Source organism: Arvicanthis niloticus, chromosome 23 (assembly GCF_011762505.2).
Source record: "Arvicanthis niloticus isolate mArvNil1 chromosome 23, mArvNil1.pat.X, whole genome shotgun sequence".
Taxonomy (NCBI): Eukaryota; Metazoa; Chordata; class Mammalia; order Rodentia; family Muridae; genus Arvicanthis; species Arvicanthis niloticus.
Window position 1 is genome coordinate 24,419,912 of NC_133430.1, and position 72,089 is coordinate 24,492,000.

Consider the following 72,089-nt stretch of genomic DNA (forward strand, 5'->3'; position numbering starts at 1 on the left):
TTAAGGTTCACATACATACAGTGGTTCACTGCCAACCATGTGGCAACGGGTAGCTAAATAATCTGTACTACTGAAATTCAAAACTTTTCTAATTTTCTATAAATAAAAAAAAAAGATTTTAAGAAGCTAAACAACTGGACATTAACATTGTCTTAGTTGGGGTTTCTATTCCTGCACAAAACATGATGACCAAGAAGCAAGTTGGGGAGGAAAGAGTTTATTCACCTTACACTTCCAGATTGCTGTTCATCACAAAAGGAAGTCAGAACAGGAACTCAAACAGATCAGGAAGCAGGAGCTGATGCAGAGGCCATGGAGGGATGTTACTTACTGGCTTGCTTCGCCTGCCTTGCTCAGGTTGTTTTCTTATAGAACCCAAGACTATCAGTCCAGGGATGGCACCACTCACAGTGGGCCCTCCCACTCTTGATCACTAATTGAGAAAATGCCTTACAGCTGGATCTCATGGAGGCATTTCCCCAAGGAGCCTCCTTTCTCTGTGATAACTCTGGCTTATGTCAAGTTGACACACAAAACCAGCCAGTACAAATAGATTACAAATATAATTTTGGTTAGTTTTGTTTAATAGGTGACAATTCTATTATAAAGAAATGTCTTATCTTTCTAATAAAGACATACATGAGTGGCTCAAACAAGGTAGCAGTTTTCCACAAGAAATATCTAAGCCACTCAGAACTGACAGAAGGAAGCTACACACTGTTAAAGGCCTGTTGGCCAGTCTTCTTGCTGTTCTGTTGCCTTTAACATGGACTGTCTCCAAGGTTCTGATGGTCATTGTAATCTACCCACATCCTCTGTGTGTCATCCAGCACGGACATGGGAAGATTAAGATAAGTATCCTCGTGCTGAAGATACTTTTGATCTCCTATACTTCATGTACTCCAACTGTAATCCAGGGCCAGAGCTTAAGTGATCAAGTGCAAGAAAAGATGGAGACTATGTTTTAAGAAATTTTATTTTTTAAGTAACATGTGTAGAAGCATTTGGGGGAAAGTGGGAGCCCTTTACTAAATGTTCTATTGCTAATTCAATTTTCAGCTTATCTGCCCTCACTGCTTCTGACAAAATTACTAGTTTCTGTAGTAATCTTCTTTGTTTGCTGATTTACCTCCTCTTTCACTCTCATTTTCATTTCCCTTTCAGTTTCCAGGGGCTGCCTTAGCAACTCAACACAAACTTGTTTACTTAGAACAGCAGAACCCTATTTGCTTTCTATTTCAAAGACCAGACACATAAAATTAAGGTGTCAGCAGGGTTAGTTCCTCTTGGGGATTCCTAGGGAGAGAGGTTTCCTGTTTCTTCCTGAACTTCTGAGGACTGCTGACAAATCTTAACATCCCTTGGCTTGTAGCTGCATCATTTAAACTCTGCCTGTATTTGGCTTTTCTGTGTTTATCAAGACCTAAGCTTCTTTTGTATGTCTCTAAATTCTCTTTCTTTTTTATCTTCCCCCTTTCTCTCTGTTATAAAGATATATGTTATTGGATTAACATAAATGCTATATTCCAGAGAGAGCTCATCTGAGATTCTTATCTAAATTTTATCTTCAAAGATCCTTTATTGCAAATAAGTTCAGAATCTAAAGATCTACATTTTTCTGCAATTAATTCTCATTTGACTTTATTTGTCTTTGGGGCATATTTTAAAAAGTCTCAGTTCAAGTCATTCTAAATTCATCTTATTACTTTATCACAATTTCTCATAATATATTTATTGAATTCATACATTATTAAGATTTTTCCTATAGCATAAGCCATTTCTGGTAATTTTACAGCTAATATTTTGCATTGTTTTGTTCCTTTCAAGTTGGGTTGTTTATAAATTCTCATTCTACTTTTCTTCTCTTTATCTTTTAGCTATCTTTGGGACTAGTTTTATAACATTTTGGTCATAAAACATACAAGCTGCATCTACATTTTGGATGCCTTTAACTAGATATTCTCTTGGTGTATTTAAATGGTCTTAATGTTTTATCTTTTTCTATTCATATATCAGAAATATTCTATTCTTACCCTCTGAGTAGTTTGTATTTGATATCATCCTGAGCGAGGTAACCCAGTCATAAAAGAACACACATGGTATGCACTCACTGATAAGTGGATAGATGAACCTCAAGAAGAAGGAAGACCAAAGTAAGTAATAGCACTGAAACTTATTTGTTCACCAACGAGGGCTTTGGTGGTATCTTTGCACAGCAGTATTTGATATGTCAGTATGGTTTGCTGAAGTGTCACAAGGTTCCAACACTACATAAAGAAACCTTGAAAATCAACGTAAGATAAGAGGTAGAAAATTAGTTCTCTTCATAAACATTCCCCCTAATAGTTTATGTAACCTGTAATAGGGTCATCCCTAAACACATGTACATAGGAGTAACACTAAATAAGTAAATAGACACAATAGACTCAATAGATTGTGTGTGTCCACTCGCGTGTTTGAGCATGCACAGACACACACACATACACACACACAAAGTGGAAGTTATAAGTTTGAAATTTATTGAAGTGTGGGGGCTGTCTGAGTATAGGGGATTTGAGAAGTCAGTGGGAAGAATAACTATGAAAAAACAGTGATCAGTTATAAAATTCTAACTAAAGAAAATTAAAGAAAAATATTATTTATTTAGTGTTAAACAGTACAGAATACAAAGCAAAGGAGGCAGGAAAATATGCAAATATATATGTGTGTTTGTCTATGTATGCTAATTATTCAACTTACTTTAATGGAGAAGTGATGTGGTTAACTTTCAACAGCACTTACTATTGCATTGTCAAATTTGTCCTCTGTAACATTTGACGATGCTCACAGTTCTGCCATATTTTAAAACATTGTTTCTACTTAATCTCTATTTCCACCCAACAAGACTGATTCTCACCAGGAAAACACATCACTAAGTGTATTTCAGTAAGCAGGGAATAAGAGTGATATTATTATCTGGGCTGAGGAAGGAGAAAGCAAACTGACCACCAGCATTCATCTGTTTACCCATTGCAGACCCACTGTAACCAGCTTCCTGGAAGTCCTGGCACAGTGATTTGCCAACCACTGGGGACTGTATATCTACATACCATTAAACTGTGAGCAAGAATAAACCTTTCTTTTCTTAAGTTGCATTTGTCAAGTTTTTTGTTATGGCAGTGACTAAATAAATGAAAAAATAATTAGCAAATATAAAGGAGTTCCAAAATGTTTAGAATTGCATAAAATTCCTAAAAGCCAGAGATGTTGAACATGCAAGCACATTTGGTTTAGCTGATAAACACTATGATAATTTAGACACTACACAAGAGTCCTGAAGAAGTAAGTAACATTTAACAGATAATATTCAGAGTTACTAAATTACTCTTCCTTTTGTATTATAAATAATCCTTTAATTATTCTACTTTTCTATTTGCATATATTAATTAAGGAAAGCTACAAGTCAGGATACAAAAATAATTGAATAAGCAAGTTTATTGGGTAAGAAAATTGTACTGAAAAATTAATTAGGGAACGTTCTGAAACCTGCATAATCAACTGAGATGTGACAAAACAAAATGGAATAAAATGTATGAAGGCAATGTACTGCAGTGTTTACAAAACAGAGTGGTGGGCAACATGATGTAGTTAGAGGCTGTAGCTCCAAGAAATATTACTGCCATGAGGAATGAAACTTCATGAGGACTATATTAAAAGAAGTGATGGTAATTTAACAGAGTGGTGCCTACTAATGTCAAGAGATTCCACTGAATACCCAGTAAACTGAAGTTTCCAGAGAAGAAGCCACTTTGTGTTATGTATTCCCCATGGCTGTTCTGTACATGGATGTAGAGAACTGAAATGTTGCCCATTTTTATCTTGGGCTTTTATCTTTAAGATTAGTTCAATTAGTAACTATTTATCAAACCCTTACATCCTGTGACTGTCAACTAAATCTTTGTATTATACAAATAGACCCCCAATTCCACCATTTTAAAGGCTAAAATTGCTGTCAGATAGCTCCTTGAGCAAACATAAAAACCTACTATTTCAATGTAAACCAACTATTTGATATTTTCATTAATGTGTTTGAAGATCCTTTGAATTATGAGTTTCTTTGTTATCATAAAAAAATACATAAAATATTCACCATATTAAAATGATACTTAATATAACTTGAGTCAGTTTCCTGGGCCATGGTCACTTTTACTGAGCTCTGATATAAATCAGCCCTCATTCCTTTTGTAATAAGAGGAACTGTTCTCCACTAACAACTTCCCTTTCCTTAGCACATGTTTCCACAGATGTATCCAGCTATAACATCATTTGTGAGGCTTGGAGTACTAGTGCATCTGTTGATCATGCAACTCTTCAAATATACATATTATAAACATTCTTCAAAATTTTCAGTAAAAGAAATTGTGGAAATACTGAATGAGGCCTTAGTGGCTAAAGATGACTGACAGGAAGCCCAAAATCCTGAGGACCACTGCATGGAAAAAGAGAGCTAATTCCTGCAAAAGAAGACCTCCACAGATTCTCCAGAATACAGGTATGCCCTACTAATTAATAGCTATATACACTCATAAATAAAAATAATGAAAGGAACATAGAGTTATTATAGAAACCAACTCACAAAGAGTTAAGAAGTCAATGACCTGACTCTTAGATGATGCTGACCTTTAAAATGAAAGTGTACATGAATATAAAAAATAAACAATCACATGGTAACTCTCAACTTACCAAACTCAGAATCGTCTAAGAGGTGGGTTACAGAGTGAGCCTACCTCACTCTGTAATTACACTGACTACATAAATAGAGTTGAATAGACCCATAGACTGTGGATAGCATTGCTTCCTAGATAGAGATTCCAGGACTGTATATGAATGAAGAAAGTGAGCAGAACACTTTCATATATGCATGCTTTCAGTGGCCCTTTCTTGTGATCTATACACAACATGATGTCATTTCAAGTTCCTGCTGCTTTTACATCCTTGACCTAGTGGATTGTAACATAAGCTGTAAGCCAAATATGTCTTCATTTCCTTAATTTGTTTTCCGGGTATTTTATCACAACAACAGGCAAAGCAAACTAAGACACCTATGATATGTAATTCCTTTACCTCATTCATTTCCAAACTTGGAGTTGGATGAATTGCTTTTCTTGGTTTATGGTTACCCTATATTCTGAGTTAAAAGTCATTTCTTTAACTTTCTCCTGGAAAAGCCACACAAGTATTACTCATAATGATGATGTATCTATGAGGAAACAACACTCTTTACTGGAATAAAGAAAGGGGCAATTTCCACTAACAACTTATGTATCAAATAGCTGCTACTCAATTAGAATGATGAGGTGCTTGTTTTACATAAAGATAAATAGTGACAGAAAAAAAATAAATAGTAACTACTATATCCTTGCTGTAAGAAAGATTGTTCTTCTAAAGTAAAATGTGAGTGCATTCAAGAAAAATCAATATGTTTGGCCCCCAAATACACTTAATGTTAATATTCCTGCTGGCACTATTGTTTTGCAGAGTCAATTTGAAATCTTGTAGTTCTACTAAATTACTGGAAATGTTGTTTATGGATGAATATGCACAAGTAAAGAATTGACTGTAGTTTCTTGCACTTATTTTCATAAGTTTTATTATATACAAATAATCTAATAAAGTATGTGGTAATTTCATTTGATTGTTCAGTTTATCCATGTCTTTCCAAGATAATTATATCAATGATCATTATCCAATAGACACCATTTGAAAGATTGTCCTGGAAAGTCATCCTTTCCTTCCTTTTTTCATGGTTCCTTCCTTCTTTCCTTATTTTATTTGCCTTTGTAACTGCATCGGCATTCTACGGTCATTATTGAAATATACTGCTATCCAGCATCACTTTTGGGATTAAAAATGTAAAAGTGAATGTATTGTTTTTCTGAAATGTCATAAATGTCATAAATTCCATATACTTTTGAACAAAACAGGCAAGGCAACAATAGAACATAGGCTTGAAATGTCCTGGAAATAAAGATAAAGAACATGTAGTCCAGTTTGTAGATGAGGTGATGCCAAGGTAATTCTCAGTACTTAATATGAGATTGTTACATGAGAAAATATGTCTGCAGCCATTTCAGTTGATAGAGACAATATAAATATATGCCAATTTCTTGGGAACCTCTATACTGATCATATAAAGCTTAGTGAAAGAAAGATATGATATACAGCTGAAGAAGAGGCAGGGTCAGACAAATAAAAGTAGTCCTAGTCAAGAGCTCTGATTGCAGGGTCCAGTGGCAGCTATGTGTATTCCAAAGCTAGCAGTTGGGGGTTCTTGTGCTTGTGCACGTTCCTAATAGAAACCCAACTTTATTTTCTGGTCTTTTAATTATCTTGCTTCCTTGATTTCATTTTTATTCTCTCCACTGTCTCGTATTCCCCTACGAATACCTCACATCCTCTTTGTGGCAGTCCTGGATGCTGATGCTGAAAAATCTCATGGAACATCCTGGATCAGATTCCAGCTATAGACCCGAGTAAGAGGAATCAAGCTTTAAAACAAACAAAAACATCTAAACTCATGTGTCCTGTCAACATCATAGAAAGGCTAAATGGTAGTCAATGACGGTTAAATCCCTTCTCAGAGGACTGGGAGAATGCAGCCCAGATGCCGTGAAATTCCACCAAAAATAGATACTTCGAGAATTCTCACCGGAATGAAGATTTAAATTATCAAAATGAATCTGACCAGCTATCTTTAACAAAAGTGGTACACAATTTGCATATAAAATTCATTCCTTTTCTCAATTATTCTAAATAAAATGCATTCATTTTCTCTGTGATTATAGACCAGACATGCCAAACACCTGTGACTGCCATAAACCCTAATTTGATATTTATTTACTTCAAAGCAATCTTATTATCTAAATTATTTTAGTCACCAAAGGCCTTAATTATTGAGAGTTGATCCAATAAGGTCCCTGTCCTTAAGTCTGTGTTTTCGAGTTGCCTCTTCTACTTAGATATATGAGGCAATGGGACTCTGCTATTGACTCTCTGGGGGATTGTGTGAAAACAAAATATTTCCATAATAATCTTAAACTGTTAGTTACATTTTTGATTGTTTTTTCCTACTAAGAGTGCACAGTATAGTGTTCTAGAAGCTGCAGCTTCTAGCAAAATTGCTCTTTTGAATGTCTTAAGTGAAATAAGATTTAAAATATCCTAAAAATGGGGTCACTGAGTACTTTAGCTGGAGAGAAGCATGCTCAGTCTGGTAAGACCACATCCACCAAGGTTACCCTGACCTAGTACAGCATGTTTTTGCTGACTCCCCAGCATCATGCAGATAATAAATATGCCACGTAAAAGCTTTTTGTTGCTTATCACTGGTCTTTACAGCATAAGTGAGCAATGGCCAATCAGGAATCTGTACTACTCTTGTCTAACCAATATAACTCTAACAATATGGTTGCCGTAACCCTCTCTGGCCCCTTTTATCTAGGAAACCAGGCCTCTTTAAATGAAATTTCTCAGCCCACAGTCTGAACAACGAGAATATGTGTTTTACCTGATAGCTCTCTTTATTTTAGCACCAGTAAATATTTGGTCTGACATATATTGTGCTTTATCTTGCCACAGAAGTTGGTATCTCTAAAATTCAAGTGAAAATGTAATTCCTATAACAACAATATTAGGATGTAGAGCTCTGAGGAAATGATGAGGCCATAAGCCTTTGTCCCCATGTGTATATGTATGATAGTGCCTTTATTGTGGGATTGTGCTGGTGATGTAAGTAGTGGTCTCTTGGTAAAATAAAGCACACATTAAGCCTGAATCTATCTCACCATGTCAGAATAAAACTTAGACACTCCTTAAGCTCTAAAAGTCATACTCTGGGACTTCACATATGTTAGGACCATAAGCCATTAAACTGACTGCTTACAAAGGACTCCATGAACATACTGTTGTACATATACTGTTGTAGTAACAGAAAATGCTGTAAGACAGCAAGAAGGTGATTGAAAACACAATGTGGTTGCACAGTGCAATGTAGGTGTCCTCTATTAAACCAAAACAATAGCTTAATTTTAAATGAGTTAATCTTTCTTTCTGTCACCTCATATATGTGTATGTATGTGTGTGTGTGTGTGTGTGTGTGTGTGTGTGTGTGTTTGTGTGCTTGTGTATGCATATGCATGTGTGTGTACTCTACTGGAAAGCTACCTCCTAAAAATTAGTAAATGTTTCTTAATTGCTAAGCTTTTAATATGGTAACTTTAAGTTGACACCATTTTTATATGCCAATCTTTGGGTGATTAATAGGTTTTTAAAGTTGTAACGAAGTCCTAGGAGTGAACAGTTTCAGATCTCTTTTTATGTGAATCCCTGAGCTGTGTTTTCTTTTTAACACCACTGTTTTCATTACTCATATGTTCTCTAGCCAAATTCTTAATGAAGATTTTCTATGTAATTCTTGCTACAATTTTACAAATGATGTAATAGCTCTCAGAGAGTACACAGTCTTCTGCACAAGTCTTACCTGCAAAAGCATAATTATCGATGCCATTAATATGTTCACCTGCCAAGGAAACACACTTGATTGGCATGACTAACTTAAATCAAGGAAGCCATGAGTGTATTAGCCAACTTTGACCTTCTGCTTCTTTCCATTTTGCCCACTACTTTTCTTTCCCACTTAGTATGTAGTAATATTGTTTTAGGATTTCCTTATAAATGTTATTTATTCTCTTGTGTGACCCAACCCTTGCCTAAGACAACAATGCAGAACAGACCTTCTTGCAAAACAGTATTTTAATGATGAAAAGGCACGGGCAAAGGTGGGATGGGTTAGAAAAACTGGACTTATAGTCTTCCTTCAGACTAAACAACATTATATTGATTGCTAGTAAATCCATCTCAAAGGTTACATGGTTAAATCACATTGGAAAGGGAAGACAAAGAATAAACGATTACTATGGTCTTAGGATTTGCAATTATCTGTCAGTTAGATGGGCTATGGCTTCTACCTCCAGACTTCTTGAGACCAATGAGTGCTTTGCTTATGCTCACTCCGAACTATCGCTTGTCAAGACTGATCTCTTGTTGTGTGCTTCAAAACAGAGGTAACACGAACACAATGTGACACTCAATTAACCACACATGTCAGTCCGTGGTAAGCCAATGGATTCTACTTTGTCAGCAGCTCTGTACACTGTGTGCATGGGAGACAAAGCCCTTTCATTACTGCCACTTCTGAGATGCCTCCTGTTTCTAGGTATTGCTGGATCAATTCTGTAGATCTGAACTAATGTTCTACCACAGAAATCTAAAAGGTGAGCCCCAGGAGTGCATTTGTCTTCTCTGCTTGTTATATTGCTCAGGCCACAGTGTAGTCCTGAAAGAGGCTCAGAAAATCTCTGTTTTAAACTCACTTTTTCATTCAGATAACTGAGGGTAACGATGGCCTTTATTGACAGAAGGGAGAGCATTTCAGTGTCCATAGTCAGTCTCTTACTGTCTTGCTCTCTGCTCAGCCCCTCTTCTGCTCATGAATGGAGATATGCTAAATTTGAGAAAGACGTGATTTGAATAAGATGTTTCTCAAGTTTTTCTTTTATGTCACTTCTTCCAGATACTTCCAGCAGCTTGACATTGTAACATAATGTCATTATATATAAAGTTCACAGTCGAGAAATATGCAGCCAGCTTACAAAGGCACTGAAAAATGAATTCATGATGTTTTAAGTAAACTCCTAATTTGGGGTTGGGCTGCATTCATAGTGATACTAGTGAGCTTGAGGACCAAGAGCTACAAGTTGGATATGCCTACATAGTTTCAAACACCTATAAAAAGTTTTGCATGGGTATATCAGATAGGTAAACATGTATATGTGTGTGTGTGTGTGTGTGTGTGTGTGTGTGTGTGTGTGTGTGTGTTTGTTAATGTGTGTAGTTTGTTTGTTTTCCCTCCAATATTTTATTCCTGACCCAATATTGCAAGGGTCTGGAATAAAAGAAATCTAAAGTATCAAATCCATCCGAAATAATCATTTTTTAATTTAATTAATGAAGCCTCAAGTTTCAGCAGCAAGTGTGAAACACATACGATGACGCTCCCTGTGTCTGCTTATGAGGAAAATTTCAGACAAGGAGAGTTTTACAAAATATCTCATCAATATTTCTTATAATCAGCAAATCCAAAGCAACTCCAGGAGTCTGTCATAAAGGGAGGTGAAGGGCATGATTTATATAATATCCTGGAGCTAGAACATCAGAAAAAAAAATTACAAATGCAAATGAAATCAAGCCTAGTGGCACTGAAATGTCATTGTGGTGAATGGGAAGATGAGGTAATAGGATCATAGGTTAAAGGTCATCTGAGCTTTGTCAAATCCTGTCTCAAATTAAAAGAGTAGGAGTACAGCTAGTTGGCAGACTACTTACTTGCTCTGGGTTTAATCTCCAAGACTACAAAAAGTTACCCAATATTAATATCTTAATATTCATTTGATAGTTATGACAGATATATATTAAAACATAATCTAAAAGAATGGGACATAGATAAGAGTATTGGGAAACTGTTGAATTGTTTTGAAAGTTAAAATCCATAGAAAACACCCAAACAGTAAAAATTCTATCACACGTATAGAAATGTACTTCAAAAATATGTCTTCTTAATTTTCCAGTTTTGTTGATTTGGGAATATTTGCATAGCTTATAGCATAGCAACTGAACATTTTTCATTCAAAAATCCAAAATCTTAAAAGTTTCCTAAATCCTTCATTCAAAGAAATTGAGAACTTGGAGCACTTTAGGCCTTGATTTTTGTGTAAGGGACATTCAATCTTGTTTGGTTTTAGGACTATTATGTACAGGAAGGTTAAGTGCCAAGGAATGTTTAATAAAGATGTGTATGTTATACAGATAGGGGGATGGGAATATTTGTAAAAGTGTAGCTGATTCACCATTGTCCTGGATTCCAAGTAAGTTATTCAGTTGAAATCAATCCAAAGTATAATTTCTGATTGAGTTCTGGACACTCTGAGCAAATGCTACTATTTTATAAGTACTTTTCTGAGGGTCACTTGTCTGTACTTGAAATAAATCAAAATTTAAAACTATGAATTACAAGAAGGATGATAGAATTTTTTTTTTATTAATGAAGTGGCATAAAATTTGGCTCATGCTATGTTTAAAATGAACAAATACCATTGACCTTTGCAATACAGTTTAAAATGAGTGACATTTGCTTGGCTATAGGCAACCTGCTTTTAATGCCTGCTGTGCTTAATAAGAGGCAGTATTATGTGCAATTAGCCTCATAAAACAGAGGTGCTCAGAGCACCCATGAACCCCACATCCACTTGCTGTTGTTATCCCAACAGTACCTGAATATTTCTTATAAAAGTTTTTGTACTTCCTATACCTGACAAAACAGATTCAGCTCTTCATAATTCTTTCTGCCATGTAGACACTGACTCCTTAGTCAGCAACAGTGAGGCATATATCCCTGTTCTTTCATTTGGAAATGATTTCATATCAACCAAGAAAAGCAAGATACATTATGATTAGGTATTTCTTGCAAATGCAAAAATGGGATTTATTCTAGCTAGTTGTTTCCAGAATGTGTAGATTTTCTTGGACATTGCATTTTGTTACTTAAATTTGTTCATACTTACTACATGAAATAACAAACATACAAACAAACAAACAAAAGAAACAGACAGAACCAATAAGTCCTTCTACTTTACATAATGGGCCTCATGCAGTTCTGATTGTTTTACATTTGAGGATGTGAGGCACTGAGGTTTCATCACCATCTACATAAAGTGATCCTTGTGATTTCCCATTGGGAAAAAATTAGCTCAAAATGCACTCTGAATTTCAAGTGAGATATATAATTCAGGTATAATATCTGTGGGTGGTGGCTAAACTTATACTCTAATTAATTATCTGTATTCTTCTATTATATTAATGTGTCACCATGTTCATATTTTTTCTTTAGGGAATATATACAGTTTTTCTCCATTGTATACCCTACTATTCACCGAAACCACTGTGCAATCTATTTTTTTGTGTGTGGCTTATTACAACTCAGAAGAAACTCCCCAAATATTTGAATCTCTCTATGTGGCTACAGAAGTACAATCAGTCCTACAAGTATAGCTGTCATATCTGCAGATATAAACAACTATAGACAAAACTATTTTTTTAATACTGAAAATTTCTAAGACAAAAAAGAACCTTGAATTTTCTATGCACTGATCTCACATGTATTAATCCATGTGTAGACTCATTTTGAAGTATCCTTCTAGTATTTAATATATCCTCACTTTCCTTCCAGTACTTACTGTTTGAGAACTAGTTACCTCATACATTGTTTCTTACTAATATGTTGTTAGGCCTAAGGCAGTTGTGTCAGCAATACTGTACATGCATAAACTTCTGTTTATTTTTAAAGTGCCAGAATAGAGATTATACTATTATTTGAATTGCATTTACTTTGTGTTAGTTATCAAGACAATCTAGAGATGATAAAAAATGGACTGGACTGAAAAATACTGGATATATCTATGATTGAACATTTGTGAAGTTTCATAGTCAAGAGGTCTCAGAAGCAATCAATCCCCTCTGTATGCAGAAAACAGCCATTTGCCTGTAATATTTAAAAAAAATCTTTTTACCTAAGGACACCTACAACAAAAGTAGACTGGTAAATAATTATATAATGAGGAAAAGATACCAATCACTAAATTTTGGGATTAGACACAGGATAGAAAATGTTTTGAATTTTAACTGCTGACATATAATGGTTTTTAATTTTATTTTTGTATTATAGTAAGTGAAAAGTAGTATAGTAAAAGACTTCTTATAGTCTCAAATATCTCTAAACACTTCCCATTTACTCATTCTTGAGACATTTTCTGTACACTGGAGATATAAAATTGGTTGGGCCTGACATGATTTTTGCCACTGAAGTATACATATTTTAAGGGAATACTTTTAAAAAATATGAAGTATAAAAATTACTTTATTGATTTTGAAAGGCACTCTGCAGGAAGTGACACCTATTCTGTGAATGCTAGGTTGAGGAAGAGGCAGTTTGTGAGAGTTAGAGATAGTTAATGCAAGAGCAGCTAATTGTGCATAGGCACCACCCTTATAGGGAAGAACACCCTGTCTGTTTGATGAATAAAAAAATTGAACTAATAAAAAGAAGAGTAGAGTTCTTTCTTTCTGTTAAAAGATTACACTGCAAGTCAGGGGATTGAAAGGCCAGGATGATGATGTTAATGACAAGTAATGGTGTTATAACAAGTATCAACTGTCATGACAAACTGTCCATTGAAGGCACAAGGATGCCTTTAAATTGAATCATGACTCTTCTCACCCTAATGTTACACTTTTATAGGCTCCGTGAAGAACCTTTTGCTCAAAAACATTTCCTCTGAAATTCCAACATAAGAGATTTATGCATGTGTCTTAAGAGGCTCAATGTTTTAAATGTCAGTACCACTTGAGGTTAAGCAGAGCTATAATTCACCCATGCCTTAGTGTGGAATCCTATCATGCAGATGCATTCTTTCTCTTTATAGTTTAATGATACTAATTATGAATGGAAAATGGAAACTTCCAGAAGAGGATAAATGAAAAGGTCACCCTTCTCTTTTGCATTATCAAAGAAGAGATATGTGCAAAGAACAGGCATCTCTAAGGGATTGTAGAAAGGCATGAATGCACAGAGTTATCTCCGTGACATAAGACTTGTGAGTTTGGTCACTTCAATGTCTCTCAGTAAAGAACTGCTAACACATTCTTGTTCTATTTTATATACAAATAATATTATGCCCTAATGCTTTCAGATAACGGAATTTTCTTTAAATAGAAACAAAAAAGAATATTTTGTTTAGCTTTGCTTTCTATATGCTACTAATATTCTGTTTAGCAACAGATTCTGATTTTATAAAATATTGGTAGCCTTTTGATCACACATTGTATTATATAAATTGCAATACAGAATAAAAATACTTCACGTCCATGACTCTTGATCACAATCAGGGTGTTATCAATAAGTTTTTATTTTATTAGCAGCAATTTCTGGGGGTAAGAAGCTAGAGGAGAAAACCTGTGGATTAATAATGTTGTCTAAGTGCTACTTTTTAAGATTATATTTTATACATTGTATTCTATGTATATAATACACATAATATAACACACATATATAAAATTATATATATTTATTTATATGAAATAGGTAATACATATTGTTCTAATTTGTGTACAAATAAAATTATGTCCTAATGCTTTCAGATAACTAAATTTTTTTTAACTAGAAAATAAATATTTTGTTTAACTTTGGTCTTTTCTGTGCTACTAATGTTCTATTTACTAATAAATGCTGCCTTTATAAAATATTGGTGGCTTATTGATCACACATTGTTTATTCTGGCTTCCTGAGGAAGGTTGAGAGAACATCAGGTCCCTTGGAATTGAAGTCAAAAAGAGTCATGAACTTCCATGTAGGTGCTGAGCACTAAACCTGAGGTTTCTGTACAACTACATAACTGTGCAGCCACCTCTCCTACCTGAAATGATAATCTTTAAGAAATATATGATAATTTCAAATTTATACACTCTTTTACTAACACAGAATACCTTCAAACTATGTGAGTCACTTCAGGGATATTTCAGTAACCCAAGATCCTAGCATCACTTAAAATGTCCACAGCACATACTCACTTTCAACACAAGAAATCAGAGGTGATAACATGCACTTTTGTAGTAAATGCACACTCACATACTCATTGTGCACACACAGTAGATCAATTTAAAAAGAAAAGTAAACAGTGAGAAGCATATCACTGGATGAGCTAGTATTTAAACAATGAAATTAATCTCAACACATACTTCAACATTACCTAATAGTGACCATATAACACTTAAAATCATTATCACATGAAAAATTGTCAATATGCTATACTGGGTTAACAGTTGCAACCATTTATACTAAATTTTAATTAACCACTTTATGGATCAATTTCCAAAAAATATCAAAACTTGATAAAACTTAATTAATGAAGATACTTGGAATTAAGACACATTTTATTCAGAATAGACATGATTAAAAATAAACATAAATATAACTGTTGGCTGTTTGATAACCTAATGAACATTGTGCACATATTGAGAAGATCATTAATCTATGCCATCTCTTGTTATGTGCAGTCTCCCTCGTGACAGTTACTACTTCAGCGTATCTCAAGCCGAGAGGAAACTTTCCTGTCAGCAGATAAGAAATATCACACTAAACAGAGGTTTTTTTCCCAAATGGTCACATTTCACAACTGCATGTTTATTCCTTAGAAATTTGGCTTAGATCTCTGTGGTCTCTAAAGTACCCGTTATTTGTCACAGTTGCATCCTTTCAGAAGAGAAAGGTGAATTGCAATCCAGCCACAAAACCTTCCATCTACCGTGATATCCTGCTTGCAAGAGACACTGAAGCAATAGTGGAACAAAAGTTGTGGGTGTAATCTGCCAGTATCTTACTGGATTTAAGGGCCACTCCTTGAGATGGAGCCCATGCCTAAAACTGCATAGGTGGCCAAAAACTTAAGATGAGGTAGGCTATGAATCTCAGCAAAAATCCAATACTATTGTTCTACTAAAATAGCGCAGTGGGGCTGGAGAGATCTCTCAGCCATTAAAGGCTAGGCTCACAACCAAATAAATAAATAAATAAATAAATGGACAAAGTGACAAATTGACTCCTAACAAAATTCTATACTTAGTGATCAGTGACTTGTTCAACCATCATCAGAGACGTTTATTTCTTCAGTAGATGGGAGAAACACAGAGACCACAAAGTATGCAGAGAATAAGAGACCTCAGAACACTCTTTCCAAATATAATATCCTCATCAAATCCCTTCCCCCTGGTCTCAGGGAACTTTGCAGAAAAGGGAGTAGAAAAATAGTCGGAGTCAATGAGGATGTAAGATGCCAAGGAAAAAAGACCTTCTACACATAATATAACTGGTGCACAAAAGAACTTGTGGGCATCCTAACATAAAGTACAGGGCCTGCTTAAGTCTAAGCCAGATGGGCTCCCAGAACTGAGAAGGGAGGTGGACATAATCCTCCATGCCTATAGTTAAACCTATCTCCAATTTGTTAATCCCCACAAAAGAAAATTTTTTTTCCAATGGAGTCTCACTGGGTGTACAAAACACTCTAAAAGCCAGGCCATATTCCTAGCAGTGGATGTCAAGCACAAAACAAACTCAATGAAATTTTTGGAGGATTTTTGTCTATAATATTTGTCTGTCTTTTATTTTTAAAACATTGTTTATATATTATTATTTCTGGATTTTGTTTTAATGGAATTTGTATGTGTTAAAATATGTGTGTTTCTGTGTTTCTATGTGTTCATTGTATTCTTTCATTAGCTCTTTTTCTTAGGTTTTATGCTTGCCTATTTTGTCCAATTTTTAAAAATTTTTATTTAGTATCATCATCATCATCATCATGATTTTTTAATGATAGAATGAAAGGATATGGATTTGGGTGGGTAGTGAGGATCTGGAAGAAGTTTGAGAAGGGGGGGACCATAATCAGAATACATTTTATAAAAATAATCTATTTTCAGTTGTTAAAATTGGTTCAGGTAAGTTGGATGTCCAGTAAGTTCTCCTCTCTTGAAGGCCATAGTACAATATAGTCCACTGTAAAATATCTAGAGAGAACCTCTGTGTGCATCTTTGCTACTCATTTCAGAGGTATTTAAATTTTTGTTTCTTAACCACAGGCTCACTCTTTTTTTATTAATTAGTTATTTTATTCATTTATATCCCAAATGTATCCTCCTTCCCAGTCTAGCCCCACAGAATTCTTCGGCCATTCCTCCTCCTCTTCTTTGCCTTTTAGAGGGTACTCCCCTTGATATCTCCACACTCTGGGGCATCATGTCTCTACAGGATTAGACACATCCTCTCCCACCGAGGCCATACAAAGTAGCCATCTGCTACATACATGCGTAGAACCTCAGACCAGCCCATGTATGCTCTTTGGTTGGTGTCTCAGTGTCTTGGAGCCTCTAGGGGTTCATGTTAGTTGACACTGTTTGTCTTCCTGTAGGGTTGCCATCCTCTTCAGTCCTTCAGTCCTTCCACTAACTCTTCCACAGGGGTTCCAAGACCCCAGTGCAATGCTTGACTGAGTATCTACATCTGTCTCAGTCAGCTGCTGGTAGAACTTCTCAGAGGACATCCATGCTAGGCTCCTGTCAAGCTTGCTCCTGCAAGCACACCATAGCATCATCAGTAGTAGTGTCAAGGATTGGTGCCAGCCCATGGAATGAATCCCAATTTAGGCAAGTTACTGCTTGGCCATTCCTTCAGTCTCTGCTCCATTTTTGTCCCTGCATTTCTTTGGACAAGAGCAATTTTTAATTGACTAATTAATTCATTTATTTATATTCCAAATGCTGATTCCCTCCCAGTCCCCCTTCACAGATTTCTTTACCCCATCCCCTCTCCCATTTGCCTCTGAGAGGATGCTCACTCCAAGTGTGTCCTCCCACCATCATGCACCATGTCTCTATATGATTAGTCTCATTCTCTCCCACTGAGGTCAATCAAGGCACCCTTCTGATACATTTGTGCCAATGGCCTTGGACCAGCCAGTGTATACATTTGGGTTGGTATCTCAGTCTCTGGGAGCTCAACAGGGTCTAGGTTAGTTGAAACTTCTGGTCTTCCTGCAGTGTTGCAATCCCCTCCAGGACCTTCATTTTTTCACCTAACCCTTCTACAGGGGTCCCCAAACTCTGTCTAATGTTTGACTGTAGGTATCTGCATCTGTCTCACTTAGCTGCTGAATAGAGCTTTTCAGCTATGCTAGGCTCCAGTCTGAGAGCATAATAGAGTATCATTAATAGTGTTAGGGATTGGTGCTTGCCCATGGGATGGGTTTCTAGTTGCCCAGTCCTTTAGTATCTGTACCATTTTGTCCCTGCATTTCTTTTAGACAAGACCAATTTTTGAGTTGAAATTTTTATAGGTGGGTTGGTGTCTCCATACCTTCACTCAGTGTCCTGTCTGACTACTGTTGATAGTCTCTTCTGGTTCCATATCTCTATTCCTGGGCATTTCAGCTAATTCTACCCTCATTGATTTCTAGCATTTTTATTCATAATATCCAGAACCTGGAAGCAACCCTTATGTTTCTCAAATGAAGAATGGATACAGAATATGTGGCTCATAAACACAATGGAATACTGCTCAGCTATTAAAAAATAAGTGCATTGTAAATTTCGCAGGCAAATTGATGGAGCTAAAACATATCATTTTGAGTGAGGTAACACAGTTCCAAAAAGCCATGAATGGTATACACTCACTGATAAGTGTATATTAGACAGAAATTAGAGACTACTCATAGAAGTAAGGCCCAAGTAAAGATGCTTGAATCCCATTTAGAAGGGAGAACAAAATAGTCACTAGAGGCAGAGGGATGGAGGTATCTTAATAAGAGAGGGGTGGGAGATGGGAATAGTAGTGCAGGATCAAGTGTGGGGAGAGACAGGAGAGAGGCTTGGAGGACCAGGACAATGAATGAAAATATGAAGCTGCAGAGGGTAGGGGATAGAGAGAATCTCTAGGAAGTCCCAGAGACCCGGGATGGGGGAGGCCCACAGTTTCATTCTTAAGTCTATTTATTAACAAGAATTCCTTCAAGAAATATGTTAGAAATAAAAGATTTCAAATGTTATTTTGGTGATATAATTCCATGTCAATATACATACTCTATATGTATATCTTCCGTGTATTGTATTATTATAAACATTCATTTTGAACATAGACATTTTACCTATATACTAAGGAGAGATACACTGAGAAGAATGTCAAGCTATGCTCGTGCCAAGTAGTTGCCAGTGTAGATCATTTACAACATTAAGATTAGATATTTAAGTGTGAATATAAGAATAGATGCTTACATGTCTTCTTTATGCAATTTGTAGTTCAATGTATGATTTCCCACATGTTCAAAGAGAAAAACTATCTTCCTTAAATTTCCCTTAAATTAAAGCAAAGCACCTTGCTACTTTAATAAAACATGGCAAAAGTAGTCTTTGGAAAAAGCAAATAAATATTTGTGTTTCAGTCTTCAAAAAAAACAACACGAAATGGAATACAAATTTGGAAGTATAAATACAAAATGAATATTCAGTTCCTCATAAACTCATTGGCTTGCTTGAATATTGAAAATTAAAAGTAAACTGCTGTACTCTTCACTAGAAAAGGCCTTACTTTCCTTTATTTCTCAGTGTTACTTAATTTGTAACAGGTTTGAGGTCTCCTGAGCTTGCTTTCCTCTTCACCTTAGCATGCCTGTTAGTAGAATCCTTATTCAGGGAAAAGCAGACCAGTAGTTTACACAGTACCATGTGGTCTGTCCTGAAAAAAATACACACACACACACACACACACACACACACACGTACACACAGCCTTCTTAGTCTTTTTAATTATATATATATATATATATATATATTATATCTCACAGCATACATGTATTTAATAACAAACCATAAATTTGAACCAGAGTAAGTGTAAAATTGGGGTACATGGCAGAGTTTGGAGGGAAAATGAAAAGGAGGAAATTATTTAATTTATAACAACAACAACAACAATAATAATAATAATGATAATAATAATAATAAACTTTTAGGATTTCTATTGCTGTGAAGAGACACCATAACCATGCCAAATCTCATTAAAAATTTTAATTAAAGTCTGGTGTACAGTTTCAGAAGTTGAGTCCATCAACATAATAGCAAGAAGCATGGCAGCCTTCAGAAAAACATGATTGCTGGAGGAGCTGATAGTTCTACATCTTGATCCATAGGCAACAGAAGGAGACTGTGTGCCACACTGTATGTAGCTTGAACATAGGAAAACTGAAGCTCATGCTCACAGTGACACACTTCCTCCAACAAGGCCACACTTCCTCCAACAAAGACAGACCTCCTAATACTGACCCTCACCTCTGGGCCAAGCATTTAAGCACATGACGCTGTTCCCATGCTAACTACCACGAATAATGATAAAGAAACCAAGAGATTTTTCTGGAGACTTTTCTGAAGGCTCCTTTGGATTCCTTGCTCTGTCCTCATGGTTGCTCTCTTAAGTTTCAGTGTCTCTTATTCTCCCTCCTGAAATTCTTCTTTGGCTTTTAAATGGAAGGATAGGCTTCCCTCCAAAATTACTATGACATGTGGCCTCTTCCAGATGTTACACTATTTTTTTTTTTTTTTTTTTTGTCTAATGTTCATCCTTCTTGAGGTAACAGTCCTGCCGGAGAGTTTTTCTCCCAGTTATCTGTATTTCAGAAGGTGATTGCCATCCAAACTTACTTTACTTTTCGAATCCTACTGGTTCAAGTTCATCATTTAGACAAGGCACATCAGGTTTCCCAAACCAGCCTAAACAAAGCACAAGATATATCAATATGTTATGCTACTGAACTTCTCCAATACAGATGAAATTATATGGAGTGGAGATGACACATCTCCCACTGTATTGCCATTCATGTATAGATTATCATGTTGGAAGTTTGAATAGAGACTCTCATGTAAATGCAGAGAATAGCTATAAATGTGACAGAGAGCTAGCACTGTGCTAATCTCCATGGATGATGAATATAATCATTATGCCATATGTGGTTTGGCACGTAAATTTACAGTTTGAACGTAAATGGCTTTTGGGCTAAAAGTGGAAGGTTAAACAGTATGATAATCTTCATGACTTATGAAATAGCAGACACAGTCCAATAATACCATAATAAATTAAACTAAGGCTTAGAATGAGAATAAAACCATGTAAGTAAAACAACAGGAAAATAGCTGTTTTTAACTTTTACCTTATATCAGCAGTTTTCTAAATTCATTTCAAGTCTTTATGGAATCTATGATGTACTGTGTGAAACCTTGAAAGTAGTCATCTAATAGATAGGGGTAGTAAATTAAAATAAGCAGGCTGTGGTCCAAGTATAGGTCTACTATGGTGAAAAAAAGAACTATCATCCAATAAGTCACAATATTTATGTTGTCTATTTGTATTTTCAAATGGATTTTTTTGTTATTAATAACAAATGAACAAATGTTCTTTTTCATTTTGACAGAACAACTGCTGCCTTGGTAAATTTGAATTTCTTTTGAAAGAAATGGAATAATATTCCTATCAGATGCTTAGCCTCTGGTGAGGGTCATCCCTGGGGAGGAGGCTCCAGGTTTTACTTTTAAAATATGATATAATTTCCGTCTGTGTTTTCGACTTGAAAATATGTGTGTTGGTGAAGGTATTTAAGTAGTGCACATGTAAGAATATTGATCCAAATGTGGTTAATGACTGCATCTCTTCACCCGTATTCAGCAGACTGAAGTATATTTTATTCCTGAGTACACACTGAAGTAAATATGGCTCATTAGAGAATGTTTGGAAATTTAGAATGGCATGTGTTTATTTTATATTTTCTAGAACACCCAGGTAAATGTTGGAAGAACAGCTGATTCCTTAGTGTACTGTCAGCAAGTTAAATAGTCACCCTTACATTTTTATTCATTTAGTCAGTCATTTCCTCAAAAAATATGCTTAAATTGTTGATTAGTGGAAGAGAGCATAGGCTCCCACTATTCTTCATGGGCCAAGAAAGCAAAAATATAAATTATATTTTTAACCATGAAGAACTCTTAATCTCAGAAATTGTAAATAATTTCCGTATGTTAGACAGGGAAAAATCCATCTATTTGTTTGATTGCATTTCATAATGATAGCTCATATCATTTAATACCTTCTGACACATTTCCTGTTCAGATGATACATTTACTCTCGGAAGCACAAGCCTGTATTTGCATCTTTGACAGCAAAGGAGAGACTGACTAATGGAACTGATACTTGGTTTGAATAATGTAGGATGTTGTGACAATGACAGTGGCAACGAATCTTAAATAATAATCCCTACGTGATGAAATTTGAAAAGATGCAGACAATTGTCTTACACCCACATATGTTCAATTTCATTTCTCTTTTGCAGTTGCAGCAGAATGCAATCCATCTTAATGACAGTTGACAACTAATTTTTCTTAAGAGCACCTCCCAATGACCCGTTTCTTGTTTTATTTATTTATTTATTTATTTATTTATTTATTTATTTATTCATTCATTCATTCATTCATTTACTTTTGCAATGCATTGAACATTCAGAAACAAACCCTTCACTTATGCTTTTGATTCTATAGAGGGAGGAAACTAACTGAAATGGCAAGATTAGGCACTAATTTCTCCTTTGCAGAAAAAAAATCTTAAGAAAAATATGGTTATAACAAAGCCTGGGAAAGATGTGATACCTATTATTAATGTGTATACATCTGAAATGTCAACTTTCTTTGTACAACAAATAGCTCAGTAAGTGAGGGAAAAACATGGGATTATAAAATAGAAAAATATAATGAGAATTTTGGAATTATGGTTTCTTTTAAACACAGAAATATTATAAGAATATATTTTTGTTTTAATCCAAGGTATGGGGATATGGGACTGGTTTACAGCAGCTGACTATGATTTGCCTCTTGCTCTAGCAGAGAAATCGTTTTGTCAGATGCAGATAGTTACTGCAATTGCATGGTGTTTGAAATTCTGGGAATTTTGCAGATGATATATAAATGCTAGTGTTCCAATAAGTGCTTTTAGTGGTTGTTAGTCACTCATGAGAGTTGTTTATGGTTTGTTAGTAGTCGTGTTCAAAGAAGAAACAAGACAAAAGAAATTATATTCAAAAGATCTCTCTCTCTCTCTCTCTCTCTCTCTCTCTCTCTCTCTCTCTCTCTCTCTCTCCTCTATCCTTTTTTCTTTCCTATCTAGTGATGGAGTGAAACCAGGGGATAAAGGGTGGAAAAAATAACTCTCAAAGCACCAAAGACCAAGTATAATCAAAGAACAACAAAAAAAAAGAAATTGGATTCAGAGAGCTATCTCTCCCCCCTCCCTTGTATCCTTCTTTCTTTCCTATCTAGTGATAGGGGGTGAAAACTTGTGCATAAATGGTGGGGAAAAGAACCTACAAAGCCACTAAAGACCAGCTACAGAGCAAAGTAAGAGGAAAAAGAGAGAGGGGAAAGGAAGGAGAGAGAAGACCGAGGGACTAAGGGGGCAGAGCCAAGAGTAACAGAACAGAGGATGGAGGAGGGGGAGAAAATATTCTTTCTGTCATTAAGAATGCAAAACACAATGAGATGGTATTCATTACTCCTACATTTATGCTCAAAATTTAAAATGCATGAAACAGCTAAGTGTGACAGCATATGCTATTAGAAAGCTCTGGAGTATCAGTAAGTATACGCCTTTTTCCTTTCCTTCTTGAATGACCATGCAATGAGTGTAATCAATGGTGATGGAATTTGTGTCATCCCTCTGTCATTGCCTGAAATTTAAATATCGAGATCCATTGTTTGAACAAAATCAGCACAGTCCAATATTACTCACGAGACTACATTTTTCATTGCAGTATTATTTCACCTTATATATTCATCCCCATTTATATCAATCTTCTCTCAACAAAGCTATAACAAATTTTTCACTATGTCTATAGAAGATGGTTGAACTCTTCCTTCATTCCCAATGACATAGGATTAGGGATGAGATTGACGGTGTTTTAACGGGGAAAAGACAAATAATACAAGTTTGAAAAAAAAGTGACTTGCTATTATTTTGATTAAGATTCAGGAAGTTGGAATCCATTTAAGGGAAAAAACACACCTAGATTATTTAGTATGTTTAACAATTATAACAAGATACATAGAAACTATAATTCTGAGGTTTATGTATATGAAGGCAGGGATTTGTAATAATATAATTTTAAAAACATATAAAACATCCACAAATTATCTAAATGGAAAACACAGGGAAATACCAAAGTGATGAGACATATTTCAAATGAGATCTCTTTGAGAGAAACTGTGTTGAAGTATATCCAATGAATTTTAATCCTTGATCCACTTGAAGACAGCAAGTATGTAATAGGCAAGATAACTTAGAGATTTATTTCAGATAGATTTATGCTATAAATTTCTCATAGCTTTGATTTTCCAAGGTGAGGAGCACAGTAATTCTAAATTCTAAAGTGATCCCAACTTTTCCTGAGCTCCCAGGAAATATTTTAAATACTGTGTGTAAAAAGATTTTCTCCCGTGTTAATATCATTCTCCATCCAAAATAGTGTATGATCCTGTAGGACTAATCCTTTAATAATAATTCTGTGGTCACAGAGTTTTTTCTTGTGTTCTTTAAATTCATGTTACTAATCCATGTCTACATTTGCCACTGTGTATATTTGCTGTTTACTTCTATTGACTGTTGCACACATTTAAATTAACTACCATGTAAGGACTATAGTTCCTTTTCTATTAGCCAAGGGCCCTATACTTTCAAGCATACTATACTGAGCAAACATATGGTGGTGTATTATGTTTTTGACTCTTAAGAATTGCATTTTCTACTAATAAAACTATAAAGCAATTAAAAATAGTCAAACTGATGTACAAACACATGAAAAAAAATATACCAAAGAAAGGCATTTGCTAAAGGGCTCCTTTGGCTACTGCTGCCCTGTACACTCTAAGTTTTTTTTGTTTGTTTGTTCTTTTGTTTTTGGTTTTGGTTTTTTTTTTTTGCAGAAATTTGGTTTCTCACCCATGCTGGTTTGTCCTAGTTCCTTATGTAAATCATTTCTGTCCTTTTGTGTACAAAAAAGCACCGTCATTTTGCTTGCCAGCTCCTACATCTTTGCCAAGATTAATTATTTTTTTTATCTTAGCTGTTGTTAAGAAATTCTTAGTGGGAATTTATTTAGTGGCACCCAAAAGTTAAAGGTCTATAGACAATGATGAGGTGTAGCCCCAGTTGCTTCTGGGAGAGTTTCTAACAAGTAGACAATGAATACTTAAGGGGTTTTCATTTAAATGGACATCTTCACCAAGAATTCTTTAGGGATAATTTAGTCAAAAAAAAAAAAAAAATCAGTGATGCTTTCCCGAGAGATAGCTAAAGGAAACTAGAGAAGGATAAAGGATCAAAGCAAGAACCGAAAGACAAACTAAATTCAGGCTAGGAAACGATGTCAAAAAAGCTAGGGCCATTCTACGTGTGAGCTTTCCATGGGCTAGAAATAGAAAACATAAGGTCCCCAAGCAATGAGATAGAATTCTGAAAGGTTTCCAAAGTGAGTAAAACATTTAAAAACAAACAAATGAACAAACAAGCAAAACAACTTTCTATGACGTGATTCTTCATAGAAATGATTTGTTTCTCAGTGAACACTTAGCACTTTGGAAACATTTATCATCATCACAGAGGTTTGGGGATAGTGTGTAGCTTGGAGGATATGGCAGACAGTGCTGATAAGTATCCTGTACAGATAGCCTTTTACATCAAGGACATGTCTGCCTTTAGTAACGCTTGGCAAGTGCTCCAGCTGCTATCATACATTGGTTTGTCTAAGGACACATTTCCCTTCTAACTTTTCCATTGGGGCAAAGAAAATAAGGAATTTCTGATATTAGTTTGTAAGAAGTATTTCCAATTCCATTGATATATCCAGTCTGCTTTCTCTTGTGTGGATCTGTGTATTTGGATATGTGAGCGACAGTATTCTCTGCCTATGAGCATGCAACTAGCTTTAGAGTGTGGGCTCTTTCTTTAGGAATACTTTAATGTTGCAGCCCAAGCTACCCCACGTTTGGGGGCCAAAATGTCCCAGACCTCTCTGTCAATGTTGGAACCCGAACTGCCAAAAGCCTTGGGGGCTAAATTGTTAGGGCCCGCACTGCCCCAGGCTGCTCTGGTCCACAAGTCAGGGTTCAGCACTAGAGAGAGAGTGTGAGGACGGTCTCAAGGAATGGAGACCAGACAGAGTGTGATTCAATCCCGTTTATTCTTCAGTTTCTCTTCCTAGTCCAAGTCCCAAGTCTTGAGTTCCTAGTCCCTAGTGCCTCTAAGTTCCAAGTTTCCAGTTCCAAGTTCTAGTGCCTAATGTCTAAATCCAAGTACTTCCTCCAAGTGCCAAGTGCCTAATACCTAATAATAATTTCTTCTGTCTGCCTCTCACCTTTTATATGTCTCACTTCTAAGCCATGCCTTTAAGTCATGCCCTTAGGTCTTGTCTCTAAATCTGATCTCTAAGTCACGCCCTTAAGTCACACACCTTTAAGTCTCACACACCCAAGGGAAAATCCTGGGTATCTAAAACAAGATGTTATCAGAGTGTGCTCAGCTGTTGTAGGCTATTGTAATCAAGTCTCTTGTCAGGGTATACAGCTCAGGATGGCTACAAGGATGATAACCGCCTTCTCTCGGCTCCCCACACTTTAATAACTGCAAAATATTTATTTTTATATAATGAAAGAACACAATTGTAGATGGTGGCATCCCATGGATAGCTCAGACTACTGAAACTATAACATTCTTTTTAAATGAAATTTTAAAGAGTTCACCCTATGCTATATATCTGTAACACAATTTTTAATTATTGGGATATAGTTTCAGGTTTACAGATAAGTTTCAAGTCTAGAACAAGATATTCTATACTGCCCATGTTGATGCATGCCTGTAACCCTAGCACCAGGGAATAAGAAGCATCCGGCTGTTTGTGAATCCAAGGACAGATTGACTATATAGAAAGTTTGAGGTCAGTCAAGACTACACACTGAGACATCCTCTCAAACATGCAGATGAAGAAAACAAAATAGAAAATTATGTAATTCTTTACTGAGATTTATCCAGTATTTATATTATGTCCACATTATGGTATAGATGTGTGTGTGTGTGTGTGTGTGTGTGTGTGTGTGTGTGTACACTATTTTTCTGATCTTTATTTAATTATTCTTTTCATTCTTAAGAAATCAATTTGAATATGTCTGGTTGTGAAACACCCTACATTTTACTTATTTTTTTATGATGTGCTAACTGCTAATGGTCTCTAATTTTATTGCCTATATGAAATTAAATTTTCATTTTCTCCTTTCCTGACTTATGTGCTAAACTTTGCTCCAACCAAAAAGAGTGGAAAGGAGGAAAGAAAGAAAAACCCAGCAGGGATAAAGAAACTAAAGTCATGTGCATAGAGAAAATAAGCTGTATTTTCTCTTAATTTCTTTGTACCCTAAAATCTAATTGAACTTAAAAGAAAGATGTCACAAAGAATATTAGATCTCAAACCTGTAAAAGATAGGTGTGCAGAAAAGTACATTGATGGGAGTTTCATCACAGAAAAATCTGAAAGAGTGACCGCATGTGTGACCAGATTTCAAACTTAGAATATAAAGGCAGACTGATTTGAAAACACATCTGAAGTCAAATACTTGACTCTCTAGTATTTGGTGCTTCCATAAATCCTCCTTAGTTTAAAAAATGAAATTCAGTGAGATTGTCCAGTCTCATGTTTTGAAAAAAGATTTTAAAATATCACAGCCAATGTTCCAGAAAACTCTATGTCCAACTTAGAAAACTCAGGTTAGATTCAAAACACTGCAAAATACTTTCTTCCTACAAAACAACTCAATCCATATCTGTCTATCAAGAAGCCTGACCAATCACAACATGGTTTGTACATCTCAAATGTCTAAAATATCGGAAATTGGGATTTCTTTATCCTATTTCAGTTGTTGTAGAATGCTGACATGGTAATATGGGGTACATATAGTAGAAAGAGAAGGGATGAAACTTAGTTGATGTCTCATAAATATCTTTGCTTCTAAGAGATGATTTGTTTTGCTTTTGAAATGTATTTTTCTATTTTACATTTGTAATTCAAAACATTGTTTACTCCTTCCCTTTCCTCAAGTCAACCCTTCCACATATGCCTCCTTGCTCTCTTTCGAATTATTAATTTTTTCACTATCTCTTATTATTTACATATACATAAATACACATACATAGAGCTAAATATAACTGTCTCATATGCTTTCAGGGCTGTCCATTTTGGAATTTGATGACCAATTGTTATATTTTTCCCTTAGGAAGGATATTTTTCCCACTCACTCCTCCTTAGCTGTTTGTCTTAATGTTGTGTTAAAGACTGTTGGCCTTTCTTCTGTTCACTTTCAAAGTGAATTTTAGGGCAAGAGAGTTCAAGGAGTAAATGAAAATATTAGGGAAATAAACCCTATCCACCTGTTTTAGAAAACTATTTGGACACATAGCCCAGTATCATGTAATTCTAATTCTCTGTCACTAACCCAGTGTCTTATCTGCTGGAGATACCTTAAAATACATCTAAACTTGAGGATCTATAATTAATATGATTTACAATACTGGTATATATGAGTGTTCATTGTACCTGCAATGCCTTCTTCTAAATAAACCCATGGAAACTGGTGTTTCTCAACAGGAGAAATCTGCTACCCTATTCATTTTATAATGACCATGGCATTATCTATTTAGTTCACACACTAATGTCAACATCACCTGGAATATATTTATCTTCAAGAACACCTGATTATAATGAATTAGAAATTACTTGTTCTAAATTAGTCAAGGTTGGATTGTCGTTACAATATGTTCCATTGCTAAGGTCAACCTCTTGTGCTTGCTAAAGCTCATGGTCCTGCAGTAGACTTATTATTCTGGCTTTATATTATACAAAAGTGAACATAACTCTAAACTTGAGGTAGTTTAAGGACATCACTGAGTCCTGAGAGAGGGCAAGCAAGGACAGTATACAAGGTGACTCTTGATTTTCCCTCTGGGCTCATCATTTCTTTACTTCCTACTTACTTTACTTACTTTCTTGCTCCCATTCTCAAAAGGTTTCAGTATGTCTCCCAGTTACAATTAGAGCTCCCTCTTAAGAAATTCTGCTTAAAAGTGACTCACCCAAATAGATTCATCAAACTCTTTTTCTCACAAGAGAAGGAAAAAAAAATTCACACAATCAGACAAAGCCCTGGCACTTTTTTGTCTCTTTTCTCATTTTTTAAATCAAGAATGTCATTCTGTTTTATTTTTAAGTATGTAACACTACATGAATTTGCATGTCATCCTTGAGCAGTGGCCATGCTAATCTTCTCTGTATTGTTCCAATTTTAGTGTATGTACTGCGGAAGTGAATCAATGTTCCTTTTGTCTTTCTTCCTCTAAAGCTTCATATTTCATAAAATTCTCTTCCATATCTGGAGAGAGCAACATACATTAAAAATTAAAGCCATCTTTAAATTACTTATAAAATGCATGTAAAGCATCTGCTAGGTCTGATAGATTGGTCAAACTTTACCACAAATCAACATGGCTGCTCATTATGGGAAGAACAATCCCGTAAATAGGAATAGTAGTTGATCAGTGTTGACTTACTTACTCTATACACACAGCTATGGTGGGTTATGTCACGTGTCTTACCAGCCTACTAGAAAATAATAAAAAAAAAAATGAGGGAAGGTCATGTGGAAAAGAATAGTAGAATTATTAAAAAAAAATAAAAGAGAGAGAGAGAAAATAGGCGTTAGGTGAAACCAAAGGTGCGGTCACAAATTTACACACTAAACAAATTTTGTCATCACTTATAAACCTCAGAAAACTGCAGTACTTGTTAACTAAGTAAAAAGTTGTTAATGTTTGTAGCTTAAAATCGTAACATTTTAATGTTAAATAAATGTAAAATAGATGTAATAAATGTAAAATGTAAAATAAATAATAAATGTAAAATAATAAATGTAAAAATAAAATGTAAAATGTAAAATAGATGTAAATAAATGTAAAATTTAGTCATGTAAAGAATAACTTAGGAACCTCATTAAACCTAAAGCTGCACTTTAATAATCAGAACTCAGTAATATCACTCACTCAAGATAACCAGGCACAGTCCTCGAACCCCATGATGCTCACTGGACAGTATATAAGCAGAGTCCAAGAACAATGCTGTGCTCTGTGCATATGGAGAGATGCCACTTTAAGATCCCTCTATCTGGGTAGCTTTCTATAATAGCTCACAGGCATATCAGTAGATATGTCAAGTGTTCTTAGCCACGCAGTTATTTTAAAGGACGTTATTTTCAAAAGTCCTTACTTATAAGTGGACAATCTTCCCCAGGATCCTGACCATTGACTCAGATACTTCTGTTAGAAACTGGGCTTGATCTTCAGCTAAGATATACCACACAGGTAAGCAGCCTTGAGGAAATATGTATGCTTAGGACAGTAGTTTGGAATTAATAGTGTGACCCTTGTGTGTTGAACATTTTCATAATAAGTATAACTTTTATTATACTAACTGTGTATATACCAACTTTTTATTATTTTATTTATTTCTATTCTAGCTTTTGCCCCTACTCGCACCCTCCCACAGTTTCTCATCCCATTCCCCCTTCCCCTTTCCTCCAAGAGGATGGTGCTTCAATTTCCATCCACAGACATCCCCCTTCTTTGGGGCCTCAAGCCTCTTGAGGGTTAGGTACATTTTCTTCTACTGTGGCCAGACCAGGCAGTCTTCTTCTATTTATGTGGCAGGAGTCCAAGTATGCTGCCTGGTTGGTGGGTCAGTCACCAGGACATCCCAGGTGTCTGAGTTAGTTGAGACTTCTGGTCTTTCTATAGGACTGTCCTTCCCTTCAGCTTCTTCAATCCTTCCCCTAATTCCTCTATAGGAGTCCCCAAATTTAGTCTAATGCTTGCATGTAAGTATTTGCATCTGTCTCAGTCAGCTGCTGGTAGAGCTTCTCAGAGGACAGCCATGCCAGGCTCTTTTCTGCAAGCACAATATGGCATCAGTTCTGTGGAACTGTTGTAGGGGGGCCTGGAACAATTCTAGGTTTGTATCCTTGTTCTTACCTCATTTAAATTAATTAATATATTTATTTATTTATTTATTTACTTACTTACTTATTCACTTTACATCTTGCTTCTGCCCCCATCCAGGTCACCCTCCCACAATTCTTTCCCTATTCATGCCTCCCCTTCTCCTTTGAGCATGTGGGGGCCCTCTTGGGTAGCCCCCCATCCTGGCACTTAGGGGAAGCACATTATCTACCTTCTTGCTCGAGACATCTATGTATAAACAACACTTTCTATGTTTGACTGTATGTAGATAGAATAACTAGAAAATCTACGACTATTTTCACTACTATGTATGTGAAATCTTTATTTTCTAATAAAGACATACACTTATATTTAAACACAATTTTTCCAAAAAAATAAATAAATAAACCAAAGGCCTTGAAGAGATCATTTCCAACTGCTTTGCCATCTTCTGAAAAAAAAAAAAAAGTTACCAACTCATGTTGGTAAATGTTTGAGTGCTTTAGAAAAATCCTATTAAATAACGTTTCTCCTATAGCCCTTCGGCTGAGAATAAATTGTAATACAGAGTGTGACCTGTGGATGTTTTTCTTATTTATGATGGCGGGTGTGAAAGCCGGAGGAGCAAGGGCCAAGTCCTCTGTGTTAAAACCTTTACCTTCATTATTCTTATTATTGTCTGGAACAAAACAAGGCTCTGCCTCCAGCCACAAGAAATTGGAGATCCTGAGTCTAGTAACTGAGAAACCACGGAATTCAGCTCCCTCTCTCCGGGTAGCTTTCTGTAATAGCTCACACTGATAGTCGTGGATGACTCAAGTGCTCTTAACCAAGCAGTTCTTTTGAAGGACATACATCCAGAGGTAAATGCATGCAATTTGAGCATAAGTACCTGTTTACGAAAACATATCACGTACTTAAACTTTGTCAAATAAATATGTATCTAATATCTATTTCTTCTTTTGAGAGCAGCTTACTAAATCCATGAGGACCTCCCCTAAGTTCGCATGAGAAGGTAACAACATCACAAAGCAAAAGAATGCACGTCTTCTTAACTAGTTCAGTCACTTTGGACTTCAGAGATCAACAAGCTAAAGGTTCACTTTGATTTCTGGACTGCTTACTATCTTTCTTTGCTCATACAAACCACTCCCTAGAGATGTATTCTGACTTCCAGAAAGCAAGTGGTGCTATGGGTGAGATGTTTCTGGAGAGGAAATAGCAGGTTAGATGTCCTGCCTGCTTTCTTTCTGGCATGTTAATTCACTGAAGAACTGTGTGCCCTCCACTACAGGCAGACACATCCCTTCCCTGATCTATATCTGTCCTTTCACTACAACTGACACCTGATTTCTTTTTTCAAAGCTAATTGTTAAGAACTCCAAGACGTTTGCTTTGAAATGACCATAGTTAACGTATCATTAAGAAATGACAATCTTATAGGTTTGTAGAATTAAGTTATGGTTTTAATCTATAATATAATATGAGCCAAATATCTAAATTCATATCTGGCAACTACATAATAACTCACCCTACATTTTTATACTTATTAAATTGTAACATATCATGCTAATTATTAACATGATCACATCCTAGTCAGTGTGATAGTTTACTAAGAACACAGTAAGAATTGATTTTCACTATAGATTGATATGTTATATTCCCCATTTTAAGAATGCTACAAGTGAAGCTACTAGGTGTAAAATAACTTTCTGAACGCTGCACCCAAAGAGGACCAGGGGAATCCAACTCAGAACCTGTAAAGTTGAGCATTAATGCACTTGTCCTTTCAACTACACTCTCTGCAGAGTTTGCCTTCTGACACAAAGTGTCACTCCCATTTCTGGGACCCATATGCAGGACTTTACACTTCTATCTCTGCCTAAGATTAGAAGAAAAGGTGGATCAGAAACAAGCCTTGCATCCAATTCCATTCATCTTACATGCCAGCCCAGCCCCTGTTGCCTGTCACTCCACATGAGGCAGAAAGCCAGGCCAAATTAAATCCAGCTGTCAAGACAGCCAGATTTGTGGCAAGCAGAGACTTTACTCCTAATGTGAAAGCTCTGATTGAAAAGACAAAAAGAATTTAATCAGTCGCTGCGCACTGCAGCTCTGGTAACTCCAAAGCGTTTGACTTGCTCTTCAGCACCTCCCAAGTCTCTTTTCTCCCCAGTGCTAGTGTGCATTGCTCTGCTTGGGATGAGCCCTCCTGGCTAAGCTTCAGTAATTGGATTATTCATACACTGTGTGAGTAGCTCCTGGAAGTCAGCAGTTTATGGAGCCCAGCAAAGAGGCAGGTGCTGGAGCAGAAAGGGCTTGCTTTCCCAGAGTTGGCCCCGGGGTCCTCAGGATGCTGTAAAGTTTGATGGTCTGAAGCCGAGGTGCCTCCGCAACCGCCAGGTGATTAAGAAGGGCAGTTCAGTCTGCCAGTCACCCAGGCACAGGGACATGGAGCTGGCGAGGATAACCTGTATTGTTTAAGAATTGTGGGCCTTTTTGCCCAAATCGCTTTGAATATCCAGTGAGATTAAGGTCAGGAGATTATGGCAATGCTATACCCTAGGCAAGGTAAGCTTTTTTAACAAGCCGGATCCGGACGGAAGAGTTCTGACATCAGTGTCCTTGCTAAAATCTAAGGATATAAAGAACAATTTGCCACGAGTCATAAACTAACTCTGTTGCTGAACAAAAAAAAAAAAGGGGGGGGCTATTCATCTGCAACTTCTCTGTACTGAGACAAAATGGAAATATTTCAAAAATAGTTGACTGTTTTAAACCTCTGTGACCATCTTGTAAAAGCACCTAGCCTCTCAGACAGCACGTTGTTCTTCTGGTCTGGATGTTACCAGTGCGAGTAAAAGAGCGCAGAGGGACTAGGAACCAGGTCTCTTTGTACAGCAAGATGCATGGCAACTTATAAATAAGTTTTCAGGAGGCATCACTGTAGGTCGACGGTGGACTCTTTGCATCTTTATAAGGGTACTTCTTTTAAACTCCAGCAACACAAGAAAAAGTAGATAATAAAATAAACTGTCTTTGTTATTCACAATTGCTCATCCTTGGCATTAGATGTGACAGTCCGGTTTCACAAGACCTTTCTCCACTTTCACACGCTTTCTTCCTCTGTGTATATGCCTCCTCCATCTGACTCCAGACCCCCTCTTTCCACATAAGGCCAGTGGCCACTGGATTAGGGTGTTTTATGATCAAGGATGACATCAGATTAGCTTGTGGACTTCTTCAGAGACTCTATTAACAAATACAATTCTTAGGTACTGGGATTAGGAATTGAACATATGTGTTTAAGGAACACACTTCAACCTATGTGGGCCAATATAATTTTAAACATTTTAAACATAATTCTGTGGGGTTTTATTGGCAAATGAATATATCCCAGGCAATTATGATTCCCCTGCCTTCCAATTCTGGGTTTCTTTCACCTTGTCATTCAAAGCTTGACTTCCTCTATTATAATAATTAATTTATTGTAGATTAATTTCTTATAAATTGTTCTTGTTTTATTAATATTTGCATTCATTTATCTAACGTCCTTTTCTCCTTTTTCCTCAGACTTTAGTCTGAAATACTTGCAAGGAAACTGTCTAGTATTTTTCAATAAATAAATATCTGCTGATTAAATGGTAAATATAATTTTTGAAGTATGCAAATATTAGGAGATGATTTAAAACCATCCAACATATTATTGTTTCTGATAAAACATGAGTAATTTACCTGTTTAATTCTTTACCTTACTTTTATAGAGTTGTTTTTTTTCACTCCATAATTGTTTCAATATATTAACTGTCATCCCTCTGTAGCATTTTTTTTTTTTTTGCAACACAGTAATTTTCTTGATTATTTGGGAATTTCACATAATGTAACCCAATCACACTCACTTCCCAATCCTCCCAAGTCCACTCCAAACTCCATGTGACCTTTGCCCCCAAAAGTGAATCAGAAAAAATTACACCAAATCTAAATTGTGTTGGCCATATATTCACTGGGTCAGGAATAACCCATTGGCCAGCTCCTTAAAGAAAACTGAGTTCTTCCCCATTGCTACCCCTGCCAGAAGCCATCAACTGAGGAGAGCTATTCTTCAGTATCCTTATACCAATTTGTATGAGTTCTCTCCGATGGTTTCCTGTCTAGACTGTTTCTTTGGGGTGGGGGTTATCAGGGTTGTCAGAGAAACATTCCATGCTCTTCTTCTTATCTTTGTTTCTGTAGTCTTTGATAATACTGCAAAAGAAGCTTCCTTGCCATTTAACAAAATCAGCAACATGAATCATGACTTCCACATGGTTTCTGGCAACAACATGGACCCTACACACCACATGGCCTCTTAAGTTATCAGGGACCACGGACCTCAGTATGGTCACTAGCGTTACAAACCAAAGACATCAACATGGCCACAGCACGAACCAAGGACACTATCATGTCCCCTGACACTTTTAAATGTTAGCCCTCAGAAGTTCTCTAGTAAGCGATGAAACATTCACATGGTCTGAAGAGACATTAGAATGTTAACAGTTCTCCATGTGATACATTAAATTCAGGAAGACAAAGGTTTTCAAGATGAACCTCCCTCTCCAAAGCATGTATACCTATTGATAATATTAAATAGAGTGAAGCCGTACTCTAAAGCAAATGTAACCATCATGTAGGAATCACACATTGGTATCTTCAGCAGATGTCAGATTCTTAATCTATTACTAACACGTTTGACCGCCTCTCAGTACCTCTCTGAATGGGCAGGTTTGAGATATTGAAGAATCAATGACTGGAATAAGCATAGCTTGAAAACTTATTAGGTTTGCACATAAAGTGCCTTCTAATTACACATAAATCTCTTGAGAATAACTAGAAAGGAGATCTGGGATCACAGGACCATTTCATCTCTCCCTCTTTGAGTATGGCTACACCTAATAACTCTATCTCTGCTTGTCATGGTTATTTATCTCAAATAAACTTACTGGAGTAGTAAACCAAGGGCTGTTGAACAAGACTTTTAACCTAAAATCTCCAGTAAAGCTCACAGCTTTCTCACCAAAACTATGGAAGTGATTTTCACTCCTCGTGAAACTGTAAAACACAAATACATTCTTCATTTTATTTGACTCCAGAGAAACCAGGAAAAGGCAATCTCAAGTGTAACATATAAGAGAAGAATGTGCTACAATTTTATCTTCCTGGTATTTCAACATTAAATGGATTGATTATAACACATTGACTGGATTTGGGGACATGTTTAGATATAACTCAGAAATAACTTACAAAGTATCTCCCTAACTACTTTTCTGAAAATAATTCAGAGACTAGTGTCTGTATTATTTCCTTTGGTTATCATAGTCTCATAAATTTTCTGTTAGTTCTTTGAGTGTTTCTTATACATTTTGATCATAATCAGTCTTTACCACTTCCCCAGTTAACCCATTATTTCCTATCCACCCAAGTTTGTGTAAATTTATATGTATATGTATATGATGTATATGTATATGATGTATATGTGTATGTGTATATGTATATGTATATGCAATTTATCTTTCAAGGACAAATTTGCTCTGCCCAAATACTCTTTTCTGTGTCATCCTCTAATAGAGAATTAGTCAAGTTACCATGGGAAACATACTCAGAGAAACTGTCTCCTCATCTCCTTGCAGCTAACATTTGATAATAATTATACAGATTAGTGCAAGATTGTATGCCCAACTCTTTTCTCCTTGTTGGGATCTGGTCTGACTTGGGCTTGTACAGGTTTCGTACATGCTATTCCCACTTTTGTGACCTCAGGTGTGCATCTGACCTGCTGTATCCAGGTGATATTTTATTATGGTCTTCATAACCTAAGTCTCTTGTGAGTTTATTTATTTTGAAGTATTTTGTATGTTTGTATTTTGATAAAATAGGTTCTATTGAGGACTGAATTGTGGCTCTTGTTCCTGCAATACCAGTTTCTGATTTTGTGATTTGGAGCAAAAGACAATGCAACATTTCTCTGGAGGTTTAGGCATAACATCCACAAAAATCATGCTTTATTTCCTAAGAGTCTTTGATTCCTAGCAACAGAGGATAAAGTAGTTTAACATTTTGATGGAAAAAGTCACCATGATCTTTAAACTCACCATGAACTTTAAACACACTATGAAGATTAACTGGTAGATAACATAAGAATCTCTGCATTTTAATTATAAAAGCAGTATCTTTTATTGAAAAAAATAAACAAACAAAACTTTCAAAGTATCTAAATCATTGTGCTTAGACACAAAAATTGGATAGTATAAATACTTACATGATTCTTGTTAGGACAACAATGAATCAATAATTGCAAGTTATTTCAGTATTAGAAGCAGGCATCTAAACAGTGCCACATGCAAGGCTAGGTTTCAGCTTCCATCCACTACCTCTCCTTGCAGTGTCTTCCTGTTCAGTAGGTTTTATCATAGGTAAAGTCATGCAGATGATAATTTTAAATAGGACAAACGTTATATTCATTTATTTCACACTATGTGAAATACTATTATAAAGTTGAAACAAAACAAATGTATTTCAATGAGTAGGGCAGATTCAGGGGCAAAGAAACTTGTAACCATAACTATACATCTATGCTAACAGTAGAATTAGCTGAAGAAATGGACCAGTCAGTAAAGACAATGGGACAAATGTTTATTTCTTCATTTACTCTAGACTCTGCCTCTTTGTCATAGTATCTGACTTTTCTCATCACTGTATTACACACATGACAAGAAGAATGTAAGTGAACAGGAATTGACTTGAACACATTTTTAGATATTACAGTATATCATAGTGTAAATTTCATGAAAGCTAAAGGAATTAATACCATGGTGTTGTGCAAATTCCTTCTGTAGGCAGGAAGGAAACAGTTCTAATAGTACATAGGACCAGCCTATATTCCATCGTACTCACCTGCAATGACCCCTTTCTCTAGGTAGGCTCCAACTCTAAAGGTTTCACAAACTTTCAAAACAGTTCCACAGACTAGAGACCAACATTCACCATACAAGCCTATGGAAATACAATTACAACCAAAATACAAAAAAAAAAAAAAAAAGTTTAAACAAAATTGAAGCAAAAACTAAAACAACTCATACACACATAAACACACAAAACAAATTTCTGTTTAATCACTCATTTTCTTCAGCTGTGACCTAGTTCTTTATCTTTATTTCTGAAAAAGTTATCACAAATTCTTCAACTGTGTTATGAAAAATTCTTTATTCATTCATTCTCTTTTGCATTCAATAATCTTTTGCTATTTACAATCTAACAAGCCCAGGAAGAGTCCAAGAAATAAAGTTGGCATTATCTGAATTGAAGCAATACAGACTTGATTATTGGAAACAAGGCATTTTATAATATAATCAGTTTAAAACGAAAAGACTTATTTGTTTTAGGTAAAAGTATACAAACTCCCTGTATCATTAATCTTGTGTATCCCTCACATAATGACATAAAATTTTTCTTAGTGACTAAGTTATTTTTCTATATCTGTCACAAAACACCATTGCCAAGGCAACTTATAAAATAAAGCTTGTGATTTGGAGCTTTCATTTTCAGAGTGTTAGCATCCGTGACTATCATGACAAGAAACATGCCAGCTTGCAGGTGGGCATAGCACTAAAGCAGTAGTCAAGAGCTTAAATCTTGAGATACAACCATGAAACAGAAAGACAGAGGGGGCACCTGAGAATGTCTCAAGTCTGTGGAAACCTCAAAATCTGTCCCTTTCACACAACTCACCCAAAAGGACCACACCTGCTTATCCAAAACAGTTCTACTAACCAGGAACCAAATATTCTAGCATGTGAACCTATGGGAGCTGTTATCATTCAAACCATCAATTTAGTAATAAATGTGCTTGGAAATGACAGAATACAAATTGTGAAGTACACATGCACATACAGTCATGTCAGAACATGGCTTATGCACCAGACTTAAAGCTCACACCTGAAATTTTATAGTTCTCCCTTTCCAAATGTAAGCATAGACAAATATATACAGGAAAAAATACATTGCTTATGTTCACCATATTTTCAATCTGTTAGTAAATAAGAAAAATTTAATCAATTTGATGTGATAAGTTGCAATTAGCTTTCCTAGAGACTTGTATCTCATCCTAGCTAATTAAGATATTACTAATAACCACACATTTAGTAGAAAGGCACCTGTGTATCCAAAGTCAAATAGCATGCAAAGGTCTCATTCACTGACTATTTATTCTAATGTCTATACAAAATGAAACCTGTTTAGTTCCCTCAAAAAGTATTTAGGAAAGGCTTGCCTATTGTATACTTTTTAATTATAAACATAAGGACTAGTTATAAAATTTAGGTCATAATGATAAAAATGTTGAGAAAGTTGTTTTGTTCTGCTCAGTGTTTACATGTAAGACTGGATGTTGTCACGTTTCTTCTAATATACATTAGGTATCTGTCACATAACATTTGAATAGTTTGAAAGCATAAATACAATTTTAGTAAAGACATGCATACCCTGTGTATACTGAACATACAGAAAACAAATTCTTCTAAGTCCTAGGCTGTTTTTTAAAGCAACAGATCATTAACAAAGGCATATCTTCCTCTGATGACGATAGGAACACAAACCCTTTTAACTACCACAGAGCCTCAGCCTTTAGTTTAAGGTACCAGTATTGTGAGGGAAGTTTGTTGATATAAAAAAAAGAATACATTCTTATGCTACCTAACCATTATAGGTTTTGAAGGAGTCAACCTGGAGACTGGGCATCACAAGGATATAGTATCCTGTTATAGTGGGCTATCAAAAGAAATAGCTCCTCATTTTCTTGTAGAAAGCAGAACCTATCTGTGACACTATGTGGGGAAGTGCTAAGTCTAGCTTGGCTTTTGGTAAAGTTCAATGATAGGTGAATAGAAGTTTCGTTAAAGTATTTTTTTTTAAGTAAAATAGTTAAGACCTTGTTCATTTAATTTTATAGATGTAATTATCCAATTTGCTTCTATATACTAGCATTTACCATGATGACCAAAATAGTCAAGTATCTAACTTCAGGAATTGTAACACTTTGTTTCATAGTTTAACCAGTATCATCATTTAAGATATGAGTCTCTCTCTCTCTCTCTCTCTCTCTCTCTCTCTCTCTCTCTCTCTCTCTCTCTCTCTCTCTTTATGTGCATATGTGCATATGTGTTTGTTCTACTTAAGTTCCTTGTGTATTCAACCCTTTTCCATTATTATAATGGAAAAAATTTTTACCCACTTAATAGCTAATAAAATCTGCTTTTGCCTTTCTCTATTTCTCTATCTACAAAGTCAAAACACACAGTCCTCATCAATGCAGGAAGCACATGCCTTCAATGGAATGGTTACACTGGCCTCACATATATCCTTATTTAACTAGGATTCAAGGAAGGGCACACTTTATGCTGATCATTCAGAAAAGAGGACTATCTCTGGCCATTTACCATCAAGGTGACAGTATTTTCTGAATTTAGTTAAATAAATAATCCTTAACAAAAAGTATGATCCAAATTTGAGCTGAGTCTAGTAACCATCACAAAATGATCAATGAAATGTACCAATTAAAGTGAGAGTTTTTACTTTGGCCAAACTTATAATATGGTTTTGACATAAAAATCCAATGATTGAAGGCACTGGGTCTTTTTCCTTTGGAGTAGATCATACATGCTTTTAAAAGGATTGATAGCCTCTCTGAGAATGACAGACATCTTAACTCAGACTGCCTTACTTACCTAGAGTTTATGTAGTCTGTCACAAAATATGACATTTTCAAGAGGCCCCTAACAGCCTCTCTAGATTAGAAAACATGAGCACTTACTACCCCATGACTGAAACGCTGCTTTCTTTTTTTCTCTTTTTCTTTTCTTCAGTATGATGTTATCATCATTCTTTTTTTTTTTTTTTTTTTTAACAAACTATGTTGAGTAACCTGGGTTCATTAAGCTGTGCTTTCGAAGGGAAAGAAACAGTCAAAATACAAATAAGGACTAGGTAAAGAGGAGAACTCTTGCTTTCAAGTGCCTTGAATGGGAACCATGAAAGCTCAGCTGGTCGAAAGACTTTAAGGGGGTCGGCTGTGAGAACGCCTAATGAGAGTACTGGATGAGAACACCCACAAATTTCTCATTCCAAATATATATCTTTTATTTTAACAGTAGTTTTTTTTTTCTTAAATAAAAGTACATTATGTTATTTGTGAGACATGGAATTACTAGATGGACAGGGAACAACTAAGTGCTTATTGTGAAAAGACTTTTTAAATATATATTAAGACAGGTTCTCGTACAGCTAATTTTGGTCACAAACTCTGTATGTAGCTAAGAATGATCTAGATCTACTTATCTTTTTAGCCTTCCAAGTGCTGGGGTTTCAGACATGTAATTTCCAGCTCTTTTTTTTTTTAAACTGTTACTGGAATATTGATGCTTTAGTTCTGATTATTTCATTAACCTTAGATGTAGATGTCAATGTTCAGGTAAGTCTCGAGACACCTTAGGGCTTAGTTGAAGAAAATAAGTGAGAAGAATGACAAGATAGTGTCAGACTGTCTTTAAATATGGTGAGTAGTCTTCTTGTGTCCATTATACATTTAAATATCAATGCACAGACATGATACTTGATTGAGAAGATTTTTTTTTACTTCACTTGTTTTTAGGACTTGTTAAGGTAGGTAGTATTACCAGTACAATGGCTGTGACTGCATTTGTTATTGAATGTCAGTCACACACACACACACACACACACGCACACGCACAAGCACACATGCACACGCACATGCACACGCAGACATGCTTCATAGATTAAACTCAATATGGTGAACAGTTGCAAATATACTTTACTTGAATGAGCTGAACTAGCATTGAGAATGTTTTGGAGCTATGAGAAATGTTATACAAGAAAGCTTGCAGGAAGAGCAATCAAGAAGCATATCAAGTTAAAATGCAGTTAAGATACAGGAGAGAAAGAATGTCTCAGAAGACTTCACAAGGGCACTCTGTATTTTTGAAATTTCTTTGGATCAAGAGGAGACATATGAGAAATATGTTCCTGGTTTTATTTAATTTCTAGGAATAAGTCATGGAAAATGAAAATATAATTCTGAATAAATGGCAGTTATGTAGTGTGACCATGTTACTCATGACTACCAGAGGGCTTTATTTTTTTTGAAGCAATTGCACTGTGTACAATTTAAAAAGGTTATTTTTGGAATTATATAATATAATATGCAACAGATAAAATGCCACTACATTAATAATTTTGTATAAATACTGTGTATCCATAGAAATATCATACATAAAATATATTTATATATAAAGTTATATTGCATAATTAATTTTTACTTTCCTATTAAGGTAAATTTACATGATACTCTGAAAATCTTAGACAGACATCTTGACTCTACCAAAGAGTTCAAGGTTATTTCCTACTTTTTCTTCTTTTAGATTAAGTGTATCTGGTTTTATGTTGAGGTCTTTGCTCCATTTGAACTTAAGTTTTGGTCATGGTGACACATATGATTTTACTTGCATTGTTCTACCTGTAGACTTCCAGTTAGATCTGCAAGTAGAAAGAAGTGAAGATCTCACAATATACACATAAACATCTTATGTCACATAAAATTGCTCACAAACATTGCTCTTTTATACAGAAAAACTAATAAATGAAATAATATTTCTTAATATAGATCTCTATAAAGTAATGTTACATAAATCTCTGAGTTGATGCAAGTTTACCACCATCATCTCATTTATTCCCATAGTCTCTTAGAAATGAACACAGTTATTTTCAGTAATTTTTTTCTCTTCACTTTTTTTGCTATATTATTATCTCTTAAGGCAGAAGGAAAAATTATCATGATTTTAGTGTGTTTTATGTCTCCTAAATATGGAAAATTAGCATTTATATACTGAAAATCTGAGAATCAAGACACTAATCAAAGGGAACATTTTTCCTTTTGTTTCCTTGGAGAAAACATGAACAGGGATATAAAAATGTGTCATTTCTGAGATTCAACTTGCTTCAGAGAGAAAAGCTTTATTTTCCAACTTTGAAATGAATAAAAATAAGCTAGGTCTTCATCTTTCATGTTTCAAAAGAATCACTTCTCTACGAATATTATTCTACTGAGTAAAGCAGACATCCTGAGCCATTTGGAACATATTGTTTGACAGGAGGAGTCACTGAACACTGCAATCCACAGAAGGAAAATCATCTACACAAAAGCACCGGGTGACTTGACTCCTGTGTTTTAACTGCCACTTACTGTCTGTATTAAATTGATCAGGCTACTAAAACTCTCTAGGGCTTACTTCTCTCCCATCATGACAGCCAGGATGGTTTTTATCCAAGAACTACAGTAGAAACTAAAAAATGTTCAAGCAAAAATGCATTATGTTTTGTTTCCAACAAGAAATCTGAAGGGAGTGAGCTCAGAGTTGAATCATGGCCTATGTTTATCTTTGTCAAGGGTGTTGACTTTTCCTGAGTGTCTCTGCTCTTCATCCATGTAGAGCTGTCAATGTCAAACTCTATGACCATAAGATACATAAAGAAGCCTTTGAATGACAGTCTTATAGAAGAGCAATAGAGAATGTGTTGTATCCCCATATCAGAGAGCTTCCATTCTTCATCAGAGACTCATTCTCGGAATTCCAAAGAAGAGAATGAATTCTCATGCTAACAATCCTCAAGGAAGACTGGGAAACCGTCCGCCATTTTCAACCATTATGCTGCAAAGGCAGACCTTCATGCAGTCCTCAAGGAGAGGAAAAAGTAACTACTTATGGCAAAAATATTTGTTTATCAATTTAGTCTTTCTATCACAGTGTGGAATCCTAACCAGAATCTATACTAAATTACTTACTCAAGTATGCAGAGTAAAATAAATATATCACATTTTGCACCTACCATTTGAGACTCTGAAAGTTAGGTTGCAAATTGTAGTCTAAAGATCAACTGATGTCTATTAAGTATTTTTTTTTTGTTTTTTGTTTTGTTTTTCAATGGTAATAACATTTGAGATGGTTTTGTAATGATTCAAGATTCAATAGCAATGATTCTGATAGTGACTGTCTTGAGCTTGAACTTTTCGTCATAGTCTACTCTCTCAGACTTTTAGCCTTTCCCAATAGTCCACAGTTTTGTATCTGAGCTTATATATATCCTTTGTTACCTGTTGACACTAAAGCCATTTTAACTTGGGACAACTATAATAAAACTGTTTTGAAAGAACTTATTAATTTTTATGAAAGATTAATTTTCTCAATTGTTTTAATCCCCTTATCTATGAATGGAAGTAGTTATGTGACTTTTTGAAGATCATCAGAAAAAAAAAAAAACTAAAATTGAGTATTTTAGAGACAAATGCAAAATCCTTCTTGAAGTTTCTTAGCAAATACAATGACCATAGCATGTGTGCATTGTGGTTATTTCATAAATAAGACCATGATCCCTGCCATTCTACTCCACCAGCTTCTACAGCTGTGGCCACCCGTCTCTTATGCATAGTTTGAACCTCATTTCATATTCTGCAATTGATTTTTTTTAAACCTGGGGAATTTAAAGTCTACTAAAATCTGATCAATATGAAATACACATTCACTAGTGGCCAAGATCAATACCTTGTCTTTGTTTCTTATCTCTATTCCTAGATGTTAACTTTTTCCTCACATCTAATATTAGTGTTTCTTCCAATGAAGCATTTTTTTTTCCAGTCAACTGTCTGGAAAACCTGCTGAAGTTTAGTTATCCCATACCATTTCTGAGAGTATTCAGACTACCAAACACTATTTTTTTCATTGTCTTTCTAATAAATAATCATTAAAAAAAAAAAAACTAAAGCACCTGAAATCTAGATGTAAACCTTGCTCTAACCCTTGTATCTAAGGTGAATACATACACTGTCACAAAATTAGAGTGCTCCATTGTAGTTCCTCTGTCACCCTCAAATGGATATAGTACTGAAAATGATTTTCCATCTAAGGGGAGACTATTAGGCTTTCCACAACTAAGTGATGCAAACAGCATGTAGAAGGTATCAGGGAATGAACATCTGGAGGAGAGATGCATGTTCAGTGAATGAGCACAGCTACTGCTTGAGTGCTTGCGCAACACAGGGAAATAGGAGAAGAGAATGGCTTCACGTAGAGCTCAGTCTCCATGTTGGAGGGTATCATATGCCAAACCACCTGAAAAAATGGGTTTGTTAGAACCATCTTTTTTTCCAAAGTATATGAAAAACAATATAATATGAAAACTGCCACGAAAAAGAAATCTCTTAAAAGAAATTTGAAAAGATAAAAAGGTATTGTTTTGGGGGCAGATATTGACTGTCAAGGTAAAAGGCTAATTAGTAAGTGACAGATTTCATGAGCCTTATTCTGTCTCTCCTTTACTCCTCTCTTCTGTCATTCACTATGCTTCTATAAGTGGGTCTTCTACTACTCTTGCTTTCTGATGCTGAAGGGCACACACTGGATTCATGGTCTATGCAGGTTTGTTGTGCTTGAGCTCATGGAGAACTATTAGAGATTCTATCAAAGTAGTCATCCTTTGCTGACAGAAATTATATATATATATATATATATATATATATATATATATGCAGAAATGCACACACATACACACTTTTTCCCATGTGCATGCATAAAAGAGACAAAAAGGAGGAGGGAGAGAGGGAGAGAGGCCAGGAAGCGGGGGGGGGGGGGGGTGGGGGAGCAGAGACAACAGGGTTTACTAGGGTTTTGTATACACTAACTCTCTGAATACGTTTAAATTCAAATACATAATATTTAGATGTATTTTCTTGCTCTTCTAATTTCACCTTTAATAGAAATATCTTCAATGGCAATGCATAAAAGCTAAAAAAAAACTTATAGATTTTGATGATTTTTTGCTTTTTAATTCTTAAATACCACCTTAGATTTTAATACACTTAGTGAAATGAATAGTGTTCAAAGAGCTAAACTTAAAAAGTTTTAAATATTAGGCAGAGAAAGAGTATTCATGAGCAATTAATAAGTAACACTCACGTTCTGCATATGTTCATAACTTCTGTTCAGGAGAAAGTTTTTGTAAGCTTGTGATTTAGAGATTGACTCTGGTTCTCAGGGGGATACATGGAATGTGAGCATTTAAGGTACATACAGAAAGGCATACTTTCAGTGCCTCTGGTACCTGCAGCACCACATTAATAAAGGGTGATGTTTGTTGTATTAAGAAAGAGGGGGAGGTATTTGAGGGTCTTCCCTACCTTCTCTTCTATTAGTTTCAGTGTATCCTGTTTTATGTGAAGGTACTTTATCCACTTGGACTTGAGCTTTGTACAAGGAGACAAGAATGGATCCATTTGCATTCTCCTACATGCTGACCTCCAGTTGAACCAACACCATTTGTTGAAAATGCTGTCTTTTTTCCACTGGATGGTTTTAGCTCCTTTGTCAAAGATCAAGTGACAATAGGTGTGTGTGTTCATTTCTGGATCTTCAATTCTATTCAGTTGATCTTCCTGCCTGTCTCTGTACCAATACCATGCAGCTTTTATCACTATTGCTCTGTAATAGAGCTTGAGGTCAAGGATGGTGATTCCCGAGAAGTTCTTTTACTGTTGAGAATAGTTTTTGCTATTCTGTTTTTGTTTGTTTGTTTGTTTGTTTGTTTATTCCACATGAATTTGCAAATTGCTCTTTCTATCTCTATGAAGAACTGAGTTGAAATTTTGATGGGGATTGCATTGAAACTGTAGATTGCTTTTGGCAAGGTGGCCATTTTTATTATATTAATCCTGCTAATCCATGAGCATGAGAGATCGAATACCTGAGCACAGGAGAAAAGTTCCTGAACAGAACACCAATGGCTTATGCTCTGAGATCAAGAATTGACAAGTGGAACCTCATAAAATTGCAAAGCTTCTGTAAGGCAAAGGACACTGTCAATAGGAAAAAAATGGCAACCAACAGATTGGGAAAAGATCTTTACCAATTCCACATCTAATAGAGGGCTAATATCCAGTATATACAAAGAACTCAAGAAATTAGACTCCAGACAACCAAATAACTCCTTCAAAAACTGGGGTACAGAGCTAAACAAAGAATTCTCAACTGAGGAAACTAGAATGGTGGAGAAACACCTAAAGAAATGTTCAGCATCCTTAGTCATCAGGGAAATGCAAATTAAAACAACCCTGAGATTCCACTTCATACCAGTCAGAATGACAAAGATCAAAAACTCAGGTGACAGCAGATGCTGTCAAGGATATGGAGAAAGAGAAACACTCCTGTATTGCTGGTAGGATTGCAGTCTGGTGCAACCAGTCAGAAAATCAGTCTGGTGGTTCCTCAGATAATTGAAATTAGTCCTGCCTGAATAGGACCTAGTTATATCACTCCTGGAAGATGTTCCAATATGTAATAAGTACACATGATCCACTATGTTTATAGCACTCTTATTAATAATAGCCAGAACCTGTAAAGAATGCAGATGGCCTTCAACAGAGGAATGGAAACAGAAAATATGGTACATTTACACAATGGAATATTATTCAGCTATTAAAAACAATAAATTTGAGAAATTCTTAGGCAAATGGTTGGAGCTAGAAAATATGATCCTGAGTAAGGTAACTCAATCACAAAAGAACACACATGGTATGCACTCACTGATAATTGCATATTAGCCCAAAGGCTCGAAATACCCAAGGTACAACTCACAGACCTCATGAAGCTCACGAAGAAGGAAGACCAAAGTGTGGGTGCTTCGGTCCTTCTTAGAAGGAGTAACAAAATATTCAAGGGAGCAAATATGGAGACAGTGTGGGACAGAAACAAAGGAGGGGCTGTCCGGAGATTGTTCCACCTGAGTATCCATCCCATATGCAGTCACCAAAGGCAGATACTGATGTGGATGCTAGGAAGTGCATGCTAACAGGAGATTGATATAGCTGTGTCCTTATAGGTCTGCCAGAGCCTGATGTATACAGAGGTGAATGCTTACAGATAACCATTGATCTGATTATGTGATTCCCAATGGAGGAGTTAAGAGAGAAGACTGAAGGAGCTGAAATGGTTTGTGGCCCCATAGAGAGAGCAACAATACCAACCAACCAGAGCTCCCAGGGTCTAAACCACCAGCCTGGGAGCACATAGAGAGAAACCTATAGCTCCAGATGTATATGTAGGGGAGGATGGCATTGTCTGGCATAGGTGGGAAAGGAAGTCCTTGGTCTAGTGAAGGCTGAACGCCCCAGTTTGGGGGGAATTCAAGGGTCAGGAAGTGGGAGTTGGTGGGTAGGTGGGGGCACATCCTCATAGAAGCAGGAGGAGGGGGGATAAGATAGGAGGTTCATGGGTGGGAGGGAAATGGAGAAAGGGTATCACATTTGAAATGTAAATAAAATATCCAATAAAAAAAAAAAAAAAAAAAAACAACAACAAAAAATTTACCAGGGGCAGAAAAGAGCAAGGAGGAGCCCTGAGAAGTTCTGACCTTTCATATTCTTGAATACTGGCAGGTAATGAGTGAATGTCACCTCATGAGTAACTCAGGTTGCATTTGTTGTACTCTCTAACACCCATGAAATTTCATTTTACTTAACATGTACAGTTTCTGATTGGGGCAATGAAATGTTTGAGAAATGACAATGCTAACAATTGTATTTTTGACATCATTATGTTATCAATGTCACTGAATTGTATAGTTTAAAGTGGTAATTATGCGTGGTCATCCCTTTTGTATTGATTAAATTTGCTCTTTGACAGTTAAAAAAAGAAAGCAGGGGAGGATATGGCTTTACTAGCTCTCTTGCTTCCTTAAATTCAACAACTAGACAGATCAGAATCTTCTTTGAATCAGACAGACAGCAGAAATAATGAAACCTCTTTCAAGAGATGAGAGCACTAAATTCTCTGAACAAATCATCTCTTTGCAAGTCATGATGAGTTGAAGCAAAGCATAGTTTTAGAGGCTGTTTGTAAAATTCAATCAAGTAGGTGGCATAGAATAGCTGAACTGAAAAGCCCAGAGCTATGGCCATGCAGGCATGTAGGCAGAACGTTTCCAGATTAATGGGCACAATGAACAGGGAGAAAAAATGAAAGGTAAGGTTGAGATCTGTAATCAAAATGGATTTTAATGCTTGTTTTGAATCTTGTGAAAATTATTACTATGAAGGCAGGAGACTGTTTTCAGATCACAGGCTTTTCTCAGCCAAGCGGGAATACAAGCCAGAATACAGAGAAATTGAAAGCCAGGATTGTCAAATTCCAGTTAGGACTTATAGATTGATTCTTACCCTTTCCCTTGCTTTCTACAATACTTGACCACTGTGGGTATCTGCTGGACAGCAGCCCATTGGTTTCTGAGGAATGACTCTTCAGCAATGACTACAGAAATATAGGTGTTAGCTTTTCTTAACATTGTGAACTTAATCTAGTAGCTGAACTACTATTTTCCTTTGTTTCCTCATGATTGTTTGGTGAGAATTATAACAGGACTTTCCTCACAGTATTGTTGGAAAGACTAAAGCTTTTATACTTGCAAGATTCTTGGAAAAGTTCCTGACATGCGGTAAACCCGTAATCCCATTGTCTATCATGACTTCATCCAAGAGTCACAAAACTAAAGAGTAAACTGAAAGAAGCTGACAATGTCTCATGTGCCTTTAACAGAAATACCTGAGCAAAGACAGAATATCATTTTTTTTACAAAATATTTGAAACTCTTGAACTTAATATTTTTCATAAATTTAATTTAAAAGATGTCATTTCAATATGTGGGCCTTAGCTTATGCTGTGGTTATCTAGGGTATCAGACAAACAAACAATGAATCAATACATAAAAAATATGAAATCAAACCTGTTCTTATAAGAATTACAAGATTATAAAATACATATAGTTTAAATTTATTAATACCATAATGAGAATTTTATTATTGATTTTTATGTTATATTATAGTAAATTTTGTATCAGGAAAGTTGGTAAAGTTTAAATTTCAATGAGGATACCTGTGCCCCGTCACATCATGGCTCTGGAGGCCAGATGTGACTCTAGGCTATATATCTGCTCTCTATCACTGTATAATCATTAATTTGATCACAGAGACTAATGCATTTAGTGTTTTCTTGTAGGATTGGCTTGGACAAGAGAGTCCTTCCAACTATGCCGGGTAGTCCAATCAATTTTCATTATTCTTAAAAAATCATCAAATAGTGATTATAACCATGGAGAAAACTCTGAGAAATAACTCTTATCAATGTAAGAAGTATTATATGGATTTCTCTCCAGACCCTTATAGATTTTTCTTGGAGTTTCATAGGAATGAATCTTACTTTACATATAACCAGAATGTGTTTTCCTTAGATAGCCTTGTGGATACCTGCCTCAGATTCTATACCCACAAATACTTCATTTTGTGGTATTTATAAGTACCGTTTTCATGTGAATTGGATCATCAATATAGCTTATAAGGCTTTCGATATTTATACTTAGAGTTATTACATTCAATTAAAACCTTGCTGTGTTAGAAAATATATTCTATACTTAATTATTTTCCCTATCATTTACCCTCTATTACATACAGGGGTTTATAGGAAAATTCACTAAGAAAATATAAATCAATTAATAAGTGAAACATACGTACAATTTCAATTTGAGTGAATATGACTACAATTATCTCTCAAGTGATACAAATGTTAATACTCAAAGCACACAATTTATTATAATGCTTTACAATGAGAGTGAAAATTTTTCTTTGAAGTGTTAAGTAATGGGCAGGGCTGGACATCTTTTAATATCTATAATAAACACTGATAAAGAGTTATTAAGAGAACAATCATTCCATTAGTCTTTCTAGTTTTCCTACTGATTATATTCATTCCTCTTTGTATTTATAAAAGCATTCGTTGTGTTCCTAAACACAACTATTAAATTTTAAATTTCTGTTTAGATTATAAGTTTAAACAGTTTAAAAAAACCGAATGTTCAGCATTGCCATGCTTCACATCTTGATCCAAAATAACACATATTATCATGTTTATATACTTAGTTTATGAAAGCGTGTTCTCCCTGTGTTTATGTACCTCACCCCATCTAATTTCATCATTGCCTTTTTCTTCCCTTTTATTTTCTCTGTACAAAATAGACATGAGTCTTGATATTTGAACACAACCATATTTATTTTCTTTTTAATAAATGAACTGAACTAACTGACATTACTTGATAAAACAAACTTATGTGAGCTCAGAGCATTTCATCTAAGGTCTCTCACTTTGAGTCCTGAGAGTCTCTCAATTCCCAGGTCTCTGGTACATTCTAGAATGTTCCCCGCACCTTCTACCTCCTGATATTGCCTGTTTCCATTCATTCTTCTGGCCCTCAAGGCTTCACTCCTGTTTGCCCCACCCCAATACCTGATCATGTTTCTCCCTTTCCCTCCCTGTTCCCTTTCCCTCCCTGTCCCCTCTCCCACCCAGGTCCCTCGATCCCTTCTACCCATCACCCCCCCCCAGCCCCTATGATTGCTTTCTTCTCTCTCCCAAGTGGGATTGAGGTATACTTACTTGGGTCCTTCAGTGTGTTAACCTTCTTGAGTTCTGTGGATTGTATCCTGGGTATTCTGTACTTTTTTGACTAATATCCACTTATTAGTGAGTAAATACTATGCATGTCTTTTTGGGTCTGAGTTACCATACTCAGGATGATACTTTAAAGTTCCATCCATTTGCCTGCAAAACTCATGATGCCTTCATTCTTAATGTAAATGAACCACATTTTCTGTATCCATTCTTCCATTGTGGGACATTTGGGTTGTTTTCAGATTCTGAAAATCACAAATAAGGCCTCTATAAACATAGTGAAACATGTTTCTGTGGCATGGTGGGGCATCTTTTTTGTATATGCCCAAGAGTGGTATAGCTGGGTCTTCACGTAAATTTCTTTCCAATTTTCTGAGAATCTCAAGATTGATTTCCAGAGTGGTTGTACCAGTTTGCAATTCTACCATCAATGGAGGAGTGTTCCTCTTTCTCCACATTCTCATAAATTTGTGCTGTCACCTGAATTTTTGATCCTAGCCATTCTGATTGGTATAAGGTGGAATCTCAGGGTCATTTTGGTTTGCATTTCCCTGATGACTAAGAACTTTAAACATTTATTTACATGTTGCTTGGTCATCTAAGATTTCTCTCTTATGAATTCTCTGTTTAGTTATATACCCCATTGTTTTTTTGAAAGAGAATCTTTTATAGTCCTAGCTAGTTTTTGACTCACTATGTATCTAAGGGTATCCTTAAACTTTCAATCCTTCAACTTCTACTTCTCAAGTGCTGGATTACAGGTACAAATTGCTTTACCCAGTTTATGAAATGCTAGCGACTGAACAATCCAGACATGCACTGGACACATTGAGATATATAGCCAGCTCTAAAATAATCACTTGATTCTTGGTATGTTATAATTTGATTCCTGGGAATCTCTTTACTTATAGATTCAAAGAAATGCCCACGTATTTACCAACATTCCATTAAGAAATGATCATAATAAAAAGTTGATCAGATATTAATTTTGTAATACATGTTTTATTTCTCCTTCTTTCCTATGTAGTGTGGTCTTTACCCTAATTTTTCTGGAAAAAATTAAAGAAGACATCATGGATCAAGGAGATCTTCTGACCTCACCAAATGTCAATCATATCCCCAGGGATTGTTGGATAAAAAATTGTCTGTATAACACATGACCTCCAACACAACATTGCTGTAGACTAGATTTATGGCTTCTTCTAAGAAGCCACCAGCCATCAGCATCTCTTTCCTACAGAGTTTAGAAAAGGCTCATTAAATTTCATGATCTTGCTAAACCAGTATCACTAACTTAAATCTCTCACTCTCGTGTAGCTAATGCCTCTAATTCCTGTAGTATAGGGCCTCCAAGTCTACATGTAAAATGAAACCAAGTTAAATGATACCAATACTGTAGACAGAAAATTATCCTGGGAAGAAGCTGTATGGCTTAAGGACAATGGTTAAACATTCCGGGAACTAGAAAATCTTTTTTTTTCCCCTTATCTGATTCAGGTTGAAATAGAGACTAATTTCCCACAACCTTTTTAGCAGGAAATAGAATCTTCTTAGAAACATGACCTCACATTATAAGATATTTTTATGCTTTTTTTAACTTGAGAATTCTTCAATAACTTATTTGGACACAGTTTTCATCTTGCTAGCAATAAAACCTGGTTTATATACATTTCTGCTAAACCAATGCTTTAGTTTTCATGGATGGATTTACATGAATGCACTCAGATATAAATTCTTGATGCTCACATAAGTCTCAATACTTTTTATGTAATGAGGCAAACACAGTTCTTGGTGTCAATTCTGTTAAGTGACTTTTTGTGTCTTCAGATTTAACAGCAAGTTATCTACCAAGATGAAGAGCACAATAGGAAGAATGGGAAAAAAAAAGAATACCAGAAATCATTTTTAATACCTCTAGTATTCTAATTGTATGAGTCAATCAAAAACAATCATTTTGTGTCAAAATGGTGTTAATCTTCCTGGAGATTATGCCACAGATTATGCCAGTTTACCTCAGAGTAGTCGTGTAGTGGTTAATTTCTTCTGCTAGAGTAATAAAAAAAATTTCAGATATGCCCATTTATATTAATAAATGGTCTTCACAAACCATCTTTGTGAATTAGCTTCCTAACAAACTACAACCCACACGACACTGTTTGGGGACTTAACACTCTGAAATATCAAGGTGTTTCTTGGTATCTGAATTTCTACTATTGTTTTCTATAAATAATTAGCCAAGTTTTCATATTCATTTCAGTTTCTCTAATGCTTTCTTACAAATGTATATATAAAATATGGTATACCCAAACCCTGAGGTAACTTAGGGGAAAATATAATGTAACTGTTCAACTGTAAGTTTCCATGGTTATGCCTGAAAATTTTCCAATATAAATTTTGTTATTTGTGTTTGTGTTTCATTTCAGAATAATTTGACATAATATATTCCAGTAGTTCTTTCAATAGCTAAGACTTAACTTGCATGGAATAAGTAGCCACTTGTATTATTTAGTATCTCTTTTAAGGGATTCTAATTGTATTTACTATTTCTTTAAAATAAATAAAATTTTCTAATTGATATTGTTTATATTATTCTATTTTAGAGTGCTGTCTTCTTGCCTTTAAAAAAATAATTATTTTAGATTTAAAGAAGAATAGATAAAGAATGTTCCAGGAAATTAGTGTCTTTGCAACTATATGTTGTAAAAATTGTATCCTAAATCAGAAAAAAATCATGACTATGACTATTAGAGGAATAGAAGTTGTAGTGGGAAATTTTCCTTGCAAGTTGGGAGGAGCTAAGGTAGGAGAAGTAAGAAGAGGAAGAGGAGGAGTAAGGAGAAGAAGAAGAGAAAGAAGAAGAGGAGCGAGGGGAGAGAGCCCCAGAGAGAGGGGAACATGGAAACAGACATGCTCCTGTCTTTAGCAGTCATAGGTAGTTGATATATCTAGGTTGGGTATTGGGTTGCACCTCTGATTGTTTGGGTATCTTATTATTGAGCATTACCAAATATATAAATCCTTTGGATAATCTAAACATTAGAGTCTTATTCCTATCAGGCCCACATGGTTGGCGGGATGGTTTGGGCACCGCCCAGCCTTTTAGAGACAGCATGGAAGATTGGCAGAACCATCTCCCATGCTGGCGACTTATGGGTGGCAGGGCTTGTGTTTCTGGCTGGCTGTTTCTAGCTGCGGCGCACATGTAGCCTCTGCAGCTTAGATAGTCGGCTTGACCAGCAGCCATTTTTAAATATCTCCCACTACAGAAAGAGGCAGAGATATAGGAGGGTGGAGAACCACTCTTGGACCAAGAACAGGCCTGGGTAGCAACTTATATCTAGGTTAATTAGTTGGGAAACACCTTAAATTATATGGGCATCTTGTTAATTTGAGCATTATCACACTTATAAAGACTTTGATTTTGGTTAATCATTAAGCATTAGAGTCTCATTTTCTGCCTGGTACCGTGTGGATGGCGGGATGATCTGGGCTTAGCCCAACCTTGTGGAGAAAATGTGGAAGATTGGTAGAGCCAACTCCCACACTGGTGGCTCATGGGTGGCAGGGCTGGCATTTCTGGCTGGCCTTTCCTAAGACCGTGGAACATGGCAGCAGAGCTAAGCAGAGCCACTTCTGCTTAAGTAGTTGACCCAACAAAACTCAGTCATAAATACTAACAGCAACAAGAAGTAATTGTGTTTGTGTTTCTGAACTCAAAAGAGACTTTGGATGCTTTCATAATCACTAGAAAACTTAGTGTCCAAGTTAGGTCCTCAAATAAGCAGTGCTTTATTCATATTGTAATTAGAAGATCACATTTTCAGGGTCAAAAGGAACTTTGTGACACTAACAAATATTTTCATTGACAGTTTGACTGATTTTCATCTTGGAAAATAACTAATTTTGGAAAATAAATAATTGTAATCAAATTGCAATTCATAGACCCAGAGAGGACTATAGAGAGGAAGCATGGGTTTTTCTGGGAAAGCAAAATATAATAAATTACGCAGATAGATTGGGGATGGGTGGGGATGGATATGTGAGAAGTCAGGTTTTGGGTAGGGAGATTGCAGGGAAAGGCAGCTGGAATTGGAGAGCATAGTGATGATAGAATGGGAACATATTGGAGTGGAAACTTCCTAGAATGTCTGATTGTGACCCTAGTGAGAATTCCAAGTAATGGAAGTTATGGAGTGTGAACTGTCCATTTGTAATCAGCCAACACTCCCAGTGGTGGTACTAGACTACATCCCTTTTTAGATACTACCTAAGGAGGATCCATGGAGATCTTTAAACAACCAATGCTGATGCTAGGACAGAAGGTTGCTCTCTGAAAACTGATAGTGAGGACCTATTGCCAACTTCCAAGCAGCTTGTTCAAAATAGAGAGATTGAGGTAGTGCAGGCTTGGAGTCTTTGTTCCTGTGCTCTTCTCTCTTTGGTTTCTCTTTAGACTGTGGAAAGAGAAGCCTGGACCTTCCAACTAAAATCTGTATTGTCTGCAAAATGTGTTGGTACAATGGGGACTCAAAACTTGTGGGAGTGGGCATATAATGTTGGTTTGACTTGAGGTCCATGGCATCAGAGGAAGCACATGTCTTACACTGCCAAGAGCAGAGACTGGATAACAGAAAACTAGGGTAGAACCAAATACAACTAAAAAATTAATCAATGAAATGATTCTTAATGTTATTCTGCCATAGTCATAAATCTATGCTGTATCCAGTCATCATCAGAAAAGCTTTCTCTGGCAGTAGATGAAATCTATAGCCAGACACTATGAAAAAAGAGAGTCTAATTTGGAGGGCTCCATAGAAGTCCTCTCATTGGAGATCAGGGAACACTGCCAAAAAGAAGAGGAAAGACTGTAAAAGTCAGATGAATCAAGAATACCAGGAGAATATGGCCCACCAAATCAAGCAGCATGGCTCTTATGGGCTTACAGAGACTGAAATGGCAAGCAATAGTTCTGCATGGACCTGCAGCATGTCATGTGTCTGTCTACATTGTGGCTGATAGCTTTGTGTTTTTGTAAGACTCCTAACAGTATGAGCAGGTATATCTGTAATTCTTTTGTTTGCCTTTGAGACTCTTTCCCTGCTATTGGGTTGCCTTGTTCATCTCTGATATCACGGATTTTGCCTTGTTCTTTGGGTTGTTCTATCTCCTTTTTGTTGTATGAGAAAAGAATCTGTTTTCAATCTTAAAACAATAGAAAAAATGAGACAAAGCAAAACAAATAAAAATTATAAGGTAGTCACAATCTTGAAAGAGGGTATAGAATGACTACACTTAAAAGACTTTTTCATCCAAATGTTAGCTATACCTTGACATACAAGCCTATCTTGACAATTGATCATAAAATAGATGTTTAATCTTGGCAGGTATAGAAGATAGACATCTGGTTTAACAGAATTTGAGGCCCAGGCAAAGGCATCGATCATCTTCAGATTGATCTTTTTAGGCTTAATGCCAAGTGATAATTTGCAGATCTGGGGAAAGACTGAAGGAAAGGAAGAGGATTGCAGCCCCATAGGAAGAACAACATTAACTAACCAGACCACACAGAACTCCCAGAGACTAAACCACCAACCAAAGAGTACACATGGAAGGAGCTATGGCTTCAGCTGCATATGTAGCAGAAGACGGCATTATCTGACATCAATGGGAAGGAAGGCCCTTGGTCCTGTGGAGGTTTGATATTGCAGAGTAGATGGATGCTAGAACGGTGAGGCAGGGGTGGGGAAATGGGTGGAGGAGCATCCTTATAGAGGCAAAGGGGAGGGAGTAGAGGGCAAATAGGATTGTGGGCTTGTGGGGCGGGTACCCAGGAATGGGGATATCATTTGAAGTATAAATGGAAAAATATGATTAATAATTTTTTAAGTGGTAAAACAAGCCTTTATAATAGCCAAAGGAATAAGAAGGCATTTGGCAATAAAATTAATGTTAAATTTTAATAATATGTAGATGTTCATACTCAGAAACTAAAACCACTTCTTTCAAAGTCAGCTTTTATAGACAGACTTATTTTTCCCAAAATGATTAGGGAGATTTTTGCTTAGAACTTACAGGGCTCCTAGAAGCTAAGCGCTTCTCAGAAATGATGTTTAAAATCAACATTAAAGGCACACACAGGCAAAGCTCTGAGAAGGAAGGTGTAATGATAGTGATCATTTGATCATTATTGTCATGGGAGCTGTAAGTGAGCAGATTGAGAGCTCATAGAAAATACCTTCAATTTGCTGCTTAGAAAGAATTAATTAAAAATAATAAAACTCATTTAATAAATGCTTGCTTAGACAGTAAACATCTTCACTTACAAGTATTACACTAGGAAAGGATTTTAGGCAAAGAAAAAACATTTAACTTTTTATTAACAAGTCATTACTTTTTAGAAATCCTCCTATTTTTAAAACGTACTTCATGTATATTTTCAAGAGGACTATCTCAGTTTTTCCTTACATTGGCATTTTATACAATATGTTCTCAAGGTTGTCACAGTAACTCCCTATACTGTACAAATTTAAGTAAATGACCTAATTTTGTTCATAGACTGTAGTTTGATGGTTCACATTTTGAAAGTAAATATGGCTGCTTTATGAAAAACCATTGCTGAGAAACATTAATTTGCAGGGTTTAGCTGAGCAAAGATAGCCATCTTTAGGTTTGTCTAAAATGCACTCTCCATACTAATGAAAGATTTGTATTAGGTAAATGTTATTTCCCAGAATTATTCTCCAGGATTACCTTAGTGCTCTCTCATTTTTGTTTCATGTTAGAATCTTCTTAATTTTATTATTTGGTTTTCAGTCTCTCTATTGCCTTTAATATGACATTCAGACATTTGTAATTCTTCAGTAATGCCACTGGGATACAATTTCAGTTATATATTATTATTTGAAGTATTTTAACAATTTTCAAAATGAGAAACAAAAAATCCAATTTTTTTTTTACTGTAATTTTAGTGGTCAATGGTTGTTCCTTAGTACCCTGTCCATTAGACTTGAGCAAATGGCTTCTCTTTCATAAGCATGGGCTCTATACTTTAATATGGATTTCCTGTTATGACAACTGTCATGTATCCTGTTAGCACTAACTTTCCATTGGTCCAATTAAGGGCTTGACAACTTCAGTTATATCTTAACACACCAGAACAAATACTACCCTTAATTTCAGTTCTTGCTTTTCTCACTGGTAGATAATTCCAGTCCTATATGTAAATGTCATACCCACATGCCTTATAATTCTCCTATCATTGTGTTGGCTCAAACAAGAGCTGTTAAGGATCTTATGTGATGAGATGGAAGAGAGCGCAAAAATAAGGTGTGGACAATAGGCTTTCAGTTGGTGAAAATGACATGCACAACCACAAAGGAAGCCTTTAGAATTCAGTTATAAGCAAAGGAAATACAATTAGTGTTCTCTATATGACCATTCCCAACCTGTTTGTTTCTTAACCCATGCTTCATTGAATTACTTTTGTTTCCCATAATGATTATGTCCCCCCTAGTGGTAAAGCCAAGATAAAAATATGAGTCCAAGCCTACTAGTGTGAATGAATTGTGACCTGAGTCTTAGTTCAAACTTTCTTAACAATAAGTTAGCTGTTTTCCTGCAAACAAAATACACAATTATCCTTATTATAATAAAGTTAATAGTGTCTAATCTGTATCTTGACATGTTGATTGGCACACATGTGATACTTTAATTAAAGGATCTTGTCAAGCACTTGAAGATAAATATTTAGCTGCAAATCAAACAACAGGGTTCTAATTAGTATTCTGAAACTTATGATCATTTAGATTCATAAAACAATTTTAGGTAGTATTTGCATGACTAAGAAATGAGAATCAGCATCCTTAACCCCTCACTCACCCAAAGCATGTCTATCCTATATTTTGTTAGGAGACTCTTACTCATTGAAAATTTATTAACCTGAGGAAGCATGACTATACAGTGACTCACGCATAAAGTTTACTGGTATATGATTTCAAGCAACAAATCAAAGCTACCTAAAATGTCCCTTTCTTTTGTGACTATCACTAATGGTACCTAATTATCTCAGAATGCAATGTGTCCTCATTATGAACTGTTATCACCTATATTTTTAGTCACATATTTTAACAGAACTTTCAGACAGACTCCTTGTCTTTTTCTTTGACCAAGTCTATCTTCATATCACTCTCTGATCTCTCATTTGTGGGTCAATACACATTATTAGAACAGGAAACTGTGTTTTCATTTACTGGTGGAAATTTGGTTAAAACACACTTTTGTCATCTCCTAAAGAAGACATCTCAAAGCTAGGGTCTGTATAGTATGTTAACTACAAAATACTTAATTTAGAAAAAGCATTATGAAATCAAATAACTATGTGAAAATTAGTGCATTTCACTCTATGTGAGTTGTATATACTGGTATAATATTCACCTTCTTTTATAGAGGAGCTCACAAAAACTGATACTGTAAAGCCTTTGTTCCCATAGAGTTCATATAATCATTATAATCATCGCCAGTTATTGGATCTGGAAGATTCTAATACATTTAACAGATTAATCAATTGACAGATTCATAATTACATGAAGTTATTGGTAAGAAATGGCATTAGAGCCTCTTTGGAGGAAGAAAGTAGCAGCTAGGGATATCGATTTGAAAGAGATCCATGATCCCTGGCTTCATGTCCCTTACTTTATGCCTTCTGAGGTAAGCAGTTTTATTTCTCCCTACATTTCAATTATGATGTTCAGCTTAACCACAGACCCAGAAATAATTCGTCCAGAATAATATAATTCAGTAATCTCTGCAACTATGAACCAAATGATCTTTGCTTCCTTAAGTCAATCTCCTCTGGTTTTTTGCTACTGAAATGAGAATTAAATAGCATCACTTTTCTTAGAGGTTATCATGAAACATTCATTAAGTTAACTAATTATTGTGAGCTCTAAAATACACAAATATATTTTAATCATCATTTGTTAAAACTCCACATAGTGTCTAAATAAAATGCATGACCCATGTCCTAAGAGATCATTCTGCTTTAGAGAATGGTATGAATTTTAACACAACATTAAAAACAAATATTGAAAAATATTAAAGGTAATTAGAAGAATGTCCCAGAAGTGTTGCCTCTAAAAGTTTTACAAGCATCAACATAACTAATAATACTAAGTTTACTAATTCATATAGATTATTTCATTCAGCCATGATAGCACTATTTCAATAGAATGGAAATGTTATAGGTTTAGAGTTAAAAAAGCAATCGCAGTGTCTTCATGGCCTAAACAAAGATTCCTCTGATGCTTAATTGTTTATATCTAATGACTTGACATAGAAAATATTACTCACCAGGAGTTGATTCTACCCAGTATCAGAAAGTTCACTTTTCAAAAGTCAGTGTCTCTTGGCTAAAACACTGCAATTTCTTTGTTGCTATTGTGAACAATTGGTAATAACTAGATGTTTACAGGACAAAGTTATTTCTATATCCAGCTGGGGCATTGGAGAACTGAGAGATGTGTTCAGATAGACTGTATTATGTCTCCAGAGAGTTGAACTCATTGCAACAGAAGATGCTGTTATGTCTGTGGCCCACAAAAGCATCTCCTGTAGTGTATGGAATGGAGACCACTTTATCTCATTCTGTCTTTTATATAAAAGAAGGAAATTTTTAGAAACAAAAAAAGAGAAAAGAAAAAGAAAAATTGGATGTACCTGGAGAACATATGTATGTATTCATGAGAACTTCAAACAGTGTGTGTGTGTTTGTGTGTGTGTGTGTTCTGTGTGTGTTGTGTTTATGTCTGTATGTGAACCTGAGTGTTAGCAAGAATAAGTGTGCTAACATTAATAGAATAAGGAGTATTAGACATACCAATACTTCCTTCTTGGATTTGGCCATTCAGTTGCCAAAATGTATTGTGTGTGGTGTGTGTGTGTGTGTGTGTGTGTGTGTGTGTGTGTGAATTCTTCTCTAGTAACTGTACAGTAACATATTGTATGTAATATATGAACAAATATCTTACCCCCTTCCAACTCACTGGGCTACCATTATTTATCTCATTAGCCATGTCTCTTTATCTAATATTAATATGTTATATTCTTTTCTCTATGGAATCTCATTTTTGTCTATCTAAGAGAAGATAAATAATTTCTAACTATAAATTCTTTAACATATTATTCTTCTCTGGAATATTGAAGAATAAAATTCTCTGTGGAGGCAAAGAAGACAGGTGAAAAATATGTATGTGAATAAGCCTCTCTCCACTGCAGTGAGCATTGCTTGACGATTCTTGCTTACATTGCTATTCTCAACAGTCAGTGTATGAGTCAATCTGATCTAAATCGAGTGCTGTTCTGTCTGGCTGATACCTGGGTAAGTGAGGTCCTGCACTGAAAACATTTTTCCTACCATCATCTGCTTTGGAGAATTCATCTCTTGACTCCTAAAATTATAGCTCATAGGTTGTTTCATGCTATTTTTCTGTTAAATTATACTTACTAGCACTGAGTAGAATACGACTTCCAGAAATTATAACTAATGACATAAAGACTGCCAGGATCATCATCAAGATTGGTTAAAACTAGCTTCTTTGTAACACTAGGAATCTAAATGTCTTTGACATCTAAAAATAATGATATAAATGATAGCCATATGTCTGTAAGATTTAAACACAAGAATCATATCTCATTTAAAAATTTTAAAGTAGTGGTCTATGTCATATGACAACATATGTATTTCTATATTGCAAGAGTCATATAATGCCTGTTAAATTCAGTAATGTGGTTAGAACATATAGATACTAAACTAAAATAAATTTAGACAAATATATAATCTATTTAAACTATTGTATCATAAATGAAATATCATCTATACCAAATAGCTTATTTAGTTTGATTTAAGACATGTAACATGATTTAAGAATAAATATTGCCAAGTGAGACTGGATTATCTTTTTCTGTGCATGAAATTATTGTGCAAACTTATTTTACATGGATTCAACTGATTTGAATATTATAGATACAAAGCGTTACCAAACCAAGATATTTAATTGAATATTTTGAATTCTTTCTGGGATACAGAAAGCTTTCATGTTTACATAAATTTAGGTAGCTGTCATCTAAGTCTTCAGACTCAATATTATACATTTAGAAAATCATAGTTTAGTATGATTTTACATAACAGCTCCCACAGAGCTGTTTCAAACATTTTACTCCTTCAGATTTTAAGAGTTGACCTGAGAACTTACTACAAGGCTAGGGATATTATTGAATAACTGTCCAAGCTAAGATATTATATATATTTTTTTTTTCAAAAAATATATATAATATATATTTTTCTCCAAAAGCTCCAGAATCATTGAGGAGAGAAGTAGAAATAGTTTAAGAGACAGAGGAGGTAAATAAATACAAGGAAAAGGTGTCAGCAAAGCTCAATAAGGCAGATCCACTTATGGAGCGAATGTCAGGGCAGTGAGGTGGGAGTGGGTGGGTGGATGGGTGATAGAGCACCCTCATAGAAGCAGGGGGAGAGAAAATGGGATAGGATTGTTGAGGACTGGAAACTGTGAAAGGCAATAACATTTGAAATGTAAATAAATAAATTATTCAATAAAAAATAAGATAAAAAAGAAATAATGATAGACACATAAGCCTTGCGCAAAACTTAAGCAATAACGTAACACACCTCAACATGAGGAGATGAACTCCCATCCTTAGCTAAGGTGATATTAGCAATTAATTACAGACAAGAGAGCAAAAGAGAGTCAATTTTCTTTAGGAATGTTGTTCCCGGTAGGTATGTTGACAACTCTTCAATAGAGGACAACACCTCCAAAAACATAGGGCAGCACCAATTGGACTTGGTGGGTAATTGGACTTCATAAGTGGAAAAGAAAATAAAGAAAGAAGGGAAGAAAGAAAAGTGGGTAACGACTGGAAAATATCCCTACTAGGAGTTGGGTGAGGAGGTTAAAGTGAGCAAAACACATTGTATGAAGTTCTCAAAGAATTAATAACAATTAAATATTGAAGAAAATTGTCTAATGATTACACTTAAAGCACATGCTGTGAAAGCCTTTAATTTTAACCTAAGCCCCGACTACAATGTTAAATCATCACTCTGACAGACTTCCTAATCACCACAGGAATACTCAAGAATATTTCATTTGAAGGGAAATAATGTACCTCATATGTGATTTTCATATAATATAAAATATTAAAGCTGTCTTGTGCTAGCAATCACAACACTTAGAAGATGATGGAGGGAAGACTTTCAGTTCAGTATCATCTATGAATCTACAGGGTGTTTAGAACTTTGGGAGCCACATAGTCTCTCTAATAATAATAATAATAATAATAATAATAATAATAATAATAATAATAGTAACACAAGAATAATACTACTCAAAAATTCAATTCCATAACTTTGATTTTGTTATTATTATATTTCTTAAAATAATTTGTTATGGTTATTACTACATTAACTCAATTTAGAAACAAATTTTTCTGGTTTAATTCTACTGATTTTATAGATAATGTAACCATTGTTGAATATTAAAATACAAACAAAAATTTGAACTAACAAATAATCATTGTCTTCTTTCTCAACAAACACCAGTAAATTAAGGATATTAGAAATATCTCCATGTAAATAAAAGTACAGATGAGTGATCTCAGTGTATACTGTATCATCTCTATCAGTGTGGACACTAATTATGTTACACTATAATAGAGCTGTATTTTCTGAAGCCTGTTGTCCTGGTTCATGTATGACATAATTGTTTTTGTATGAACAAATGAGTTTATCATACAGAATAACAACATTATTTCTCATAACCACAAATGTTATATAGGTATTCACATCCAAATGAGTGGATCTCTGAGAGAAAGGAAGAGTTTATTTTCTCTTTGATAGTGATTCTTTACTAAAAACAAAATGAGCATACTTTTCTCATTGAATTTTCTTTCCTAATTTGAGACACCAGATGAAAAATTATAGCTAGAAATCAACATGATGATATGGTGAGAGACATTTCTTATCTTTAGTGAGGCAAAATAAATTTAATAATAAGCAAATTTTTATATATATCTGAAGAACCTTCAAAATGGATCTTTTCTTCTTTCTTAGTGAGGGCTTGTTCCAACCACTGAGGTGTCTTCTGTAACCTTTTCATATTTTTATATTAATTTTTAGCACTTCCTTTGAATTCTGAGAATACTTTTTATTTTAATTGCCTCTTCTATTGTTAAGTCTTTACTTTCATTTATAATGAACAACTTCTTTAATAACCCAAGAAAGGTTCTGAGGATTTAGAGACATATCAGCTCATTACCAGTAGTTGAAAGGGATTACGACGTTCACATCTTTAAAGAAAAAAAAATTGAGGTGATTTCTTTCATAAAAGCCTCAAAATTGCATGATCTATAGTGAACTTCCAAAAGAATGGAAAGCTAAAAATATCTGCAATCACCAAACAAACAACAGAGACACTCTTCATTTCTACACTTTAGCTGCTTCTCTCAGTGAGAATGGAACACAGCTGGAGCCTTAAAAATTGCATGGTTAGGTGGTCAAAGAAGCTTTTTTTTTTTTTTTTTTTTTTGAATTGCAGAATAGATATATATTTCCTACAAAGAAATAGTAACTGTGACATCATTTTGGAATGATAAAAATGTTTAGGAAATAGAGTTCAGTTTCTTAATTACAGGAAGTCAGACAGGATAAGTTTCTTGCTTTAATTCATAAGTTAATTCATGCAGTGTGAGACAAACAACTGTAGACTGTCCTTGCTCCATAGAACCACAACTGTTTTGTCTAGGAAAGAAAGAGTAAATAGGGGGTGGACAAATAGCATACTTTTCTTAAATAGATGTGTTTTTTCTTAAAACTTGCCTGCTATGTCAGCAGGACTGCGGTTGTTAGTCATTTTTTTTTTATGTGAGACTTTGATAGAGACTGGGTCCCCAAAATTATCTGAGGTCTCTTACACTGGTTTATTGACCTGATTTGCTATCATAGAAGAGAGTTACATTTCCAGTGAGTTTACTCAAAAGAAATACAACACTAATATCATTGCTAATGGGGCTCAAGGTGAGAGACATCACGCTAGCTTGTCTGTAAGAATCCTGATGGTGATGGTGCCATGCAACTTCACGGCTTCACAAACTTTACTTTGTTGGAGGCACAGTTTGGTTTTTTATTTTTTAACGGTTGTATTCTTTAATCTAGGATAAATTAATGCTGAAAATTAAATTATGATTATGCACTTGTATTGACAAAAATAATAATAATTATAAGTTTATCAATACAATTATCTGGAAACAAGGCAACACCACTACTGGCTCAGTAGTATCTATACAACATTTTCTGAGAATGATTAATTATATTACTCATTTATTTAGAAAGTATTTCTGGAAATCTTTTGTATAACACCTAGTAATGATTATCTCAAATAACTCTTCAAATAGCCCTGAAATAAATATACTGTCTGTCATTCATGTGACAATGAAAAAATTCAAATTAATAAAGTTTGAGCATCTTAATAATTACCTAGTTTGACAAAATGGAGAAATTAATATTTCAATGTGGGTTACCTCATGCTGAAAAGCCTTTGCTCAGAAACTCAGGGGAAAAATATACCAAACAAAAAGAAATCTGAGGCAATTATTTCAATCCTTTCAGGTATAAAATACCAGTTTTGTCTATAAATGACAGACCAGTGTAAAACATTGCAAAACACCACAGTACACATTATCTTTCAGACAAAAGACTGAGTACAACAAGTAAGTTATTAAATGAAGCGAACAAAGAACAGAGCGGATGATGAAAAATGAAAGAACAACTTCAGTAGTCGGGACAGCAGTGTCAAGGAAGACAGAAGACGACAGGCAAGGAAAAAGCTCTGCCAAGAGACTGAGAACGCTATGCTCATGGTGCAGTGAGAATTTAGCCAAGAAAAATGTTCACAGCACAACAGAGCACATCTGGGAGACATTTAATTTATTTATATATATTTGACTTGTTTCTATAGCTTAGTCCTCGACAACAAAAACCAGACCTTAAAACTAAAGGGAGAGTCGACAGAATAATATGAGTGTCCTAAGTCTCGCACTTTCCATAGAGTGAATCTCGGAAATCCATTTTCAGTAGTGCTGACATGGTCATGGGATTTATTTTTTTGTGGGGGGAGGTGGTTGACAGGAAATTTTATTTTGATTGCCATGTGCTATCCTAAAAAGAAAACACAAACAACAGCAGAAGTTCTGACTTACATTTATTCTTCAAGTGTTTCAACTGTCTAGTGTCACCCTGAATAGATAGCATGCCACTCAGCACTGTGAAATTTCTAATTTCTAAGTTATTATATAACTTGTTTTCTGCCTGAAATGAAATGAATGAAAGAAACTGGACCCTATAGGAAAAAGACAGGATGTTGTTTTTAAAATGCCTGTGCAGCCTCCAGTATCCAGATAGGAACCCCAGGGGAGCGATAAAGATACCAATCCACCTACAAAACTTTCAACCCAAATTTAATCCTGTCTACAAGTAATGCAGGCATGAGAAAGAAAGTAGAGACTGAAGGAATGGCCAACCAATAACCAATCCAACTTGAGACCCATCCTATGGGCAAGTGCAAATCCCTAACACTATTAATGATACTCGGTTATGCTTACAGACAGGAGCAAGTTGTCCTAGAGAGCCTCCACCCAGCAGCTGACTCAGGCAGATAGATATAGACACCCACAGTCAAAAATTGAATGGAGCTTGGTGGCTCTTATAGAAGAACAGGAGGAAGGAATGCAGGCCCAAAGGGGATAGGAACTCCACTGGAAGACCAACAGAATCAACTAAACCAGACCCTTGGGGATCTCACAGTCTAAACCACCAACCAATGAATCTAGGCCTCCCTGCTAATGCAGTTGATGTCCAGCTTGACCTTCGTGTGGGCCCTAAACAACTAGAGTGGAGTCTATCTGAAAAGCTATTGCCTGTGTGTGGGATATGTTCTACTAGCTGGGCAACATTATCTGGCCTCAGTGGAAGAGGAAGTGCCTAGCCTTGCAAATAATTGAAGTGTCATGGTAGGGAGAGCCCCCACCCACCTAGAGGAGAAGGGAAGGGGGTCAGGGAAAGGATTGTGGGAGGGGGTTACCAGGATGAGGTCAGTGAGTGGGATGTAAAGTGAATAAGTAAAAAAATATAATTAATTAAGTAAATTTTTTTTTTAAAAAAAATGCCTTTTCTTTTAGTGAGGTGTTTTGTTTTTGTTTTTTTGTTTTTGTTTTTGTTTTTTTTTCCAGGAGCATCAAATAAGAGGAACTTCTCAGGAGATCAATGATACAGGTGAATTGATAAGAACAGTTAATGAAATAACAAACATAACAAAGATAATTATTAGTGTTTTGATTATTATCATTTCTTATCAAGTTTATTTGCTGTGTGTGTAGTATTGTGGAATATTAGAACCTCATAAGCTGATGAGACCATAGAGTGTAATGTCTCAAGGAACACAGTTGGAACACCTCAGAAATAGTGAAGATGCCACACTATGAACTCTAAGGGCAGTTACCACAGAGAGGAGATTATAACCACTGATGAAAGCAGAAGATAGGGTACTAAAGTCTGACTTAAATCCATTGATAATTTTTAACTCTTTAGAGACAAACCGCATCAGAGGGGAGAGAGAGCAGAGGAGGAGAAAGTGGATGGGAAGAAAACACATAGAAATGTCGTAAAGACCTAGTGCTAAAATGTGATCTTAAAATCACTACTGAAAAATTGACACAGGAAACACAATGAAGATTATTTTACAAAGAACTTAAATTCTTTTAATTTTTAAAGTTTGTGTGTGTGTTTGTGTGTGTGTGTAAGTATATGCCATATGTTTTTAGGTGCCCACTGAGGCCTGAAAAGAACATCAGATCCCATGGAGTTGGAGTTACAAACAACTCTACAGAGTGCTGCAAACTCAACTTGGGTCCTGTTACAGAGCAAGAGTCGTCTTCACCACCATGTCGTCTGTCTTGCATCCAAATCATAATTTCGTGTCACGAACTTAATGAAATTACTTTGTTTTCAAAGGATGTTGTATGATATTCAACTGTACAAATTTAGTTCTTAGTATTTGCCATACCTAATTGAGTTATCAACTTTTAGAAAAGTAAACTCTTTTAGAAAAGTAAAAGAAGTCAACATACAAGCATACAAGTTTCTAGCTCTTAGATTTGCATATGGAAGAAGTAAAAAAAATATCTAGATATAAAGACCAATCTGACAATTAGACATCCTTTTCATTAATATTTTTGTTGTTGTTGCTGACGCTGCTATTGTTGTGAAAATGAATTGGTCCTGAGTTCGCCAACATTCTCTTAAATGATGTCAAGAATGAACTGAACACTTTGACAGCATCTTCTACTTACTGCAGATGAAATGGTCACCCAACCACATGAGAACGCAAAATTAAATAATACTCTATAAGTACTTCAGAGAGGAGATTTAAACTGCTATATGAACCAAATAAAAGATCAAGAATAAGGGTCCTTTGCATGATGTCTATCCTTAATTTGCTCTATTTTTAAAGTCATTCAATGCTCATTGAAATGGTCTTGCTCCAAGGTAGGTAGGTAAATATTATACTATATAACCACTGAACATGGACAGGATCCAGATTGACCTAAGCTTAGATAATTAGCTGCTATTGCATTTGAAGTGAAGAAGCACAATTCTGAACATTATTTTCATTCCTAATATTACATTTTTAAAGAGATTAGACTGGATAGCAAGTGATTAAGTGAAGAAAAAACACTGGAAAACAAAAATAAGAACAATTGTATCCCTTCGAGGGCCTATTAGTTTCAAAGACTATGTCAGCAACCATGTGGATTTATACCTCCTAGCAACGATTTCAGATCTTTAGTTTCAGTTCTTTTCTTACACTTGAGGAAACATGATGTTCAGAATATTTTGGGAAGTTCCATGTTCTTCCTATGTTTTCACCTTCCTCCCCCCACCCCCCGTTCATTAAAATGTTGGCATCACTTGACAAGCATTTTCTGATTTTCTTCCTTTCTCTCTGTTCTTCCTGACAGAGTTTATACACCTATGGATTTGAATTGCTTAAATATTAATATGTTAAGAACACTCTAATCAGTGTAAGATGATTACTATTTGCTTTTCTCATCAGGGTGAGAAGTAGCTTAAGAGAAGAAACATTTGTTTAAGTTCACAGTGCTACTGGGTATCAAACATCATAGTGAGGCAGGCAAAGAAAGAAGCCTCAATTAGTGGTGGCAAGATCCTGAGGCAACATTTTGTCTGTATGGAGAAAATAGGAAGCAAGGACATTGAACAAGAGCTTTGGCTATGATATTTAAAATGTGGATTATTTTAGTAACAAGTGAGTTAAAATTTTAGTCTGATAAGTTTGAGTAAGAAAATTATTTTGGATAATTTAGACACAGCTATGGTTCATTCATGTAAGGTGGCTTTAATAGAGTTGAATGTTGTCTTTCTATATGTGAGGTTTGTGTATTTAGTTAAGTAACATTTTTTAACTGAATGTCAGTGTTTGTAGACAGGATAAGAAGTACACTTCATTTTGTGATAAATGCTAACCTAAACAAATAATCAAGGAAGTAAAGTGGTCATTACCCCAAGATGTGAGAATTCTTGAAGAGTCTTTCATGCTTTACATGACAAGATAAATTGTATTGTAAGAGAAAAATTGATAATCTTCCTAGTACATAATTCAACCCTTTCTGAAGAAATTCTGTTTCAGAAAAGATAAATTGTATGCATAATAAAAGCATGTTTTTATGGTTTCAGAGAAAAGTTCCAATTACACTTATTCCCTCTATATATTCCTTACTTATTTAGATTTGACTCTAAATGTGGTAAAAAAATCTCTTCATATCTAATTTCAACTAACATTAATGTTCTAGTTAGACATTATTTTTACTAATTTGAATTAATCTCTTTATCATAGACAAAGTACATCCAAATGGTATCCAAGCTATCAAACCCATATTACAGAAAGATCTTTTAATTCCTAATCAGTAAGATATACACTATGACAACCATGTTTTGTGATACACACCTATGATTTTAAGATTTGGGCAAAAAGTAACTTCAAAGAAAATTTGAGATACACAACAGAAGTTTGTCTGAAAATTAATCTCTCTCTCTTTCTCTCTCTCTCCCTCTTTCTCTGTCTTTTCTCTCTCTCTATTTCTCTCTCTCCTCTCTACTGTCTGATTGTCCCTTGCAGGGAAAAAATACAGTTGATATTAGAAGCATCATTTTGAAATGTAAGAACTAGACAATATTTCTCTGTAGTGGAGATACCTTTGTTATGTAAGCATATTTATTAGTACAAACTTAGAGACTAGTTTGAATCTTTCATCATTTTATGATTTACATAATGAATGAATATAATCCATCTTACAAAGTCATCATGGGAAAAGAATGCAATAAACCCTACAAAATTCTTTGTATAGTATGATGCTTTAGATTAATATTCTTAGTGTTTTTTTATCCAAAGCCAATGAATCTGGCATAGAGTTTTTCTTCAGGAGTATTTGACTCCAGTAAAAGGCATTCACACTGAATCCTGTGCTATCTTCTACCCTGCACTGAATTATAAGTAGTTAATGGTAGATCCATAGTGGCATAAGGTGATGGATGATTACTTAATTAGAAAGTCATTCTCCTCTTTAATTTCTTAGCAACATAACTGAAAAAAAAGTCTGCTTGATTTTTATGGGCAAATGGATTGTTCCAAAATAAATGGAGAGTTAATAAGAACTAACAGAATTAGCATGTGAGGGCAAACAAAAGTATTTTGGAAATCTTTAAAAAGATCTAGGAAGTAGAAGAGATTTCTAATGGAATTCTGGGCTCCAATTTTCTGTTCTCGGTTAGTTAATGCATTTCATTCTTTCATCAATTACAGCCTGTAAAAAGCCTGCTATTACTTCCCATCAGTTCTGCTTTTCCTCTTATGGAACAGCATCTCACAGAGGAGAACAGAACTAAAAAATATATAATAATAGTAATGCTTTTCAGTAAAGTACGATAGATGTACTCTGAAAACCAAAATCCACTTGTGGAAAACCTTCCCCTTCGTCAGGAAATAATAATTTGCTTCATGTTTAGAAACTGAGTCATATGAAGGTAGAAGGCCTCATGGAGTCCAGAGAACTCCATTCTTCATTCTCATTTATCAGTACATTTCCCATTACCTATTATACTTGCCCTACTCTGTTAGTTTTAAGTAAAGTCAATATGTATTATATATATTCATATATATATATGTATGTATATATAACATTTGAAAATTTATATATAGAGAAACACACAGAGATGAAGATGACAGATAGATAAATATAATGATAGATTAGATAGATAGATGAATATGATAGATAGACAGATAGATAGACAGACCAACATGATAGATAGATAGATAGATAGATAGATAGATAGATAGATAGATGGTAGATAGAGATAGATATGATAGATGGTAGATGACAATAAAGAGCCAGAAAATATGGTCATTAGAAGTGTTCTTTATTGCTTTAATATCAGATTTTAAATTACATATCAGTTTATAGGTAAATATTAACTGTAAATGTGATTTATTTTAAGGGATCAGCGGAGACCTGAGATACTTGTAGAATATGCA

At 35.3% G+C, this 72,089-nt stretch overlaps 1 non-coding gene across 1 annotated transcript; it reads right to left on the minus strand.

Moving 5' to 3' along the window:
- Positions 1–29,033: 29,033 nt before the first annotated feature.
- Positions 29,034–29,136, minus strand: LOC143437189 (U6 spliceosomal RNA). The gene has a single exon (XR_013106804.1). It is a non-coding gene; the product is annotated as a U6 spliceosomal RNA (small nuclear RNA).
- Positions 29,137–72,089: the final 42,953 nt, after the last annotated feature.